This window comes from Parasteatoda tepidariorum, chromosome 5 (assembly GCF_982258835.1).
Source record: "Parasteatoda tepidariorum strain Cologne lab strain chromosome 5, Ptep-v5.0, whole genome shotgun sequence".
In the NCBI taxonomy this organism is placed as follows: domain Eukaryota; kingdom Metazoa; phylum Arthropoda; class Arachnida; order Araneae; family Theridiidae; genus Parasteatoda; species Parasteatoda tepidariorum.
This window is the reverse complement of record NC_141759.1, coordinates 26,508,580-26,569,251: the sequence shown is the minus strand read 5'-3', so window position 1 is coordinate 26,569,251 and position 60,672 is coordinate 26,508,580. Positions and strand designations below refer to the sequence as shown.

Sequence of the window (60,672 nt, the reverse complement as noted above, 5' to 3'; positions counted from 1 at the left end):
ACTTTAAAATCGTTACATTTCTCGTTTTGAACTTCTACTTTGACCTGTGCTTTTTTCTCGCTGCTTTTTTAAAATCATAACTATTTACTCGTTACTCTTGCATAAAGTACGTGTACTTTTACTGATTACTTTTTAAAAGTAACGTTCCCACGGAATCTTTGGACGATCTCATATGTATAATCAAATAATTATTCCATAATGCGTCTATTCAACCAAACGCATTACCGCATGTTTATTCACCTCTGTCATCTATGGCCCATGGTGCACCACGTCTTCTATGTCACTGCCCTAGTAACAATTTATCCTTGGCCCCAATTAAGTTCAAAATTGACTCAATTTGGGTTCTATAAGAATATTTAACTAGGGACCAATATTGGGATGCCCATATTTTTCCTTATTGGTCCTAGAATGATCTATAAAAGGGCCTACATTGACCAATATAGAACCTAATCGACTAAATAATGGATATAACGGGTAAATCTGACAATTCTATATAGACAGATATTGGTTATAAAGTGGCTGTTAAATACCGGATGAATCGGCGGGCAATTCTATTGTATATAGGGCCAATAACGGCACTTTGAAGCCTTATTGAGCCAAGATTCATGAATATTGGCCCAATGAGGGCCATTTTGCTGCTATGGTGATTTTAGACAGTACCATTTCGCCGTGCATGGTATGCTTTTATTACTGGAGCATGCAAAGAGTTTAGGAAATGCTTCCACCTTCGTCTCAAAAGTACTACATGCAGGTACCAATACCTGCAGGCTTGTATGCGCAATAAGTACTACTTATAAGTCTGTCAAGTAGACAGACAGATAGTATAGAATTTAGAGGATAGAACGAAGATGCATCTAGGGTTTCGGCGGAATTGAACTTGCTACCGCTACGCTACGAAAAGTTTGGCTAACGATACCGCCTCGCGAAAAACCAATGATCCTGCCCCATTTGCGATCGAAATGGGCTGTCGGTGGCGTCAAGCAAAACTCTCTAGTCATGGAAACACTTCGCATACTTTCACCACAAGCGGGTGGAGAGTCATAAGAGAAGAAAGTACATCAGTTCCTGTCGTGATTTTCAAATAGAAAAAAAAAAAACTTTAAGTTAGGAAACTATATGAAACTGAAAACTACAATGAACATTGTTCTAAAAGAAAGCATTGTGGATATTTCAAAAAATATTTGTGACAATGAAATACGAAAAATATTAAGAAAAGGGAAAACATCGTAGTCCATTCCTATACAACTGAGAAGAGGAAGAGAGGAAACCTGTCTTCTCGACAGATGGCGTATTCGAGCTTTGCGATCGCGAATAGAATTCGGACAAATCACTCAAATTTAATAACGCTAATGATTGCCATGTTTACCCATCTCCTCGGACACCCTATACATACGTTCCACTGCCTTCTGTGATTGGTTATTTCATGTTGACGTCGAAAGTAGGTGGTAGTCACATTAATGTGACTGGTCTGTGTATATGGGTTGCTTAACAAAGGTTTAATATCTATTTGCTTTTCTTTACTATCAATCTTTCGTACAAGTCACATGAAGTTAAATAGTTTTTCTTCCCCATCACTGTCTATCCCTCATTCATGTAACTTAATGAGGTACTGTTTTGACTTTTTTCATAACAGATGGCGCCACTGGATCTTGTTTATCAAGAAAGATTTTATTATTTTTTTCTTCTTCCCTTTTCAGTTAGATTTTTATTCGCAATGGTTCGTAGATGAGTAATATCATGTTTGGCAATATTGCCTATGAAAAGTCAATTGCTCATTTATTATTCAATGAAAAATATAATCGCAATGTTATGTATAAATCATGCTCTGATAATCAATTAAAGAAATAAAAATGAATTTCGGTAAGATTTCGAGAACTTACTTTGTTGTGCTAAGTTGTTATTGTTTCATTTTGCCACATTGTATTTGTTTCTTTAATTCTTAGGATATTCTACTTAATTTTTATGATTTTTCTATTATATAATTTTTATGATTTGCCAAAGGTTCATTCCAGGTTCTTATGCTCCAGGCTAATTTCAAAACTAAAAAACATGCAAACGTTTTAATAATTTTAGGTCATTCTTTACAGAATAAGAAATGAATATCAGTTAGTGACACAGTAATTTGTTATTAAAAACGTATGAATAATACAAACTGTTAAAAATGACGCCAATGAAATTTTTCAGGATATATTTCTCAATTTAAATTGATTTCCCACCTGTTATATCGTGATATATTTATATAAGCTCCGCCAATCGTTGAAAAGTAATATCAAGTTTATTTTTCATGCAATTCACGTCGTGCCCTAAAGCCTATAATATATTTGTAAAAAGGGTTTATTTTAAACATGAATAAATTTGTATTTTTAGTACTATTTAATCGTGCCTTGTCTCAATTTTGGAATAAGTAACATTGTAAATGCAACAAAAAATTTTCTATTAACTTTTGTAAGAATATTGTAAATGGATTTTTTCAATGATATGAAAATTATTGGTAATTATTGTGGGTTTTATTTTGATGTCGCTAATACACGTTATTATGCAGATAGCTAATTTATCTAAAGGGGAAGTCATATGACATTGGAAATTCTCTTAGAAGTAAGATTTGTTATTCACCATGTCGCATTCCAAAGTGAATTTCCTTGTAGACCAGAAATAATTTCTGTAATAGCATACCAATTTAGAGGGGGAAAACCGTTGGAAATTTAATTTTAAATAATCACAGTCAATATACTAGATAATTTTTCATCATTCCGTCCTAGTCTTGGTAGCCTAGGTTGTAATTTACTTAGTTGTCACTATCACTCATTTACAGTAATTTTTTTTTATTAATAAACTTTTTTAAACAGTAGATTTGTTTAATACTCATATGAACTAGCATAGAAGCATTAATTTAAGAATAATTTAATATTACTGTAATTTAAATATCGCTAATAGTTTCAAAAAAATAAAATTAGATGTAAAATAAAATATAAAAAATATTTTATGTTTTATTAAAATTATTTTATATTATATTAAACAGTAGATTTATCGAAAATGTAATGCTTTTAATTGGTAAAAATAGAAATAGGTAAGCGAAAGTTTTACTCTCATGGTCAGGGGGACAAGCAAGTTTGTTGCTACTAGGCAGATTATCTATACACCAAAGTTAGGCTTAACTAGTACATCGCATTTTAACTGTATATTTTCAATGACTTTTTTATTGAAATTTGCTGGTTTCTGCTACTAATAACTTTAAAGGCTTAAAAATTAATTCTGGAAATGCCTTTTTAAGTCAAGTGAGTAAAACATGCTAAAAGAGTATATAATAAATAAAAAATTATTTCTTAATGTTTTAGAGACAACTGCTAGTAAATATGGAAGAAATTACCATGTTCGAAATATTTAGATATTTATTACTACTGCTGAACAAATTAGCAAAACTGAGATTGTTTTAAACATACTTAATTAAAATACATTAACTGAAAAACATATATTCTATGCTTTAAAAATATATCATGTTTAAATTTATAAATTCCATACTCGACCCATAAGCAAAACAAGATTTGTCCTCTCGTCCACTATCAAAAACAGAAATGGATGATCTGCAATAAATTTTGTTGGAAAATCGTCAGGAAATGGCGCTGACTTGAAAGAAAAGGCTGCCGTAAAGCCAGAAGCCTCGACACCAGATTCGTTTACCTCAATCATTGCCTTATGTCTCAATTCTCCAACAGCAACATTACCATCCAAAACAATACCGCTCAGATTCGCAAGAGTTGGTTGAAATATTTCTGTTGCACCCATTTCATGAATAATAGGGCTTACATCGGTTGAGTAAGATATATTAAATTTTGGCAATTTGAGTTTAACCATCCTCGGCGTGATATCATAAAGGTATTTGTTCAATTTCTGTGATGAAAGGCTCTTTTCGAAATCCGGCAATCGGTCCATTCGGTGTGGTAAAAGGATCACCATGCTGATGTTTTCGCCCCAGCAGCTAAGATGGATAATGCTTACTTCATTGTCCTCATAGTGTAGATACGTGTCCTCACGGGCCATCATTGGAACTGCTCTGTTAATAGTCAAAACAATATTAGTTTACATATCATTGAAATTGGTCTGTTAATAGACAGTATAATGTTTAACATCATTTGAACTTTTTTGTTTATAGCTAAAAACAGTATTAATCTACATATAATTGTAACTAATCTGTTATAAACAAAAGAATTATAGTCAACATGTAAATTCATCGAATAATTTTTTTTCCCAGGTGTTTAAGTGGGTGGCCAGGTGGCTGAGTGGTAACGCTTTGCAGTCCCGTGCCACAGGTCCTGGGTTCGATCCTCGGGACGGACAAGGTAGACTCAGCCTTTCATCCCGTCAGTGGATCGATAAATGAGTACCAAGCATGCTTGGGAACTAAACATTGGGGGTTCCGCGTTCGGCTGACCACCCGACCGAAACATCTGCCCCTGCACCCCAGAGCCCAAGGTCAAGAAAACTGAGATGGGCACATTAGGTCTTGGCCCTCTATGGACTGTCGTGCCATTGAGTTTAGTTTAATTTAATGCAAGGTAATTTTATCAATATATACTTCTGAAATTCAAACATTTAAAGTTATTGAAGTTATCTAAGAAATCTATAATAAAAAATATATACCATTTATGTCTCTAATATCTAGGAATTTTATCGAAATTTCTTCTTTTTTTTTAAATATAGAATATGATTATATAATTTTAAATATGATTATATAAATTTGATTCAATAGATATGATATATGTCCACCACTATATACAAGCTACTTATATTAGACCTAACAATTATACAGCAAAATTTTCAACGGAGCATCAGCTAATGAGAAATAATTCTTCCCTCTTCACTGATAATAGTTTTAGCTACGACTTTATCTACTGGTCAACTTTTCGATCTTCGAGTCATGTTCATTCGCCCTTTGCCACTTTTAACAAATGCAGATAAAGAGACAGGTGCTGAAAGGCAGATACCTCGGCAAAAACTTCACATCAAAGCAGTAAAATTTTAAACTAAGAATTAAATTATATAAACTATTTAAACTAAGTTTACCTTCCGTTTTCAATTCACTACCGCCTTAAATGCTGTTGAGTACTAAGATTTTCGAGTTGGCTCCTAATTATATAAATGGATCTATGCAGATGGTGAAATGTAACACGCAAATCGGTTTACTACTTAATGTCTAAGAGTTTCTATTATTTATTTATCTTTAAAATCGAGTTGGACCATTAGAGTAAAAATATTAGATTGTTTGATATTTACATGTCTAGGATCAATTATAAACACTTCAAATACAATTTCAGAAAAATTGCAGAATCCAGAAAGGGTACCAAAACTACTTTTCACGTCAGCTTCTGTTAAAAAATAAATTGATCCCGAGAGCAATTGCACTAAAAAGTTTCATAACAATCATCCCTCCCGTAGTGAGATATGGTTGCAAGACTTGGACTATGTCAAAAAAAGATAAGACCAAGAGGCAGACCAGCCAAAGAAAAGATGGATGATGTCTTGAACGATTTAAAAATTTTAAATATCTCAAACTGGAAGATCAAGGTCAGATACAGAGCTGTCTGGAGAAATATTGTGCAGCCGGCTAAGGCCCAACCTGGGCTGTAATGCCAATAAAGAGGATATCATGACAATATTTTCCCTTAAAATTATGTTTAAAGTTTTTGGAAAAATTAAGACTTGAGATCAAGCTAACTTTTTCCATCCATGTGGGCAAAATAAGATTATTAGTTCTGACTGTCATCTTCACAATAAAAATATTTTTGTAAGCTTTCAATTTATTTTTTCCTTCAATTCAACTTAAGTCGAACATTCACTAGGCATTCTAAAAAAAATTAAATGTTGGCAAATTTAGTTGTCAATATTTTGTTATAGAGTCTGGTATAATTTATGTAACGAAAAGAAAAAACGCTTATCTTAAGAAATTTAAGTTTTAAATTTTCTTCACACATGAAAGTCACATTTACGAAAACTTATAAAATATCATTTAAAGCACACAAAAATTGTTAAAAACAGCTACTATAAAAAATACTGTCGGGAGAGATATGCGTTTGTGAAATTGACTTTACTTATTAAAGTACCGAATCAGCTCTTCTTTATTTTATGAAATGTTTCTTACTTTTACAATTTTTGCACAGTGATATACTTCCTTTAATGTCTCCTTTGTGTATTTTATTTCCTAACTATTTGACTGTAGCCACACATTTTGACTAATTTATATTGAATTTCAATATTGAGAACTTTAGATTCATGGCATTATAAATGTTTGAGTTTTAACATTTAACGCTGTTTTTCGAAGCTCTGTCGCTAAGGAAAATAAAAAAGTCATAGTTTATTTGCCTTACTCTTGAAGCAATGCGATGATTTTAAGCTATATATATAATCTTGAAGGGAAGATTTATCTGAGCCTTAGAACAGGTAAACAGCTTAAATATTTTAAAAGTTAAACTTTCTTAAAATTCGCCAATTTGTCGACATTTTTCTATCTAGATGAAAATTATCAAAATAACTTCCTTATTCTCAGTTTTTGCAAATTTTTATGAGCCCAAGTAAAGCAGCATTAGAGTACGTTTTTAAATATTAAAAAATTAGACCACAAATGTTTTTCATTTTCACAAAACTGTGACTTTTCTCCATATTGACGTTTTGAGCCATTTTCAAACTAAGAGTGGAACAAAACTGGCTTTAGACAGGCTAAACTTGACCCAACAGTCAGAATTTACCGTTGCAAACTCACAGCAGTATTAAAAAATAGCAGATAATTCACAAAAACGCATAATTTTATTACGACGGAGCCATCGAAAAATAACTTTAATTAAAAGCTCTTTAATTACAAATACATGGACATACTTTATAACTAAATATATGGACTTACTTTGGCGTTTTCCCCGCATTATAAAACGTCTGTTTTCTGGTATTTTTTTCGGGGAAATATGTCATCCACTTCGATTTAAAATACAGAGTATTTACAGCAATCAAGTCTTCTGAGGAATCCAGAGATTCTACGATGCCAACTATCTTATTCCTTGTTTGGTTGCGGACCCAGTCATTAATTCGATTCACTGTTTTTGATCTGCTAGCCAAGTCAAATGTTTCTAACGGTGCTCGGAATATTTCTTCAGCATCTTTTATGTAAGTGGAATTCAACTTGAGAAGTTTATTGACGAATAATGCTGTTGCCATATCCAGGATGTAAGCAATTGGTTTCTCTGTTATCAGATGATGACTTATAAGGTATCGAAAAGCTGTGGAAACTTCAGCTCTAGTTAAGTTGCAACTTTTATAGCCCAAAATATCCTCCAGTTCCTGTAAGAAAAATAATTAAATGTAGATTTCGATATTTTGTTTGGTGTTGCCTAATCATCACCCTTAACATATTTTTCGAATCGTCACTGAATAGAAATTAAAAGAACTCACAATAGGGATCACAATTTAATTCCGATCGTATTTGTTAATTTTCAATTGGACTTTGTAGATGAAAAATGTTATACGATAGCGGGAACAATCGTTACCAAAATCTGACTGATGAGGAATGGGATTAAAACCAACTAAACCATTTTAATTGCTCAATGAAACTTTAATTTTCTTATAATTGATTTTCTCCATTGAGCTTCTTACTGCATGTTTTTAATCTCGCCTTCCTCGTTTATGACGCGATAGGTTTTCATTGTTTTTTCCACTTACTTGAATATTAATTACCGACCTCCAATAAGTGCATTATTGTTTCTTTTTCGACATGAATCTTTAAATGATATATTAAGGGTGAATATAATTAAAAAAAACTTTTGCTTGAAAGTGCCCTTACTGTCTTAAAAGATAGAAAACTGGTTTCAATATTGTTACATAGATTTAGCAACTAGATTTATTTATATGGAGCATTTAAAATGTTGTGGTAATTTCAAATAAAATTCTTTGGTTTTCAGTTCCTAATTTTTAGAAGGAATGTATGAATCCCATACATAGGGGGTTCATCCTTAATATTTTTTCGAACCCTTGTCCAAAATTGCAAACCTTCACACATTTCACCTTAGTCTCAATATGTTTAAACGAGGAAAAAACAAACACGCTATCAAAATATGACGAATCAATATTAAGGAAAGCAAGATTAAAAGAATCAAAACCAGACTAATTGCCTGATGAAAGTTGAAGGTGTTTCTGAGCATCACCTATCAACTCCACCGTTTTGCTTTCGTTAATAAACAGTTTTTGACATTTATTATGCAATTTTTAGATGTGATTTATCCCATTTCACTAACGTTTTCGTTTTATTCTGGCATAAGTATTAGTTTTGTAATTCCTAAGATTGATAACTTTTTACTTCGTTTTTAACAAGGATTCTAAAAATATGTATGAATTATGTTTGGTAATAATGGAAAACCATGTATATATCAAATTGCGAATTGGGAAAGTAAGACTGTTTCTTAGTTTAAAATATGTTCCTCATAATTGGATTAGAGGAGAAATCTGTCTGCGCATCTAAAATATCAAGTTTAAAAAATGACTGCTGTTTAAATCGTATTGGTAGGAAATATTTTGTAAAGCCAATACCTTTTTAGTCTGCTTTAAATATTTTTTTAAAATTTTAATATTGTTTCAAATATGTAAAGTTTTAAGTGACATAAATGATTCTGGTTTTATTATAAAATAATCAGATATATACACAATCTTACGAAAAAGAAATATGCTTAAAAACATCAATTTATTTCAATTATATTAGACTCGAATTTATTTGATTAAAATAAATAAGCAAATTTGAGTTAGTAGTTTTGCTAAGCTTATCAAATAAATTGGTAAAAACAGTTCCGCTTTTAAAAAGGTTAAATACTGTACTATAAAATCACAGAACTTGCAACATTGGGAATATAGGAAAAAGCTAAATTACACAATTGCTTTTGATCTTATGACTTAAGTTTATCTCTAAAATTTCTATTTTTATAGTTAAAAAAGATAAGATTAAAATGATTAGTGTTATATTCTTAACTTGAACGATATATGATGTTTTGTTAAGATTATAGATAGTCGTCTGTAAGTTCGTGATTTTCAATCATACCTGACGTGCCGACTTTTAATCCTTTCGAGGATGACATTTCCCAAAGACAGTAAATTTGAATTGAATTTTAGTCTGAAACATGCGTATTAATATGATAATAGCTTAATTAACAATAATAGAGTAACATATTTCTATTTTTAAAGAACTTTTTGATGGAACTAACCCGCATTTGCGTTACATGGAGAGGAAGACCACGAGAACCTCCCACGGTTACCCTGACGGCAAGAGGACTCTAATCCATGATCAGTCTACCACTGAGCACTATTCACGCCAGCACTGTGGTCGGTGCAACCCGGGTGCGGAATTCATATCGACCTGCCGTCACCGGGATGGAACCCCGGTTCACCTCATTGGAAGGCGAACGCTCTATCCCCTGAGCCATCGCGGCTCGAGCAAAATTTTCGATCTAAATGTAGCAACTAATTTTGGGCAGAGGTACTAGAAAATTGTTATTAAAAAAAAGACATTCACTGTCAAATGCTGCCTCCCTAAGCAAAAATTACAGTATTTCCAGTTAGAAAGGTATAGGAAAATAACTTTTTTAGAATTGCAAACAAAAAGCAAAAGCGAAAAGTTTAGCAAGATTTATAGATTTTTAAAGTTGTGAATAAGATTTAAAATATTACCTTTGCAGTGCTTCCTCTTGATCCATGATATATCAATCCCAATGTAGTAGATATAGATATCGGAGAAAATACTATATTTTTTGTCTTCTGTGTAACCATGCTTGAAAGGAGATTAAAACCAAAGTTGTTACTTGCTTCCGACAATCGCCATGAATATTCCATCAAAGTCTCCATGCCCAAAGTTGCATTTTCTGAAGTGAATACCGATTTTGTCAAAGATAATAACACGAAAATGAAAATGTTACAGAATTTCATTTTAAATCCGATATTTTCGGAAATGTAACTCACGAGAAACTAATCAAAATATTTAAGAAGGGAACATAAAGTTCTTTTTGATACACTTTCTTTGAAGCTATTCACAATTCTTCCCAGTTGTGTGATTAACAAGTTGAATACTTAACTCTCCTTAAACTTTATTTACGACATTTAATTTTGATTAGAAAACTTTGCTAGGAAATTAGTTTCAAAAGTGTAAATTAAAATCGTCAAAAAAGTGCAAATTAGCTGCGGTTTATAATAAATAGAAGATTTTTAACCGATCACGAAACAGTTAGTAGGTAAGTACTTTATTTAACGCCGCACTGGAGCTGCAGAAATATCCCTGAGGATGATCCGAGAACATATCATTACAATTTTGTGAGGACATTTCTTCAATTTAGACATAGATAAGAAAAGACAGGAAATTTTCTCCAGATTCCAGCAGTCATGTAACTGCTCCACGACAGATCTCAGTTTTTTCGATTCCAAATATTTTATGAGCACGTATACCGCATTTACTTGGTGGGTCCTAGCGGAGGATCGAACTCCGCACCGGTGACCGATCTTTCAACCCCTAAAGACCACGAAACAATGGTAAGTAGGTATTTTCTTACGTCGCACTAAAGTTGGACAATGGGTTATTGGCGACAGTCTGAGAAATATCCCTGAGGATGATCCGAGAACATATCATTACAATTTTGTGAGGACATTTCTTCAATTTAGACATAGATAAGAAAAGACAGGAAATTTTCTCCAGATTCCAGCAGTCATGTTACTGCTCCACGACAGATCTCAGGTTTTACGATTCCAAATATTTTATGAGCACGTATATCGCATTTACTTGGTGGGTCCTAGCGGAGGATCGAACTCCGCACCGGTGACCGATCTTTCAACCCCTAAAGACCACGAAACAATGGTAAGTAGGTATTTTCTTACGTCGCACTAAAGTTGGACAATGGGTTATTGGCGACAGTCTGAGAAATATCCCTGAGGATGATCCGAGAACATATCATTACAATTTTGTGAGGACATTTCTTCAATTTAGACATAGATAAGAAAAGACAGGAAATTTTCTCCAGATTCCAGCAGTCATGTTACTGCTCCACGACAGATCTCAGGTTTTACGATTCCAAATATTTTATGAGCACGTATATCGCATTTACTTGGTGGGTCCTAGCGGAGGATCGAACTCCGCACCGGTGACCGATCTTTCAACCCCTAAAGACCACGAAACAATGGTAAGTAGGTATTTTCTTACGTCGCACTAAATTTGGACAATGGGCTATTGGCGACAGTCTGAGAAATATCCCTGAGGATGATCCGAGAACATATCATTACAATTTTGTGAGGACATTTCTTCAATTTAGACATAGATAAGAAAAGACAGGAAATTTTCTCCAGATTCCAGCAGTCATGTTACTGCTCCACGACAGATCTCAGGTTTTACGATTCCAAATATTTTATGAGCACGTATATCGCATTTACTTGGTGGGTCCTAGCGGAGGATCGAACTCCGCACCGGTGACCGATCTTTCAACCCCTAAAGACCACGAAACAATGGTAAGTAGGTATTTTCTTACGTCGCACTAAATTTGGACAATGGGCTATTGGCGACAGTCTGAGAAATATCCCTGAGGATGATCCGAGAACATATCATTACAATTTTGTGAGGACATTTCTTCAATTTAGACATAGATAAGAAAAGACAGGAAATTTTCTCCAGATTCCAGCAGTCATGTTACTGCTCCACGACAGATCTCAGGTTTTACGATTCCAAATATTTTATGAGCACGTATATCGCATTTACTTGGTGGGTCCTAGCGGAGGATCGAACTCCGCACCGGTGACCGGTCTTTCAACCCCTAAAGACCACGAAACAATGGTAAGTAGGTATTTTCTTACGTCGCACTAAATTTGGACAATGGGCTATTGGCGACAGTCTGAGAAATATCCCTGAGGATGATCCGAGAACATATCATTACAATTTTGTGAGGACATTTCTTCAATTTAGACATAGATAAGAAAAGACAGGAAATTTTCTCCAGATTCCAGCAGTCATGTTACTGCTCCACGACAGATCTCAGGTTTTACGATTCCAAATATTTTATGAGCACGTATATCGCATTTACTTGGTGGGTCCTAGCGGAGGATCGAACTCCGCACCGGTGACCGATCTTTCAACCCCTAAAGACCACGAAACAATGGTAAGTAGGTATTTTCTTACGTCGCACTAAATTTGGACAATGGGCTATTGGCGACAGTCTGAGAAATATCCCTGAGGATGATCCGAAGACATGCCATCACAATTTTGATTCTTTGCTACGGGGATGGCTCCTCCGCTTTGGCGACTTCGTGCGACAACCTGCGCACGAATTCGAGCAATTTACGGTAGAACAGTTTAACGAGGATCGGTACCGCCCACACTCGGTCCCTACGTAGGCTGATCAAAGTGTTCCCCCATCCACTTACTAATCACAACCAGCGATAATTGATTTCGGTGTTCTACAGGGACCCGTATCCTTACGATCAGTCCACTGTCGGAGCAAGATTCCCAGCAGATCACCGAAGTCAAGCATCACTGGCTGCGGTCAGTGTGCGTGTGGGTGACCACTTGGATCAGTCTGCGTAGGGACCGAGGGTGTGCGGTATTGGTCCTCGTACTACCGTAAAGTGCTCGACTTCGCGCTCAGGTCGTCGGGCTACCGAAGCGGGTGTGCCATCCCCTCCGCAGAGGATCAAAATTGTGATGGCATGTCTTCGGATCATCCTCCGGGATGTTTCCCAGACCGTCGTCAATAGCCCATTGTGCAGCTCTAGTTCGACGTAAATTAACAATAACAATAACAAGTCGGAGTAAGATTTAGGATTGCGATGCAGAACATTGCTGGTTCGTGGCTCGAAATACTGGAAAGTAAGCAGATAGCAAACAAATCCTAAATTGTCGTGAGTCAAAACATTATACCCAGAGGAGTCTGTGATTACTTGTGGTGCTTTCTGCGTTCAAGGTATAATCCTTTACAACGTTCACTTACGTAGAGATAATAAAAATAATTTCTATTATAACTCATCCTACTTTATTTTTTATTCTCTGTTAGAGATGTCTTTTGGTAGATTATGCTGTCTACTACTGAAAAGCTTCACGTCCATTTCTTGTCTTGAGGACAGAATTCTGCAGATGTATGGATTAATCAATAAAGAATTGATGAAGTAATTGGTCCTACATCAGTTAAAGCGCTTATAAACTACTCGCTTGTAGGCACTGACTTCGGGATACGAACATACGATTTTCTATGTAACCGCTCGGGACCATAATCGTTTGGGGAACCCGACCTAATTATGAATATCAATGAAGTTGTTCTTACTTCAGTTAAGCGGTAGTAGTATTTAATTTACGTCACACTCGTGCTACACAATGGCCATCTTTTGGGAAATATACCTGATAATGATCCAAAGATATCTCTTCTGCTGAGGATCAAAATTGTGATGTCATGTTTTTTGATCCTCCTCAGTAATGTGTCACCATATAAAAAGAAAATTATTAACTGCGAAAAAAATTTATTATTCAACGAAGAAGTTCCCAAAGTCTCTAAAGCAAACTATTTGGGTATCACTATAAACTGCACCCTAAATTGGAAATATCACGTCTCCAATATACTTAAAAAAGCTGAAGCTGCTTATCAAGCTTTGAAACCCATTTTAAACAGCAATAGCAAAATGGCTTTAAACACGAAAAGGCACATTTATCTAATGTGCATAAGACCAATCCTCAGCTATGCATCCCCGGCATGGGGGACGCTTACAAATGCACAAAGAAAGAGACTCAGAGTCTTCGAACACGAAATCCTAAGACGAATCACTGGGGCTCCCTGGTTTGTCAGAAATAACACCCTCTATAATGACCTCAAAATCGACAAAATAGACGAGTGCCTTTTTAAACTCAATGCATCCTTTTTTAAAGGTGCCAAAAATTGTTCAACTTGCAAATTCAATAAGTTGTTTGACATTGATTTTATAGATAAAAATAAAAATTTCAGCCCGATAACCGATTTTTCTTAAGCGACTGTGTTCTCTCTAAGCATTTCGGATAATCATGACTATCCCCACTGCGACTTTACACATTGTCGACTCCCGGGCACTTCTTCGGCACCGTATTTTGAAATTCGCCAATGTTACATTCGCCAAGTCGGGTTTCAAATTTTCTCGCGAAAATCTTCGAATATTAATTCGCGCATGTTTCACTTGCGACATACGATTTAAAAAACGCATGAGTGAACATGAGGTGTGAATAAATTTAACTGCTTTAAAAGTTTTTGTGTATTATCATTCTCTTTTTATTCGGACTTCCTGAAACACATATTTATTTCTTACTTTTTTATATCCTTTTTAGGATTAAGTTTTGTTGTGGGTGTAGGATATATGAGTAGAATATAGCTTTATAATTATTTTATAAATTTATTGCAAATAATTTATGGTGTCTTTATCAAGTATGTGAACGCAATATTCATTAATGCAGCAGGGTTTTGTACCTTATTGTTTAGTTTTTAAAACCTTTAATTTAAGTAACTACGCAATTTATGAGTTTTCAGCATTTTCATTTTATATACGTGTAATGATGAGGAGATTGTTGCTGTCAGCTTTATACATGAATTTATTCTTTTTTACTTTTCTGACATTGATATCTATGATTAAATTTGATGTAATGATTTGCAGTGCGAATAATATTTGCTTCCAAACAATTGTACTTAGATTTGACACTTTTTTGTAAATATTATGTCCCAAACGATAAATTCCTTCATACGTATTAGCCAACTCCACAGCTTTGGTAGCCAGGACTTAAAAATTTGTAGCAGTTAAAGTGTATTTATGAGGTGAACAAAATTTTGATTAAGGAAAACTTTTTATGATTTGTAAAATAAAAATATAATGCAAACAGTAAGCATCAACTTTGACATTCTCATATCATAACTCATATCATATAAGGACAATCTGTTTATTTATTTCTGATTCATTAAAGACAAGATATTGAGTCAAATAAGAGAATCTTAACAATTTTTAAATTTAATAATTTACTTTAAATAAAGAAAGTAGTTTTAAAGCAATATGGTTGAAAGGCTGAGGACTTACACTTTTCTCAAAAAAATTAATCGATGTTATGATAATAAAACAAAACTCTTGCGATCTCAGCAAAAGTAAGATTTTTATTACCAAATAAGAAACAATTATTACCATTCTGCGAGGAACAAATAAAATAAAATAGGTCATTTCAGACACACAGACTGCATGACAATTTAAGAATAAATGTTTGAACTTTCAAAGCAAATTACATACAATAAAAGCTATTGTGTGAAAAAAAATTAAAAAACAAGTTGTTACAAATGAGACTACACTCTAAAAACTGTACCTCTGATTTCAGAGGCACATTTGAATCATTTGTGCCTCTGAATTTTAAGGGCACAACGTACCTTTAAAAATGAAAGGCACAATGTACCTCTGATTTCAGAGGCACATTTGGATCGTTTCTGCCTCTGAATTTTAAGGGCACAACGTACCTTTAAAAATGAAAGGCACAATGTACCTCTGATTTCAGAGGCAAAATCAGATGTACCTCTTAACTTGGAAGATACATTGTACCTTAGATTTTGCTTTTATGTACCGCTCATTGAAACAAGCATTTAGTGGTACCAAAACCTGTTATTTACCAGATTTGAACACATTTTTTTTTACCTATTTGTAATTTACTAGCACTTTATATAAAAAGGGACTATCTGTTTGGTTTACACCATTACCAAGATATTAATTATAATAATTCTTAATGAAAAATATTTCTCAATTCTTTGAATATTGGCCACTTGAAAGTGATCATTTCAAAGGATTCCGTCTAAGGCTTTTTCATAGACAATAATAAAATGCGTAAATTTATACCATTTCTTTAATTATGTAGCGCTTAATGATACTTCAACAACTACAATGATGCTTTTCTAATCAGATATAGGAACAAAAAGATAATATTTATTTCTGTTAAGCCAAGTCAATATAATTCATGAATTTTTTTTCTTTTCCAAAAAGCATCCTCAAAATGGAAATTTATTATAAATTTAGATATTTTTTTTAAATATTTAGAGATTTCATAAAATAGTTTTATAAGGATCAAAAATTAAACACTAAATATCATGAAATCTAATATCTTTTATTTTCACACATAAAGAACAATTTTACATAATTTAGTAACAGTTGCAATATGATGTATACAGTTGCACAAATTTGGAAAAACATAGAATATTTTAAAATGATAGATGTAGATTTTGACAACTTGGATATTTTATAACATGAAATATGCTTAAACAAATGACTTAAAAAGTGTAAAATGAAAGATTTCTTTCCATTGAAATGAATTTTTTTTAAATCCAGATTTTGGCGAAACATATTAACCCGTTAGGCGCCATCATTCCCATTTTGGGAACATTAGCTTTCAATTTTTTTAGAACTAACTGTACTTAATATTATTTAATCGATGATTTTATTTGAGCTCAGAATATATGAAAAGCCTTCTGCAATTTTTTTGGAAAGCTTGTTTCAGAATTTTTTTTTATTGTATTTTAAAAAACATGAAATTCTGCATTTTTGCCCCAATCATTAAACATGCATTTGTTTTATAAATATTATTAAAATAAAAATTACTTTCGTGCTTAAACTTGATTACAACAATCGGATATAATTCTTTTTTCTATAATCCGAATTTCGATGTCTACAGTATTTCTTAAAATGTCCTATTTCACCACAGTAGAAACATTCACGTTCAGATCTAAATTTCTTCACAATACTTGGCGAATTCCATTTCTCATTAAAATGTTCTTTCTGGCGATCGTTATTACACGGAATAGCTTGTGGATCATACTAAAAATTGGCAATGAGATTTTCTTTAAAGTAATAATAATTATCATCATAAATTTCTGACCTTTCAGCAGGAATAAGCTGTAAAGCACACGAAAACCAAAGATCGAAATTCACACTAAATCTCTTCGCTTTCTGTTCAAGGAGTTCGAAGTACCGTCGAATTCCACACTTCTTGGCATCAATTTTAAACATCTCATTCACTAATTTTTTCTAAAGTAGGAAATCCTTAATAACAATAATATTTGTCACCAATTCTTTCAAAAACTTAATAAAACATTTCTGGAACGGATCCCACCGCTGCCACCAATTAATACATAGCTGTAGCGTATCAAGCTATATTAAAGAACTGTTCAGTTTTTTTATAAAAACATTTTTTTCACACCACAACAAATACAATAACAAGAAGGTTGAATAAATACAATAACAAATATAAAGTACCCGTAACGGGATAGTTAAATCTTATAAAGGAAACTAGAAAAAGTGCCCGTAGCGGGATATATGAAAACTCACCCGTAACGGGATAGATAAAATATCATAAAACAAACTAGATAAACCCGTAACGGGTAATATGAAAACTCAAATTCAACACAAAACTAATTCTAAAAAATCAACAACTTTCTGCTGTTCTAATTTTATCGTCTGCTTTTATTATTTGTATTTCGTCATAAAATATTTCATTAATGTGCGCATGCGCTTCTTCTCCGTTACATCGTACCGAAGAAAAAAAAGGGAAGCCCATTTGAGAGGCACAGGGAACCGGTAAAATCCTTTCGTACCGCGCATTGACTCGCGTTTGCTTTGGTGCCTTTCATTTCTTTTGGTGCCTCTCATTTTTAAAGGCACAATAGTTATGTGCCTCTAACGCGAGAAAATAAAGGGTACATTTAGCTTGTGCCTTTTATTTAAGAGGTACAGTTTTTAGAGTGTATTGTATGATTCCAGCAATTTAAAAATTCTTTTGGAACTTTAAAGACTAATGAATACTATTAAATAATAACAGAAAAGTTTTCTGTGTCTCTTTTGTCTCATTTTTGAAGCAGAATATAAATTAAAATACACATTTCACTTTTACTGATCATGCTTTTCTCTGAATCGTTCTTATTAAAAAAGATGAATCATGTTAAATTACGTTACATTAAGTTAGTAAATGTGTTTTCGCACTTAAGAGGAAAAAAGGCCTAATTTTAGATTGACAATAAAGGTAATAATTTTTATAGTATTTTTTCCATATCTTATTTAGAAGCCCAAAAATTGAATAAAGAAATTATAAAATATATATACCAATTGTTGAGTTATAGAATCTAATGAGCTAAAGTTGTTATAAAATTATGAATAAAAAGTTACAAGATGGATAAGTTATGAAATTAATGAAGCATAGAATGAAAGGATAAATATATGTAGCAAAATATATGATAAAATTAATTAGGAAACAATTAAAACGAAGGTGAGTAATTTCAGATATATACAAATAATAGTGATAGAAGCAAGAAAAATGGAAAATATCGGAATTTTCCCTGACAAACTTAAGAAACATTAAAAAAAGTTGAGCAGCCACAACTTTAAGTTTTAATAAATATGATTTGATGTTATAAAAAATAAATTAACTATACGAAAATAGTAGTGAATATGTCATAGATTTGTATCTTTATGTCATGGCTTAACTAAAAATATTTTTTCTCCTTGTTTTCATAATAGCACGCATTTTACAGAAAATATTTGAACAAATTTAATGAAACTATTTTCAAATTTTTTTAAGGACTCTCTTATGAAGAAAATATTGTCAATCAAAAGTTGTTCAGTATAAAATATATGCAATTTTTTTAAGATATTGTAAGCATTTTGAAGAATACATATTTTTTCCAAAATAGAAACAATTGAAAACACATGGTAAAAATGAAGGAAATAAAAATAATTATTTTTCAAACTGCGTAAATTTTTTTTAATACTTTTATCTTCAAAAATATGTACAATTAATAATGCGATGATTTATATAGGGAATTATTTTTTAAAACTTTGTTTATTAATTAAGATATTCAAAAGAAATTGATTATTCTGAAGATATAAATATTTTATTACTCCAGATTTTTATTTAATTTACAAGAATAGTTTCTATTTGAAAAATTTTTTAACCGCAATATGTATGTAATTAACTGAAATAATTGTGTGTATGTAACTTTTTCTTTATAGAAGAACGAAGTTTTTTGATCTCGTTATTTGAATTTTTCTAGTCTTAAACGAGGATATAATTTTAACTTAATTCAACAAGCAACTTTTAAAAATATCCATGAGCGCGAAGATTCGTTTATGACTTTTGCGAGTGCTGTATTGCGGCGAGCGTAGGGTTGCCTCTGAGTCAGGGTTACTAGATAAGGCGGTGAAACAGTTGACAAATAAAACCGCGGCGAGTGGAGGTGCCCGGGAGTCGACAATGTGTAAAGTCGCATCCCCACTGCCCTAGACAAACTGTGCACTCTGCACCAATGAAGCCCGGCTACCGGGGGGAGGCGAGGGAGTGCACAGGGAGTCTTTCTCCTTTTGTAAATAGTGTAAATAGTTTTTCTTTATCTTCAATGTGTTCCCTTTATTATGTATCAACTTGCGATTTATTTTTATGTATGACCCAGACTTGATTTTATCAATTATTGTTCATTCTGAGATTTAACTTAATGTTAACGCAGCACCTCCCTTCCCTTCCACCACATATTATTCAATTTAGATGAGAGAGCAGATATCTATTCATGGATAGGTATTCTGAGAAACTTGATTAGTTAGTTAGTTAATGTTCATTGAACCACGAAGAGCTAAAGTGTGTCGCTTAACTTAAGATTTCTTAGGTCGCTCTTGCTAATGTCCCGCCTGACTGAAATTTTCAATCAAAATTTGTTCTTTCGGAAGGAGTTATTATATATTTTGTTTCTTTTTGCAATGCCTACATTTTAAATGGACAGTTTCATATGGTAATAAGGGAAGCTTTAAATATTTACTTTTAGTTTAACTCATTTCCAAGTAATAGTCAAACAGGTGAAAAAATGTTTTGGAAATTATATACCTGCCAACTCTTAATCCTTTCAAGGATGATTTTTCCCGGTGGGAGTTAAATGGAATGTAAATTACAATTTTAGGAAGAAACATAAGTTATATTTTGAGGAGGCTTCTGTGGACAGTCACAATAGTATTCCATATTTATACACAAACCTATTTCTTTAAGAATAGTGATGATCAAATGGATTATAAATTTAGTTTATAAATACAAGAAGTATATAGAAAGCATACATTTTACGACCACTTTAAATATAGAAATAAAATTTCACGCCAAATGCGTAAGAGTTGGCAGGTATGGAATACAATCAGCGATGCCAACTGCTCCGGACAAGTCCAAAATAATTTTTAAAAAAACGATAAATAACTACAAAGTAAATTTTGCAAATATTTGACTATTTATGCTTGTTTTTCATAAGGTATAGCATGACATAACTACTATAAGCCTACGAATTGCTTAGAAATAGTGGTGGATAGAAATCTACTAAATTGAATTTATTAAACCAAGAATCACAGTTGATAAACTACCATTTAAAAATATTTATTTGCTGTCCGGAGCAGGTTAGCATCTCTGCAATTATTTATGTCTGTAAAAAATTATTAGGGAAACTAATGAAAAAAATCTCTGTTTAATGAAAAAATTTTAAAAAGACAATTCAGTAAGGATACTTTCAAGAATGGTGGGATCTGTGTTTACAAAATAATTTTCTTCTTGCCTTTGATCCCTGGAATTATTTGTTGAAAAAAGTTCGAATGAAAAACTAAATTAGCTGTTGAATATTTTGGATTTTAGTTATTTCCCTAAATCCACAATATATATACATATATCCATACACTTTTCTAAAATTTTATATCTACCACATTATAATGAAAAATAATAAACTAATAAAATATATTTTTTCTTGTTCTGAGTCCAATGTTCTCACTTCAGATTTTCTAATTAATATGCTAATAATTATTGGCATGAGAAAAGTAATTGATAAGCTTATTTATTTTTTAAATCGTAAAACATTTAATTTTTCATCTAAAACCCAGTCTCTAACTATCATTATTTTATTACAACACAAAGGTCATTTTTTATTAAATAAAAAATACTTGTCAACAAGTAATAAATTCGTTCCAGTACCGCAGAGAGGTTCAATGTTTTTGTCAAACCACTGTGACATCCATATAATGGAAATGAGAAGACAGATTTTCATGTTTGCGTTGTTTAAAAACTAGCGTTTGCTGAAAGTCGGCGAGCGATTAGAAACAAATATTTTTACATTTCTAGAGGTTTGTAAAATTATCTGCAACTGGGAATTATGGAACCTGTGGTTACCAAAAAATTTCTTCATGCCTTCGGTCTCTGGAATTATTTACTTAAAACGTTAAAATGAAAAGCTAAATTAGCTGTTGAATATTTGATTGATGATTTCAGTTTCTTCACTAAATTATACACCGCTTTAAAATTTTATAACTACCACAATATAATAGAAAATAATAAATAAACGATACATATTTTATTTTATCAATGAATTTTATACTTTGATATTGAGGTCATCAAAGACACAGGGATGCCAACTTGCTCCGCTTTGTAAAATAGTATTTTCGAGTGGTAGCGAAATTTGAGTTACTTTTAGTTTAGTATTTTTCATTTTAAGTAATGTTTTCACCGCTGAATATCAAAAATTATAAGTATCATATAAAATGCAACGTTAACTCATCCAGGGGTGGATCTAAATATTTTTTTTAGAAAAAAAACTGGGGTTTTAATGCTAGTCTTCTCATTTATTTTTTTCATAATGAACAATGGAACAAACAGTGCATAAATAATTCAAGTATTCAACATCTTTAAATAATAAATGTAAACGCGTTTTTTAGAAACTTTGGCAAATCTGTCAACCTGTTGAAGCGCTTCAACATTACTAATGTTTACAATGAAACTATGACGAATTTCATTTCTAATCTTTTGGATTATGATTCTTGAAACAGTGAAGAACATAATTAGATGGAAAAAAATCGATTTTTCCGACCTACCTAGCTGTATATGCCCCCTTAAATAATTTTTAAAATATTTTATTTCTTTTGCAAACTATTAAAAAATTATTATTTTTATTTTCAATTTGGGGGGGGGTCATGACCCCTATGACCCCCCCCCCCCGCTGAATCCGCCACTGAACTCATCAATCATATGGATATCCCCAAAAAGGTGAAGAGACCTTCATGTGATAGCCGACTCGGGAGTATCCCCCCCTAGATATTTACTTAACCTGCCCCACCTACTCAGTCTTCATTTTATGTTGATTTACCATCTCAATTTTAATTAGCCAGACATAAAGTATAAACTTGCGTCTACAATGGCTTCTGCTACTTCTCTAGTATTTCTTTAATAACGACAGTACAACAGGCGCCTACGGGCTCTACTACATGATGAAGGAGTGATGTATCCATAGTGATGAGAAAGGTAGTATATTTGATTTGAGGGAGCTGATAAACGATTTCAACTTGTTTTCGGGAGGAGTAAATCTAATCTAATCTTCAAACTCAGAGATGCCACCTGCTCCGGACACGCCAAAATAATAAAAAAACGGTAAATAACTACAAAGAAAATTTTGCAAACATTTGACTATTTTTGATTGCTTTTTAAGAGGTATAGCTTGCTTGCTTTATTTAAACAGGGTGCCTAGGCCACGCAGCGGCCCCTAACCCATCCATCTTAAAAATATTATTACAGTGAATAAAACATTTTGATTTCTGTAACAGTGTGGTAACATAAATAGGTATTGCATGAAAGTGGTGAATTGTATAACTCTACGAATTATTTAGAAATAGTGGTGGATAAAAATCTACTAAATTGATTTTATTTAACCAAGAATTATAATTGATAAACTACCACTCTAAATTATATGTTTGCTGTCCGGAGCAAGTTGGCATTTCTGCAAACTATTCAACAATAACTCGTGTTTACTATAAGTCGGTGGGCCTTTAGAAACAAATAATTTTACATTACTATTGTTTTGTAACATTTTACGCAAAAGTGTAGACAGAACTGACACACTCAACACCTCCTACATCAAAAAGCCTCCACACGATTTTTTATAAGTAGTCTGCGCAGACTATTTAAAAAGTGAACCGGTTGTGCGCTTGAACCCAAATTGTAGTTTAACCCCTTGGGGACGGTTGATTCTGAAAAGCATTCGTACAAAATCAGAATCAAGTTGTAATTAAATAAAAAACGGTAACTTAAATATAGTCATTTCTTATTTGACAGACTTACTTTGCTTTTACTTTAATTATTGTTAGATTGATCATATATATAATCAATGTTAATTCAAAGTATAACTAAATAGTTTTATTTTGAAAAAAGTAATGGTGAATTAAATAAATCAAACAATTATAACTCCGCCCACAAATAAACTGCTAAAGAATTACTTTGATTACCAGTTTTATCTTTTTACCCTGATTGATACAGTTTTATGGTGGCACATATTTGTGACAGTCGGCCCGAAAGGGTTAAAAGTGTCTGAGAATCCATACTTTATTCAATATTACGGCTGTTTATAAGAAATCATTTATGTAAAATGAAATGTAAAGCAGCGAAATGTAAAAAAAAATAATAATATTAAAATAAACTCAACGACAATATATTGACTAAATTATGAAAAGAGCATGCATTAATAAAAATTTAACTAAATATTTCTCATCGAGCTTTTCAATTTGAAATGCATAAACTAATTAAATAAATAAAATAAAAAAAGTTTATTTCTAATTATAATTCTCAACGCTTATAACGATTTTCTTTTCTTTAACACATCAAAAACATGCATCAGTTTGGTTAGTGTATTCACAGCTGCTAATGAGCAATTTTTTCAGCTGCTAATGAGCATTTTTTTTAAATGCCGGTGTTCTGTAAAAAGAAATCTCCATCTTATAGTTCAATCATAAAGGGTTCCGTAGCCGAAAAGAAATGATAACTTCTGTTTCTAAATCATGCAACGCAGAGCCTCCGTGGCCGAAATGCCAATTATTAAGTACTTCAAATCCCCCTATAAATCCAGATATATCCTCTAGATATTTGTGCTATTTGTTATTTTACTTTTCCATTTTTTTAAATTTCTGTTTTCCAAATTTCCGATTTTTTTTTTCTTCACTCAAACCCTTATAAGTATGGGAATTCTAAATAAATAGTTCTGATCCTACAATTAAATGCATATGTGGTGGTATTCAGGTGCTGAGGTTCTTTGAGGATCTCAAAACATTAATCTACCACCTTTCTTTCTTTATGTATCCGAGATTTTGGTTAAAAGATCATTTTAAAACCTAAATTCCTAAAGATTTTAATTCCAAAGATCATTTGAATTCACTCATTATTATTCTTTTACCTATATATTTAGTTGTGGGTTAATATGCTTCTACTCTATGTTGACAATTAAGTTATTGTATGTTTTATGATATTTATTTCTAAGCTCTGAAATTTATTTGGATCCACAACCAAACCCACTTTCTTTGTAAACAGTTCGAAACTTTTCTGGACTTCAGGTAACCAGAACCTTACAGGCTTTAATCCCTAGGTTTATTAACACCGAAGTCAAGTATCGCTGGCTGTGGTCAGTAAGTGGGTGGGTGATGTGACCACTATGAGAAGCCGGCGTAGGGACCGAGGGTACGCGAAATCCGTTCTCGTTAAACTGTTCTACCGTAAAGTGCTTGACTTAGCGCGCAGGTCGTCGGGCTAAAAAAGCAGGGGATCCATCTTCTCTGCAGAGGATCAAAAATTTGATGGTACGTCTTCGGATCATCCTCGGGGATGTTTCCCAGACCGTCGCCAATAGCCCCTAGTGCGACGCAAATAAAGTACCTAACTACCTCTAGGTTTTTCTTAAATACTAGGTTAAATAGAATAATAGATTGAAATAAATATAACTAAAATCTAGAGAAAAAACATCCTAAAATCTTTATTACCATAGGACATATTATCATCAATTCTAAGTATACTTATTATTAGTATATTGTTACACGTACGCATGCACGTGGTGCACATCGTTAAAAAGTGTTATTTGTAAGCTCATGGGTATCGTTGGCGGGGGAGGAAAGAGGGTACATGTCTCCTTTAATGATTAAAAATCTCTTAAATTCGCCCTCAGTATTTCAGACAAATTAACAAAATTTTCGTGTAACATTATCGTTTGAAATCCATCAAAGTTAAAAACAAGAAAGAGATTTTTAAAAAAATCAACTATAATTCACCCTTTTGCCTATATTTATCAAATAAAAGAAATTAATCTCTTATTTTAGAGAATTATTGTGACTGCGAATTTGAATTTTGTTTCCCTCGACTACCGTGTAATAAGTTGAAGAGCAGATAGTACAGAAGGACATCAGAAAGATATTTGGAGTTACGGCTGGTTTCAAGACCTCAGGGAAGCCCGTTACACAGTACCTCCGCGCTTTAGAGTATTTGGCGGAACGGCGAACCCACTCGGCCTGGAAGGCTTCACGCATATTACCTATATTTTTTAATCGTTTCTTCTTAAGGTGTACATACATTGTAATATGTGATGTTTTTAATTTTGGCTTTCAAACCCAAATCAGAATCATTTGTATCAAAAATGAAACTTGATATATGTATCTAGTTTCTTAAATTGCTACAAGAATGGTATAGGATCTTGAGTCGCAGTCACGACACAAAAACTTCATCGTTTAGCATCTTATATAATGTTATGATGTTGGATATCATAAATTAGAATGATTAAAGAAGATAACATTATAGCTAAGTTTATTGAAAATACATCTTGTTTACATCATACTGAAGATCGAAGTTACAGTGCTTATTCAAAGATAAAAGTTGAAGTAAATGTTTACATGTTGCAATATATTATCTATAAATTGAAGTAGAAGTTAATAAACTATATTGATTGATGGATTGATAATTATAGCAAACTATTGGTGATTTACAATATATGACATGCCCTTTTTTTTTTTTAAATAAAATTAATAACAAGGAAAGTTACACAATTTAAATTAAGGTTAAATTAATATTTACAAAACCATAAACTAAATAAAAAAGTTTACCAGATAAATCTGTGTCTGATTTTAAAATGGGTGGAAAGAATAAGTTTAAGTTCGGTAGCGCAAAGGTTTATTTACAGTTCTATGGCTGCGTCTTGGTTCGGAAGTTGGTAGGTCAGTTTGTTTAGATGCAGGAGAAATTTCAGGGACAGCATCGTAAAGATCTTCTACGGTTCTTTCTTGGTTAGTTACAGTATCACTTTTGAATGGGTGTATAAAAATGCGGTTTCTTGCATAAACTCCTCCATTTTTTGATTGGATAGTATATGTTCTAAATGAGTCTTTCTTTATTATTTTCCCTCTAACCCATGGTTCTTTTGGCTTTAATTTGAACCAAACCTGTTGATCCAACTTTAGTTCGGGTAATGGTTTGCGTCCACGGTCTGCATATTTCTTTTGATCTTGTTGTCTTTTTAACAGTTGGGCTTTCTCTTCTTTAATGTCAAAGTTTGGTTGAAGATTTTGTGGCAGAGATGGAATAAAAGATCGCAGGCGCCGACCCATTAAGAGCTCTGCTGGTGATTTGAGATCTTGTGTCGGTGTAATTCTGTAGTCCAACAAGACTATATGTAAGTCTTTACCTTCTTCATGTGCTTTTTTCATTGAATTTTTGAAGGTTTGGATAGCTCGTTCAACTTGGCCATTAGAACATGGCCAATATGGTGAAGATTTACTGTGGAAAATATTCCAGCTGTCAAAGAAAGTTTTGAATTCATTTCCATCGAACGGAGGGCTACCATCACTCACAAGCTCCTCGGGTATACCATGGCGGGCGAATACACATTTCATTGCATTGACAACGCAAGCAGTGGTTGTTCTATTCATGGGCTGCACTTCAATGTATTTTGAGAAGTAATCAATTATTAGCAAATATGTTGTTTCCATAAGGGTTAAAAAATCAGTACCCACTTTCTGCCAGGGTCTTTCAGGCAAGTCCCTTTGTAGCAAAGGTTCTTGCGCATTTGCTCTCTGATGCTTCTGACATACTAAACATCTTTCTACAAAAGTTTCTATGTCTGTGTTCATTGTAGGCCAATATAGGTATTCACGGGCTTTGGTTTTACATGCAACAATGCCTCGGTGACCAGTGTGTAGTTTTTTCAAAACATCAATTTTGGCAGATTCTGGAATGATTAAGCGACTTCCCCTACATAAAAGACCATCTTCAGTTTCAGTTATCTCATGTCGACAATGCCAAAATGGTCTTGCTACTAGGTTTACTCTACACTTTTCACTAGGCCAGCCATTCTTAACAAGCTGGTTAAGTTCTTGCAATGCTTCATCAACTTTGGTGGCTGATGAAAGCTCACTCCATTTGGATTTAGTTGCAATGGCTAGTACTGTCTCAGAAGTAGCTAGTGGTGAGTCACACAGATTGTCATTAAAGATATCTGGACAGGTAGCTCGTGACAAAGTATCAGCAACTATGAGCTGCTTTCCTGGGGTATATTGTAGAGTAACTGTATATCTGTTCATGCGCAAAAGCATTCGTTGAAGTCGTGGTGATATTTCATCATATGGTTTTTTACTTAGTCCAAGAAGGGGTTTGTGATCAGTTTGTACAAGAACATGTCTGCCATAAGTAAAATAATTGAATTTTTCTAATCCAAAGATGATAGCTAGAAGCTCCTTTTCTATTTGAGCATATCTTGATTGTGCACTAGAGAGTGTGGCAGAGGCATATGCAACAGGTTTGTTTTCTTGGGTTAATACAGCCCCTAATCCTCTTTGACTAGCATCTACTGACAGGAGAACAGGTTTTGTTGAGTCAAAGAAGCTTAGACAAGGAGCTTTCATGAGAGCACACTTAATTTTTTCAAAATCTTGCTGCATGTTCTGATCCCATAAGAAAGAATTACCCTTTTTCAGAAGTTGTCTAAGAGTATGAGTTAAGTCTGATAGGTGACTTGTGAACTTTGCTTGATAAGTCACCATTCCCAAGAATCGTTGTAAGGCTTCTTTGTTTTCTGGAGCAGGAAATTCTTGAATAGCTTTTATTTTCATAGGATCTGCTTGTATTCCAGTTTCTGATATGATATGCCCTAGGTATTTTATTGATGGCTGTGCGAGTTGAAGCTTTGAGATATTAAATTTTAAGTTTTCTTTCCTAGCAATGGTGAGAGCCTTTCTTAAAAGCAAACAGTGTTCATTTATGTTTTTTGAACTTAAAGCTATATCATCAAAATATGGTTGGATTTGAGGTTCATTCTCAAAAATTTCCTCCATTGCTCGTTGAAATTCTTCGGGAGCATTGTTAAGCCCAAAAGGAAGGACTAAAAATCTATATCTTCCCCAGGGGGTGGAGAATGTTGTCAGATAGGAGCTTTTTTCATCTAGTGGAAGTTGCCAAAATCCATTTTTTGCATCTAGGAGACTAAAAACTGTACAACCCTGCAAGCTGGTAAACAGTCTTTCTGATGTTGGAATTGGGTAATGGGGCCTTAGGATAGCTTCATTTAAAGGTCTCGGGTCAATGCATATCCTCAGTTTTTTAGGACTGTTCACAACTACCATGCTGCTAACCCATTCTGTAGGCTGTTCAACTTTGGCAATAATGTTTTGTTGCTCCATGTTCAACAGTTCTTGTTTCACTTTGTTATGAAGAGCTAGAGGTATTTTTCGAGCTGCTGCAACATGCGGTATGGCGCCATCTTTCAGATTAATTTTATACACCTGTTTAACCTTCCATTACCAGTAAAAACGTCTTTAAACTCATCTAATACATCTTTAATGTCAGATGTGACATTCTGCATAATATCAGGGGGATTATCGGAGATGTTTTGCAACTGATACATGCGCTTAATGAGACCCAAACTTTTACATGCATTAAGTCCAAGAATAGGGCTAGAGTGTAAACTTGTAATAACAAACTTAAAACAACCTCTTGATTTGGTTGATTTACAGAAGAGTTTGCAAATACCAGTAACAGGAACAGGGTGGTTATTATAAGCTAGAACTGGCTGATTACAAGGTAACAACTTTGGTTTGTTGTTCAAATTATCAAATATATTCTGTGGAAGAACGTTAACCTGTGCACCAGTGTCGAGTTTAAAAACCACTGAGCATCCATTAACTTGAATGTTTTGAGTCCATTCTTTCTCACCATTATCACAGATTGTATTGAGTCTTGGTTCTCCAAGAAAATATTCATCAACTTCTTCAATGATGTTTACACGGTTGCCACTTTTCTTGAGAGGTTTAGAACGGCAAAATTTATACCAATGATTCCTCTTCCCACAGTTGTTGCAGGCCGTACCAAATGCTGGACACTTTTTAGGTTCATGTTGAAGTCCACAATTTTTACAACTATAGCTGTTTTGCTTTGGGAACTGTTGGCGAGAAGTAGAGACTAAATTGATTTCATTTTTGGAGCTCATTAAAGTCACTTGTGAGCGTGACTGCTCTGCTGCCCTGCATTCGCTGATTATTTCATGCAGAGTTTTTGCACGTCGACTGGTTTCTCTTAGCAGTCTTTCTTGCAATGGTTTGTCTTGCAAGCCATGTATGATCTTGTCCCTAAGCATTCTATCTGGTTCTTGATAATTACAATCAATAATAGCTAGCTTAAGCCGTGAGAAGAAGTCCTGAAATTTCTCTCCGTCGTTTTGCTTAATTTCCAAAAAGAGAAATGATGAGTAAATTTCATTTTGATAATCTTTGAATTGATCATCAAATGCTTTCAGTATTTGGTCAAGGCTTACTTCAGTGGCTGGAGGCAGTGGTGTAAGTGTGAAAGTGCGATAGATTGTCTTTAACTCTTCACCACATACAAGTCGAAACAAAGCCGTTTTCCTTTTTTCTGACTCAGATGAATAGCCAGAAGCCTCAAGATAGTCTTCAAAATCTTGCTTCCAGAATCTCCATGATTCTGAAGGATTTGAAGCGTTCACGTTGAATTGCTTAGGAGTTGGTAGGCTGGTTGACATTATCGATAAATGGAAATAACAAGTAAGCTGGACCAGATTAGTATTTATAATGCTTAGTAGGCAGTTTAACTTTACTCTGACTCCATGTTATGATGTTGGATATCATAAATTAGAATGATTAAAGAAGATAACATTATAGCTAAGTTTATTGAAAATACATCTTGTTTACATCATACTGAAGATCGAAGTTACAGTGCTTATTCAAAGATAAAAGTTGAAGTAAATGTTTACATGTTGCAATATATTATCTATAAATTGAAGTAGAAGTTAATAAACTATATTGATTGATGGATTGATAATTATAGCAAACTATTGGTGATTTACAATATATGACATATAAAACAAATAGTAAGCGAGGAAGAATTGAATATGAAACACACAAACATACATCCACTCTCAAAAGTATAGTAAAAATAAAAGGGGCTTAAATCCGATAACTAAAGAAAAAATTATAACCTGCGGTTAACTGTTAAGCACTCTCCTTTTACTTGAAATACTAACTTCGATTTTGATCGGTTACTATTGTTTTCTGGAATTAATGTTTTCTCAAACTATTTTTTGGCCACCAATATGTTTATTTCAATATTTCATTAGCCCCTCAGATTCGATCCTAAAGACACAGTTTTCGAGCACCATCGAAGTCAAGCATCACCTGCGATAAATATGCGGGTGAGTGATCACTCTGATCAGCTTGTGTAGGAAACGAGGATGAGCAATATCGATATTCGTTATATCGTCCTACTGTAAACTGCTTCACTTTGCGCTCAGGTTTTTATGCTGCCTAGGCGGAGAGGCCATCCCCTATGCTGAAAATCAAAATTGTGATGTCATGCATTCGGATCATCCTCTGGAATATTTCCTAGACCGTTGCCAATGGCTCATTGTATTGTACATCCAAAATTGGGTCGTCTGTTTAACGACGGTTATAAAATAGCTAATTACGCAGCTCTAGTTTGACCTAAATGAAGAACTATAACTACAACTCTTTTACATTATTATTATGATGATGATGAAATTAACGATTTTAACATATTGACTGCCTTAGACCTTTAATCTTTAAAAATTATAGAGCATTTTTTTCCATAGGAGTTGCATTTAAAATGGTTCGCTTATATTTAGAAATAATGAGATTTGACACTCTAGACTCCCTCCCTCCTTGTTTCGTGTTTCGACAGTAACTTTTTGATATACTTTTATATTTAACATAATTTGATTGATAATAATATGATCTGATGATTGTAATATGATCTGATGATATGAAAATGATTTGATAATAATATTTGTGGTTCCTGTAATATCTTTTCAAAAGAAAAAGAAAAAAAGAATGAAAAAGGTTTTTAAGATTGTTTAGAATTGTCAAATTAAGCCATAAGGCGGCGCTCAAGTCAATATCAGTTGCTCAAAATTAGTCTAGAATTTGCGATCCTTTATCAGGAAAAAAAATAGGAAGTTGACAATCTAAACTCCTTCCGCTTGGACACTGGCAGAGAGGGTGACATATGGCAACAATCTCTTGTCCCAGTAACCGTCCACAATCTTATTACAGATCTAAACATTTTAAAAATGAATCATATTACCATTTTCGGCCCATCCTTTTCTTATACTTCCATAGTGGATTGATCTTAAGGTACGTTTCCCACTGAAAGTCAAGGATTATCATTGAAGTCATTGGATCACTAGCTGCAGTCAGTAAGTGGGGGAGTGACCACTTTTTTGATTAGCCTGTGAAGGAACCGAAAGTGCGCAGTATGGGTCTTCATAAAACTTTTCAACGTAAAATGCTCAATTTCATGAGCAAGTCATTGAACTCCTAAACTGGGGAGCCATCCTAATTGAAGAGGATCAAAATTGTGACAGCATGTTTTCGGATCAGCTTGAGGGATGTGTACTAGCCCATTGTGTACTAGCTCCAGTGCAACGTTAATAAAGCACAACGACTCTGATACTAATATTTCCCCATTCTACTTTGCGAACTGATTTTGAAATCCAAGTTATAAATGAAAGAAATAGAAAAATGTTTTAAAATAAAAGAAAAAAAAGACTTAAATTTGCATTTAAGTTTATTTATTTTATAATCAGTATCAAGATTTACTTTCACAAAGGCATAGAACGCAGAAGTCAAGCATCACTGGCTGTGGTCAGCGAGTGGGTGGGTGACCACTTTGATCAAGCTGCGTAGGTACCGAAGGGGCGCGAAATTGGTCTTCGTTATTCTGTTCTACCGTAAAATGTTCGACATCGCACCCATGTCGTTGGGCTACCGACGCAGGGGTGCCATTTCCTTCTGCAGAAGATCAAAATCGTGATGGCATGTCTTCGGATCATCTTCAGGGATGTTCCCCAGACCATCGCCAAAAGCCCATTGTGCAGCTCTAGTGCGATATCAATAAAGTTCTACGGCTGCTACTAATTTTTTCTTGTTTCACTTTGCGAACTGATCTTGAAATCTCAGTTATCAATTAGAGAAGTGTTTTATGATAAGAAAACAGAAATTTGTATTTAAGTTTATTTATTTTATTATCAGTATCTCACAAAGGCAACTTGAAACTACTTTCTGATAAATTATAAGAATAGATGAGGAAGGCGGTAACCGTGACCGCCAGTCTGATTGACAAGATGTTTTGATGTTTATAATTCCTGTCGTGATCTATGATTGAACATATTTTTGCCGTCCTTTGTGCTCCATTTATGGCTGTTATTTGTTATATTTTAATACAAAATGCATTTTTCCATTCCAGATACGTTGGAAGTTAAGAATGACAGCAGTTCATCTTATATAGTAGGATATTATTTTCACCTTGACCTAATATAACCAACTTTTTTTTCTTCCTCTAGATCTTTAACTCTTTAAACATATTTTTATAAAATTTCATAAGTAATTATTATTTGATTGTGCATGTAATCTGGTTTCTATTTATGTTTTTTAATCTTGTAATCATTTGCCTCGATCGTCATTGTATTATTTGTTTTGTATATGCCCTTTTTTGATGTATTTCCTCCTATAATATCCCGTTCTAATTTCATTTTTTATCATCAAAAATACTACTGTGAGGTATTATTTCTTCTCAATTATGTCAAAGCAGGAAATATGTATGACTGCTCTAAGCTTTTTTTTTTATTGAAAGTTTTATTAAGAGAAATTCGTTTTTAAAGCCCATCTATAATATATATATATTTTATAAATATTTTTCCCATTGAAAGTTAATGACTTAAAAGCCGAAGTATTCAATTATGTATTATCTATCGAAATTTCTGATTATTTATTGTATTTTACAATATGCTTTACTTAAAAGACTGTTTTTTTCTAATAGTTTTTTTTTTCGCGCAAAAATTATGTGACATTTGAGTTGAATTCTTTGTTTATAATATGGGTGTCATTTTCATATATATATGTTTACAATAAAATGATTTTGAAAAATCAGTTTTAGACATCGTTTTTTTTATTGTATTTTTAATCTGATGTATTTTTTTTTCTTCAGGCATACAATGTGCATGTAAATGGGGCCTTTCACTGCACTGTGAGATATCGACAGCTGTATAATTTATATGATCAGTTGCGAAGGGAATTCGGACCAAATACTCTTCCTCCCTTTCCCCCTAAAAAGTTTCTTCCTCTCACACCAGCACAAGTCGAAGAACGACGAGTAAATTTAGAGAAGTTCATACAATTAGGTAAGCTGTGAATTTTGGACATTCGTATATATCTTTGTACCTCGAGATTTATCAAAAGTCTAAAACTTTTAATATGGAATTTAGTGCCAATTCTCCTTAGAAAATATCAATAAAGATTGGACTGGGGAGAAAAATATAGCGTGTACATTTGGCTTTAAAATTAAGAACTGCAGTAGTTAAATCATTTTGCTAGTCGCTTTTGGAGATCTGCTTATCACTCCTTGATTTGCGGCTCCTCATTGCATTTTTTGGTATTTTAGTAATGTATGGAAAATTTAAAGGATCAATAATAATAAATAAAAAAAATGGTGAATTAAAATTTTAACTTTATCTCATAGTTTTGAGTCATCATCCGACAGTTTTCAAAATTGAAGGGCATTAGCTTGTGGCTAAATTCTGTTCTGAAATATAAATGGGTTGGCTGAATTTATAAAAAATGATTTTAAAAAAAAATTTGAGACCAAAATCTTTTCGAAACTTTTCTAGTTAAAATAATTTTGGTTTTTTTAAAGTTAACTAAATCGAGTGTTAGTTTTTTTCCTTTACCTTTCTGAATTTAAAATAAATCTTTAAAAGTATATATATATATATATATATATATATATATATATAGACAAAATAACTAAATACAAAACAACTCGAAGAAAATTAATAAAAACAATAAGTTTCATTTATTGCGCATAAGCTGCAAGTAAACAGAACTCATTAGATAAGTTCAAAATGAAGATAAAACAAAGGAAAATTACAGACATAGACATATATATATATATATATATATATATATATATATATATATATATATGCATACTATTACTACTAGGTTTTACTGGATTTGTATAAATGTTTGAATAAATATTATATAGTAATTTTGCTTTTAATTTATTAATATTTGCACTTTATTTTTAGTTTGGTTAATCAATTTTCTTATTCTTTAAAGTAATGATCATATATTGCATAATGTTCTTTAATCAAGTATGTTTTATTTTTAGTTTTTACAAAATGAATTATCAATGTGTGTTATTATTTGTGTATCCCATAACTGTCAGTTATTGCTTTAACCATCTGAGCATTGGTTGTGGTTTTTCTCTAACTTTAAACCCTGGGTTTTCCTGTAAGTAGAACATATTTTTCTCATGTTCTTGAATGAAAAATTGTGCATGGTTGGGAAATTTTAGTAAATTTTGTCCATGAGGCACAACACTTCGAAGATCAAGGAAAGATTGCTTTTAAAAAATCTAACATGCTAAATTTGTAAAATATATTTATTTCGCAATATTCTAATGAAATTATCTAATTTGGAGTCAGTAAATAAAGGACTTGTATTCTTGCAAATGGATGTGCCCCCCATGTCAGATAATATTAAAAGTATATATCAGGGGAAAAAATATCAATATTAGCTGTCTTGTTGGACTAATATTTTGTTTTTTTAGAAATGATCTAGTTTAACTAAAATGTTTAACGAAGATTATTGAGAGAAGATTTTTTCTAATAAATTATTTGGGTTTTTTTTTTTGAAAAAAAAAATTTAAATTAGATTTTTTGAAAATGAAGCAAAATTTTGTATGTCTTAACAATTCATAATTTTTTTTGTATAATTAAATAAAATAATAAATATTTACCTAAAATTATTTTTGCCCTGAATTGTCTTTGGATAAATGAATTTCATGCAAACAAATTGTGTGCTAAAATTTTCATTTTGCTTCACAAGCTCTTGAGATATAGAGGAATACGCTAAAAGTAAAATTAGCATTAAGAGGTCAAAACTTTGGATTGACCTTCTTTTTCAGTTTGGTCAAATATATGGAGACCATATCTCCCGTATTTAGGCTACACGCTATATTTTGAGGGTCAGAAATCCAAATTCCTCAACAACAAAAAAAAAGGTATGTTTATTCAGGAAAAGCATATTTTTGTGTCTGATTTTCGTACTTAAAATATCGTCTGCGCTTATTAAGTAGCATATTTGAGGAATTCTTTTCGAGCCATTACGATTCAGTCCTAGAACATGAAGATCTGATCATTGGATGAAAAGTTATTTCGGTGCCCCCCCCTTTTTTTTTAACTTTGTGCATTAAGTTTTTTTTTTTTTTTTTGGACAAATCAAAATGATCCCTAACATTTAATAAATGATACAAATGTATAATTTTTATTTAATTTTTTTGTGTTTCAAATTCAAAACTTAGCACAATACATTTGTTTTTCAGTTAGCCAAAATGCAACTGTTGCAAACAGTGACATATTCATGGGCTTCCTGCTCTCAGCTCAGCAAGAAACACAAAATGCTGTGGATGAAATTATTTCACTTGATGTTCACCTAATGAATTGGCAAAAAGTTACTGTCAGAATATCTTCCTTAGCTCGTACATCAACAGTGATGGAAGTTAGTACTTGTATCCACATCTTTTTCATATCCAGTTGTTGCATTATGATCATTCTCTGATTTTTTTATAATTTGTATTTATTGAATTATAATCAGAGTTTTTCCTAGGAATAAAAAAGAGCAGGGTGCTTCCTTTCTGAAAAAGGCACTTAGAGCTTTGAAAAGGCTGTCATTTGACATAGTAAAAATGTATCAAAATTAATAATAACTGAATTCGATCTTCAACAATTTTTAAATTACTGTTTGAGGGCGGGATAGCCTGGTTGGTAGGGCGCTGGGCCCATCTCCTAGAGGACATGGGTTCAATCCCTGTCGACCAAAGACTCCCCTTGTAGTAAATGGTGACTGATGCACTTTAAATTTGTCGAGTCACAAAGTCCTCCATGTTCCCTTAACAATTCAAACCTCTGGGGGTACTGATCCAGGAGTTTCCTTGTCTTCTGGATTAGGATCAAAATTACAAGGATACGGAGTTGAACATTGATAGTCGTAAAAACAAGATTGGTTGAACTGTTTAACGACAGATGTAAAATAAGATACAAAACTACGAAATTCAAATAAATGATTTTGATTAACAGGATTCTTTTACAGGACGTCTACAATACTACAAACTTTTCACTTTTTTTTTTAGCTAGTCTAATAGTGAAATAAAAAATGACTGATATAGAATAAGTTACCGTCTTATACTATTTTTTATGTATATTTAAAAAAAGTAATTTTCACTCGTTTTCTAAATAAAAGAAAAATTTGTAGTTCATACAAACAATTAAAGGCACATTAAAGGGCAATCTTTGTGTATATATTTTTTTCAAAGGTGCTAAAATAATCAAAAGACTTCAAATCTGTTTTTTTTTCCTTCTATAATATAAGCTGAAACTTATGAGAAAATGAACATTTAAAGATGATTTTATAAATATTTAATAAAAAAATAGTTTAAAAATCATTTTAAAATTTAATTTCCCCCCCACAAAAACAAAACAATTATAAACATTTTTAATTTAAACAAAGTACAGATAATTTTACCAGTGTCTAATTATTATTCAAACAAAGAATTAATTTTTTCAAAATGGAATATGAATAAAAGGACAGTGTTTTTAAGGGATGGTGGCTTGGTTTTACAAAGGGCATCAAAATGCGAGCACGGTGGGCCGCCTATCAAAAAACGTATAGGGAGAAAACTGCTTCTATCCACATCTTTTTCATATAGGTTGTTGCATTAGGATCATTCTCTGATTTAGTCTCTTTTATAATTTGTATTTATTGCATTGAGTACACGCCAGTAAGGCGTCATGATGATAATTGTCTCCAAATGTTCTACAAATGTCGCTAAAATCATACTCATGGGCGCAAATTTCTTTCTTTCAAATATGTTTGGATGTTACACTATAATAAATAAAGAATAGTTTATTTTTCATCAAATTCCATGCACTTAGAAAAATTTGCTGTACTTATTTTATTGTTCTACCCTTGGTATGGAATTCAAATGCCTGATTTTCAAATAGAATAACTGAAAGTGTCTGGTACAAAAATTTTTTTATTCAAATGTTGAGGTTTCAAATTTACTTGTGCTATGCTTTGCATTCATGTACTTACAGCATTGTCCATCAGTAAAATAATATTTTTTGCTCTTTTAGAAAATTTATTTTTAATACAATATTTTGTTAGTATTTACTTTCTTTGTTTTCCTCATTTATTTGTTTATTTGGTATCAAATTTTTATTTTCTATGTTGAATCTATTCACTGAAATTATTTTGGCCTTTTTTCACTTAATTTTATTACCTACTATCACTGTGGGGTAAAGAACCTTATTAGTTTTAGAGTATTATAGATGACAATTAATAGTTTTTGATCCGTACCATAATATTATGTATTAATTGTAAAATTTGATTTTTTTTTTCTTTTTTAATTTGTCTATCATATTATGTTTTTAAACCACTTAATGAAAATCTAGGTGGTCCTTTTAGACCACTAAATTTTCATTGTTGTTGTAAACCCTAATTATAACTTATAAATATTTACCTAAATTTTAGATTAAAACTATTGTTAATTTTAAACAGAATGTTTTTTTTTTTTTTTTTTTTTTTAATTTATGCCATTTATTAATCTTCTTAACTATTTAAAAACATAAAGATCATCATTGGCATGGCAGTCTGGGGTGAGCCTTGATCCTCTCTAGAACATTCCTCTTTGCTGGCACTGCCCACTTTGTTGCTAGTTCAATACCCTTATAGTTTTAAAAAAATTGCATTTATTTAGTCCAGCAATCAAAGTTTCTATGCCTTCTAGCTCTACTACCAATTTGTTTGTTTTGAATATCTTATGTGTTACGCTAGTTCTATCTTAATAAATGCTTCTCTCAATTCGATAAAAGAAATGAAAAGTAAAGCATCATATGTTTTGCACATCTGAAAGTACAAAGCTCTTGTAACATGTGTTTAATTCATTTACAAAATTAAGTTTTGATTAGTTTTTTTTAAAACTTTTGTATTTATGTATGTTATTTTTTTTTATATGTTATTTATTTATTTTTAATTACAGGTAGTCAGCAAATCCTTAAAATTAGAAGAAAAGTATATGGTGTACTTTAGCATATTTCTAATTAGTAAAAGCAACAATGAATTGTCAGGTATGAACAATAAATTGTAGCTCAATTTTAGCTAAAAAAAATTTTTTTTTACTTTAAACATTTTTTTTCTCCAACATGTGATGAAAAGAAAAAAATATATACATATCAAATTTAAATTATGTGTGATCCTAATATTGAAGAAATGTTCTCGTCTTTCCTTTCTTTTTAATTTTATATTTTTTTTTTATCATTTAGAATATTTTTATATTGCTTTAAAATTAGTGTGTTTTTCTAATTAAAACATTCTAATTTTGCTCTAATGTAACAAAAATTGTGTTGTAAATTTGAGCATATAAAAATTATATAAAATATGCTTTATATTCATACAAATAATTTTACAGTGGAAAGACGTTTACAAGATTTTGAATCAGCTTATCTTTCTTTGAAATCTGCTGGCAATGATCATTTCTTAGTTATTCGTAAAAGGTAATTGTATTTATCATTATTTATTTTGTGTTACTTGTTTGTCTGATAAATTAAATAATGTATGTAAATTTGTTTTTCAAATTTGCAAAACAATAAGGGCCTACTTTAACTGTGCCAGTAATCATTCCTTTGTATCGCAATATATACATTTTTAACTAATTTTAATAATACTATGCATTTAGCAGATGATTTAAAAGTCATGAAAAGATATTTTGCTTTCGGAGACAACCTTTTAAAAAATGTGCTGCAAAGTCATTAGTTTGCTCTAATACAGTCGAACCCCGCTATAGCGAGCACTCAGGTGTAGTGAACTTTTTTAGTGGTCCTGTCCGTACTTCTATTTAAATAATATTATTTTTAGCGCTTTTAGTGAACAGCTGAGCACTTGGAAATTCGACTATAGGGGACTCAAATTTCATTTCTCTAAAAATCTTTTTCAGTCCTCCATCTTTAAATTTGCAGGTGTTGGGACTGAAAATGAATGCATTTCTATACAATGTGTCATATTTCACTCCTTTATGCTTATCACTTTTAACTATACTGTAATAAATGTTAAGCAGAGCATTTATCTTATACTCCCTTACTGAAAAGCCTCTCTTTGTCCCTTTTCCCCATGCTTGCTCTATTTCAATATTAATCTAGCTAATTTTTTTTTTGGTGAATATACTTTTATAAATAACTTATGTTTATTTCTAAAAAATACACCTGATAACTTTTTTAAATTGTAGTTTAACTACTTATAATTTTGAATTAATTTTTTACATAATTAAATAAACTAATTATTAATTTTAAAGTTGAATGAGTTTCATTTTCTCAGTATGAAAGATATTTAAAATTGTGCATTAATTGTTATTGTGGTGGTTAATATGATCAAGAAAAGAGAATTTTGTCAGAAACTACTTATTTTGTTATGATCATGTAAAGTCTTTGAAAATGTTTTTCATTTTGTTGATAAAAAAAAACTTTCAACAAAAGGAAGAACAAATCTTTATTAGTGCACATATCCAATTTATAATTGTGATATTTTTTTTATTTTGCTTATTTTTTGTTGAAAAATTAGACTGCACATCCTAATAATGTAAGGTTGTAATTTAAATGACTTAAACTTTTATGAATAGAAACATCAATTCTTGTAAACTGTGGTTATTGTAATGAAATTTATAGTAATAAATAGAATCTTTTGATAGTATAAATCAAATTTATTAAAAATACTTTCATGATCATTATTTTTTGAACTTTTCTTTATAAATTTATAATCTGAAGCAATAATTTGCAATATCAAAAATGAATTTAAAGATTCTCATGGTTTCAATTTATTTTGGAATTCAAAACATTTATTAAAAGTGAAGTTTTAGTCTATAACTTATCTTATCCAAAAAATTAAATAATCCGATTATGTATTGTTTGAGTTCTTTTGTGCATGTATTAAAATACATTTAATGTTTGAGTGTAGCCTTTTTGATTTTATTAAAGTAAAATTCTATGTTTATTAAACAAATAAGTTTTACATTAAACAGAATTTTGTTTTATTATCATATTTAGTTAAAAATCTGTAAAATTTGATTTTCTATTTAATTAAAGATTAACTAAGCATACCAAAATTAAAGTAAATATTTAATTTTTGTAAAAAGTTCTATTTTCTGTTTGAGGAAAATTTAGACATTTTCAGTTTATCTGAAGAACTGAAAATTACTATTACTTTGAGAAGAATTAAATATTAAAGTAAATTGTGGATTGCGGGTAATAATAAAAATAATCTTTCGGCCAATTCTTGACGTTGTAACAAACCCAATAATTCACTTTTAATTTTACGGTTTGAGTGCTAAAAAATTTTAAAATAACTGGAGTATGTTAAAACATACAAATGGGATGAATAGATTTTTAAACATCCAGTATAAAAATCAACTAACTTGTAAACCATTTTTTTTAAAACTGATCCTTTATTTTACTACCAAGTCCCTTTTTCCTGCCTTTCAAATTATATGTTTTATTTTCTTATTTAAATGGAAAACTCAGTTGATAATTCATACTTTTAAGGTTGATAATAATTTAAAAATATGCTATTAAGTCATACTGATAAATATGTGTTACTTAAATATTTAAGCTAACAAAAAATACTCCTTATAGTTATTGGGACTCTTCATATGATGATGAACTCATAGATGATAAAATATGCCTCAATCTTTTATATTTGCAAGCTGTGAGTGATGTTGAACGAGGTTGGACAAAAACAGATAGCGAGTCTAGACGTAAATTAGTAGCTTTGCAAGCAAGAGGTTCAAAGAAAGAGGTATTTTTTTATTGCTGATCTGTATTTTTAATTAAAATGACCGAAATTCTCATATGTTATTTTGATTTATATAGGAATAGTTTAACCTGGCATTAGTTTGTTAACATGCCTCTATTAGATTTTTTTTTTAAAGTTTGTAAAGTGAATTTTAGTGGAAAATTACAATACAAAGAATATAAAAAGTTCTCAATTATATGGCTTAGGCCATTTTGTGACAATAACACAAACGACAAATTAAAAACAGCATACCATCCTTGAATTTGACTGCTTGTCCAGGGGACCTTTAATTTATTTTATGTCAAATTTTAGCTTAAGTTAAGATTTGGTGGTGTTGGACCAATAGACCACTGTTAATTTTGAGCTCTGATTAAATGCATTTCCTTTGTAATGATTTAACGTGGTGTCTAATGATTTTTGAATGAATTATCTTTGTCTAATGATTTAATTATTAATTATTGTTTCTGATATAAAGTCTAAAATTATTTAGATTTAATGTATTTTTTTTTCTTCACACATTTAGAAAGTTATGCTCAATTTTATTTGTATGAGGAAATACTAAATATTTTTAAATTAATTTTAAATAATTTTATTTTTGTCAGACCTAAAATGGAAGATGTCTAGTGCATTACTTTTAAAAGACTTGGTGAGAATTTCCAGTGGATATAGAAGTTTTTTACATTATCCAGTTTTTAATATACTCCTTGAAAAAGCATAATTTTTTTTAAATATTTAGTTTTTTTAAAAAACAAAATGTTTAAACTTTTATTTTAAATCAACATTTTCCTGTTTAGTTTAGTATATATTTGATTACGTAGAAAATCAGACAAAATTTTGATTGTTGATTAAACTCTTATAAATTTTGCTTGTGTATGTTTTTTTTTTAAACTTTAAAAATTAATCAATAACTGTTATTGGTTTTGTAAACATTTTTTAATAATTATTTTTAACAGTATCTTCAGCTTGCCAAGACAATGAAGTATTATGGTAACATTAGATTTCGTCGCTGTGTTTGTGATTATCCCCAACCAAGCTCTCAAGTTACTGTGAGTGCTGGTGGAAGAGATTTAATTTTCCTTTTAGATGCTGATCCAGTAAGTTTTTTAATTATTTTAAAATATCTTTTGTATGAATTATATACTTAACTTAAATAAAAGAAATTTTGTACAAATTTACTGGTTTGATATGTTCTTAATGATAACTAAACACAGGATTAATGAATCAGTATAGGTTTATGAATCAGTCTAGTGAATGAAAGTAATCTAATAATCTCTAAATAATTTTATGCATGGTTGATTGTGTAAAACTAAGCTCAAATGGCGCTGGGGGATCAAAATTCGCCATAAAACTTATAGGTTACTATTTTCGACTATTCTTCACACATAAGTTTGAAATTAACGTGCCATCCGATTTTATTTTACTTGTAAACTTTTCAAGATAGCAAGTTTTTTCAATTTAACTTTTGACGAAACAAGCAACAAAGGAATTCAGAAGACTATGCAAGCTTGCTACGGTGCTACCCAAAAAATAACAAATCGTGCTATTTCATATAAATATAGCCAAATAAGCAATAATGCTCAAAACATTGTAAACTTAACACTTTATTTATGCTGAGATATTGATTTTGTTAACTTTGTTTTAAGCTCGTGACCTGTTAGAACTTATAAATTACTGAAAAGTTGTATGAATGGTAAAATTAAGGGCAAATTTAAACACAAATCACAATAATAGAACTTCCGGAATTTTAAGCCTGTTCATGCATCGTTTCATAAGCATAATATAAGCACAGGGATATACCGAAAGTTTTCACAATTTCCTTCTGGTTTTAGGAAGGTTGTTATTGTTTACATTCAGTCAACCATTCTTGCAAAATAAAATTATTTAACATTAAATAAAAGAAATTCTGACACCTATGTAATTTTTAGTTGCATTATCTAAACTGATGTTAATTCCTCATCCTAAAGTTTTTTTCTTACATATTAAAATTTTTTTTTATTGAGAACTGTCACAATTTGCTTAAGTGTTTTGATGTTTATTATTAGGTAGTTAAACGAATTTTAAAGCAATGTTATTAAATTCAATTGCTGTGCTTTAGTAAAAACTTAAATGTAATGCATTAAACATTTGCTTATCTTATAGCAAAATTTACTTTGCCTTCACAATTGTTTTTGTTTTAAAATCGAAATATCTTTTGTTTTCTTAATAAAATGAAAACTTAGCTAAGCAAAAATGTTCTGTGAATGTAAGTATGGACCATCAAGCTAAACAATTTATTTGTGATCTTTGCATTCATTAGCAGAATATTAACTTAATTGTAATGTTAAATAAATTAATTTATTATTTTTAAAACAAATCAGTAATATAAAATTTAACACAATTTGCCACTAATATGTTTGCTTATGCATAAAATACTTATTTGGCTTTTCAATTTCAGGCATCTGAAAATAAAGCCTGTTTTAGGGTTACAAGAATAAAATGCTGGAGAATAACTACATCTGTAAGTAAAATAATACTTATCAAGACTTTTTTTCATAAGTTAATATTTAGTGTATTGTTTTGTTCGAGCTTAAAAGTAAAGCAAATATTTATTATATAGTTTTAAATTTATGTACAGCATATCTTTTTATTTTTATGAAGGAGTAAATATTTCAAACTAATTCTGCTTTCTTTTTTTATTTCTTCCTTTTTCTAGCTATCTGATTCTGAAGATACTAAATCATTACCAGTGAAATTAAAACTTGAGTTATCTTTTGAATATCTTATGAGTAAAGATAGCTTAAGATGGATCTGCATCAACAGTGACCAGGTAATTATAAAGAATTTATATGCCTTGATTATTCAGATATATTTTGTTTAAAGTTGAGCCTGTAAAAATACAATTTAACAAATTGTTAGCTAAAAGTACGTTGCAGGGGGATATATTGCTTTTTTTTATATGTTTTGTTTTTTTTTCCTCAAAATTGACACCAGAAACCTAAATTGTGCTTATGTTGATTAAGTTACCTTTTTTTAAAATATGTATAAATTGATAAATCTATCTATCTCTATATATGTTTAGTACATATGTTGTATCTTCTAGCACCATTTGCATGGTGTGTACTGTTTTTTAAAAAATGCTTAAAGGTGCTTATTTTCGTTTTTTAAGAGCCCTAAGGGCTCTTAAAAAAGTGCTTTTTTCATTGGATGTGTTAAAAAAGAGCTGCATTTTCTTTTTTTGAAAAAGAGATTTATTTCTTTACCATGTTAACTTTCGTATTATGCAAAAGAGTGCTTTTCACATCGTTCTATTCAGCGTTTTCACAATTCATTTAACCGCAATCCATTTCCTCGTATCGTCCGTCCATAACATATGAAAGCGCCAAATGTTTGATGAAATACTTGCGAGTCCACTTGTGCCTCTACTGAGCTGGGTTCGGTGAGATTATTGCACTTTCATGCAAGATATTCTCAATTTCAGCTTCATTTTCCACCCTCTGATATCAAACCGAAAAATCTCTTGATCATTTTATAATGGCTAATTAATCAAGTAAAGAGTTCTTTGTCTGAAACTAGTTATTTTTATCATAATCATGTAAGGTCTTCAAAAGTTATTTTGCAATTTGTCACTGTATACAGTGCTTAAAAAGTAATTAAAAGGTGCTTATTTTTTGTTGAATGATTTGGCTATGCACCCTGATTTGTTATTTCTTTATGTTCATATCGAGCACATTTGTTTTATTTTTCACAGCCTTTTTTGCCCATCCTTATAATCATATTTTGTCCACTATTGTCTAGGTGACAAACAAATTTGCTAGAGACAATCAAACTTCTTGTGCTGTAGGAAAACTGTGGTCCAGCCTCACTCTTGATCCCATTCCCATGAACCTTTCCTGTCAGATTTTCTTTGCAAATTTCGAATTGTTAATGGATATGACTATTGTCTGAATCATTTCCCCGTAAGCATTTCTGACTCTCCCTGTCTGTCCTATGAACATAAGAGTTTGCTCATCACTGAGTAATATTACTAATTCTTCGATCATTGACAGCTTTCACACCTTTGTACTGGGTTGCTAAACAGAAAATGGGAGATATGGCCATCTCCTTGATGTGGAATAAATAAAAAAAACATTTGTATTTATTTTGTTCTTATGAGAACTGTTTTTTTCCCCTGAATAAATTGACATCATTTTTTTTTTCATGTGGCAGAGTGGGAGAACTCATCCAAGTTTTTAATTCTAGCCGAAACTTATTGTCTATTGTAAAAGTTTTGTTTCCTTAAAGAAATTAATATATGTGTACAGTGCTTGACGAAAGGACCACCCTGAATGACTTGATCTAATGATCGGATTTTCAAATTCTAGGATTCAATCTTAATTGCTCTAGGAGATGACCTCAAATATGCTAATTAAAAAGTGCAGACGAAGTTACAAAATCAGACACAAAAACTACTTTCTCTGAATAATCTTGTGAATATGGTCCTAATTGTTTGGACAGGAGAGCGCTCCAAAGTTTGAACCCCTTAATGTTAATTTTACTTTTTGCATATTTTGTTTTTCTTGAGAACATTGTAAGAAAATTGAACATTTTATGCACCTAATTATAAAATTCCTTTATCCAAAGATAATCCCATGCAAAAAATGGCTTATTTTTTTACTATTTTATTTAATAATGTCCGACAAAAGTTTTAAACTATAGGGTATAAAATTTTTATAAGAATGTAGTTTTAGAAAGCAAAATACAAAATTTAAGCAAAATCGGTTGAATAGTACCGGAGTAATCAATTTTTAAGTATCTGATATATTCAAAATTACTTTGATTTTATTAAATAAATTAATAAACAATAATAATAAGTATTTAATTAAAGTTATTTTTTGCATGGAATTATCTTTGGATAAAAAAATTTTATAATTGTCTGCAAAAACTTTTCATTTGCGAAATAGCCAAAATGCAAAATTAACAATGCAGGATCCAAGCTTTGAAGCTCTTTCCTGACTAAACTATTGGGATCACATTTCCCAGAATGGGGGCTACATATTTTAGGGATTAAAAATCCGAATCCGAAATTATGGTATGTTGTATGTTTATTCGGAGAAAGTATGTTTTGTGTGTCTGATTTTGAATTTAAGATATCGGCTGTACTTATTCATTAGCATATTTGAGGTCACCTTCTGGAGCTATGAAGAATGCATCCTAGAATGTGAAAATCAGATTATTAGATTGAAAGTTATTGTAGTCTGTTTTTTTGGCACAGTGTACATAAATTTTGATAAAATTGTAAAAAATATTGGGTAGTCTAATAATTTTGTTCAAACTGCCAAATATTTAAATAATTCTTTTCTTTTAAAATTGATATCAAAAATTTCAATTGTACTTAAGCAGGCAGTTTGACAGTAACAATTCAGACAATAATATTAGTGAAATAAAACATCTAGTTTTTTATAATTATTTTTATCTTTTTTTAGGCTATCATGATGAGCATGTGTTTACAAGGTATGGTTGACGAGCTTTTGTCCAAAAGGAATGGTATTAAAGTAGAGGAAAAAAGTGATAGGTCTGGAAGAAGAGGGTCTTGGAACTACATGAAGAGAGATGGTAGTAGTCATCAAATATCTTCATCTGTTGGTCGTTCAGTCTCGACGGATGGCATTGTCCATTGCACAAATGTAAGATTATGTTCCTACTTATACATATTTACCCTTTGAAACATTGAGTATTAAAATTGATCACTTTAAATATTATTTTACCATAAAAACTTTTTCTTTAGATAAAAGAATGTTTTGGCAAAGGAAAAGCAAATTGTTTTTTTTGCTTATTAAAAGTTTTTTTTTTTTTAAATTATATTTAAAATATTATGTCAGCTTGTGTGTTTCTTCTCACTAGTCAACACTGGAATTGCATCAAGAATTTAATCAGTTTCTCTTTATGCAAATAATCATATTGAATATGAAAGCAACAATGGAAATTTTTGATTCCCTATAGTGTTAAAGCATTCGGTCTATGTTAATGACTATTAAAGTTTTATACATCCCTCCAATGAAAAAAAAACATAAAATTTCTTTTTAATTGATTTGAGGAAAAGTGACCTGACAGCCATTTTTATTACATTGCTAATTCTATCAAGGCCATAATAGAATTTCGGGAAACTTATCAAATAATTTATTTATAATTTTTTTATGTATTTATTTTTTTGCAATATGGAGCTTAACATACAAAAATATCAATTATATAAAATTCTAAGTTTTTCATTTTTCGTCACTTGCGTTAATTTTTTTATTGTGTTTTCTAACTAAATTTACCAAAAAGTCTGGGTAAATTTAGAAATTTTTGTTTTAAGTACCAAATACAAAAAAAAAAAAAAAACAATTATTGGATATAAAAAATGTTTTATTTTCAACATCATATAGAGAGATATCTTTTAATGTATTTTATGTTTAATAAGTCATATCTAAAATTGTTATTAAATTTATGCTGTTGCTTGCTAGATTAATAAATTCAGTCTGGAAAAATTTGGGAGTTTTTTTCATAAATATTTGTGATCATGGTCATCCTGAAAAATGTAGCATGATACAATCTATTTGGACCTCTACATAAGATTAAATTGCCAAAATATTTAGAAATGAATTAAAAATTTGTTCAGGTTTAAAGGAAAAAAATTCAAGAATTTATCAATATCGTTTTGTATCATAAATTAAGTTTAAGACTTCAGCATGTAAAAGTAAAAGTTTTTATGTCTAAAAATAATTAAAAATTTTCATTGTCTGTTCATTTTATAAAACTTACTTTGTAATCTGCAGATTCTAAACATATATTGCTTTTAGAAATAAAATAAACTAGAACAAAGCACTTTTCTATAAAATTGGTATTAAATTACTCTATGTCAATACTTAAAAATGATTCAATCATTGCTTACATCAAATCATTTTGATATTAAATCATTATTTTCTAGAACGTATTTTTGCATTACTCTTCACTAAGTTTGCCTACATAAGTTTTACTAAAATCTAAAAATATAATTCTTGTACAAAAATAGCATGGGTTTGAGTAATTTTTATAAGTACTAAGACTTTTTATTTGTGCATAATTGCTAAACTTTGACCAGTTTTCCAAGTAAATTGCATTGTCCTTTTCTAAACCTTTTTATAAGTTTCTTTGGCTAAAATACTTCAAAGTATCTTTAAATATTAAATTATTCGTGGAATATTAATTTGTTCATGGATTTGGGGCATGCACTTTGGTCAGTTCATTAATTATTTTACTCACAATTCCTACATTTTTTAAAATAAATTCTGTCTTATTTATTTTAATCCAAATGCTTGGTAGTTTTTTTTTTGTTTTTGTTTTTTTTTTCATCTATTGATTTTTAAGTTTTCTTTTTCATCTTCTTGCTCCAAATAACAATTTATAGAATGATTAAATATTTTTCTTTGAAAATATGGAAGTACTATTGAACTTGAACCAAGTATTAGGGTGTTTAGTTACTTGTTATATATCTCACTTGCAATATTCGAATTAACATTGTATTTCTTCCTTTTTAATAACCGTGTCTTAAAGTTTTAATTATTATCTATGCCTGAAGTTTTATTTATTTGATATTACATAATTTTCTATAAATTATTATTTTTTTTTCAGAGAGATGATACGAACAATATAATTGGCCGCTCTAAAGATCAGGTTCGAAAAATTACTGTGAGTAATGAATTTCTTTTTTATTCTTAAAATCGTTTTGTATTTGTCAATTAAAAATTAATTCTGTATGTACTTATAAATTTGTTTATTATAAAATCTTTATTAATTATGTTAGTGCTACAGTGTGCATTGTATCATGTTTTTATAACTACTGTTAGACCAGTATTTAAAAAAGAATTCAAGAAACCAAAAAACGAGCTTTTTTTAACTACAGTCACTTACTAAAATACAAATTTATGGTTAGTGAAAAGTATTTTACCATAAAAACAGGACTTACTGAAATGCTTTGAATTATTCTTGATCTTAGGTTGATTGTTTAGCTTTTTCAAAATTTTGGATTTGTTGTAAAACGATATGTACATAAAATATTTCGTTACATGTTGTAAAAAAACAAAGGTTTTGTTTCTTATCTTTCATGTTTCGAAATATAAGAAGTTGTGTGCTTATATTTCATGTTGCGAAAGTGAAACAAATAACTGTCTGTGTCTGGTTTAAAGAGTGTCCTTCCTAGGGAAGGAATATATTATAATATTTTAATTGAATATTGCAAATGATTTTGAACGTGGTCCATAATATAAAGTGTATACCCTGGATTAATGTTAGAAAGATTATGTTTTAATGTTAAGGCAATCAGTTGGTCAGCAAGGTCGGTTTATTTGTTTTAATTATGTACCCCTCAGATTTCATTTTTGAAAAAAAATTATCATTTTGCAGTTCAAAAGTGATCATTTTTGACCTAATTGATTACACAGTAAAGATTATAGTGTCCAGCTATATTTAAAAATAAAATAATTGTAATTGTATATATTTAGTATAAGTTTAAACTCAAAGTTAAACTTAAAGTTGTTTGCGTATTTCTAAACTAATTAGTTAAAAAAGCTTTACTCTGTCATTTGAACATTTTTTTCATGTTTTCCTTTCACAGTTTTAGCTAACCATGTTTCACTCTCTATGCATTTGCATATTAAGAAGTTAGGGTAAATAAGTAAAATTTTATACATTTAAAGATTTGGCCCTTTCATCAGAGGTTTTATCTTAGGTAAAACAAAATAAATAAGTGGAAATTATGTTGCAAAGTGCAATTTTCTCTTTATTTATCTTGTTTTCGCCCATTTTCTTGTTACTTCAAATATAGTTATTGAAGTAACAAAAAAATGAACAAAAACAAGATAAATAAAGAGGAAATTGCACTTTGCACCATAATTTCCACCTATTTATATAATATATAAAATAATTAAATATATTTTTATTTTAAAAAAAGAAAGGGGAAAAAAACGAATTGCACACAAGGGAACAAAAGTTTTGGATGATTAAAAAAATTAATTTTTCTGATATTTAATTATTGTACTGTATTTATTGTATTGTATTTAAATAAAGAATTTTGATATATTTTGATTCATCAAAATGTATGTTTTCAGTTTGAACTGCAAAAAGTGTATATGTACAGTATTGTATTTATATTAGTTACTTATTTATGTTTTAATGTAGAATTGCCTTCTTGTGGGCTCTAAGTTTTGCTTTTCATTTTATTTGCTACAGAGACAATTTTTTAATGATTATGCAATTTTTTACAGTTATTAAATATGCTGTTAATTGTAAACTAATGCTTTTAGTTCTTATTCAATTTCCTTATTTTTAAATTTAAAAATGTTTACAAAATCATGATGCAAATTCTCCATCTTAATCTTTTCATTTTAGGGAAAATTTTCGTCTAAACATGGAATAAAGAATGGTCCATCCTCTCCTAAGCCATTAGTTGAAAATGATGCATTTGAGGGAATTGGTGATGATGATTTATAAGACAATGCAATTTTTTTATATTTTTGAACTCAAATGTTGGCCATAAATATGACTGCAATAATCATTTTGCATATTATCTTCTGAATGACAATACAATTGTTTTGCAACTTCTTCAATCCAATTTTTTTAATCAAGAAATTTAATATTTTTATTGCTAATTATAAAATTTTATTAATTTTAACTCATTAAATTGAAGCAAATTTTTGTCCTAATGTTTTTAGCTTAAACACATTAAATTTTTTATAGTTTGATCAGGAAATTTAAATGTAATATTGATTCTTTTTTAAACTGTTATATTTGCATTGGTTATTTTTTTTTATCCTTAATGATGAATTTTAATAATTGTTATTTGTGATGAAACAAAATGAGATTTTTAGATTTTGTATTATCTTGATTGTAAAATATATATCTGTGTTTATCTTATGTATGTTTTAGCACTCTTACATCGAATTTGTTACAATTTTCTGAAAAATGATTTCATATTGACGTAATTGAGTACTAAAAATAGAAAATGTGAAATATACCTACAAATCTAATTTTTTTTTTTTTTTTTTTTAAATTTTGAAGATAAAAATGTTTGAAGTGGCAATTTCTAGTTGCTATAATACAAAAGGGGGTCAAAAGATCTCGCTGGTTTAATGTGCCACACAAGATAAAAGCAAAGAGTTTTTGAAGTAAGCCATACAAATTATAAATTCTTTACATTAATGCGATATTTTTATGCAGTTAAAAAATATAAAAAATGATAATTAAAATATGTTTACCAATATTGCTATTGATTTAAACACTAAACAAAAAGATGCTTTGAACCTACTTTTTAATGTGGTGACTTCAACCCAAAAGAAGAGGAATAGAAAGCTCATTTTTTAGAAACTTGTACAGTCATTTTTAAAAAAAATTTGAGGTAGCAACATTTATGTTGTTAAATCTTGAATTGTTTTACCAACCATGACGAATCAATAATTCAAACATATGTATGTAAGATATATTAATTAGGCATTTACATTTCTAAGTGTTGGGAGCGTATGGAAACTTAATTTTTCAAAAAATTATTTGTACCTTAAATATTTTTTATATTGCCTGTTAGAAAAATCTTTACTAACAATGATGCAATTGGCAGCTATCATACGAATACTCGTTTTTCTTTTTTAAAATTTTTTTTAGACTATCAGCATTTTCTATTTTTAGTTTTCACTTATGAATGTAATGTGTCAAAACTACTGTTAAATGTTACAATTGTTGCTAATAGCTTATTGATGTACTGTTTTCAAATTACTCATTTAAACCCCGATGTTTTTTTTTTTTTTTTTTTTTCTTCTTAAGAGAAACAAATAATTTATTATAGATTGCATATGCTGAATACTGTACAGATGAGTGCTGGATGAGGCACAATTTTTAAAGGGTAAAATGTTTTGTAAGACATTTTTTATATATCTTCTGTTACAAAGAATGTATTTTGAAAGTGAGTTTATAGAACTTCTCATGTATTGTACAAATGAAACTTTTCTTTTTTCTTGGAATTGTGAAATCCATTTTTTTTATATGGCCTTCCCTACTTACATATGTTTATGTCTAGTTTTGTATAAAAATCTAAAGAAGAAAAAAAACAAGGAAAGAAATCACCATTTTTTCAAATAAAAGGATTTATCTCCTTTCTAAGTGTATGTTTTATAATTCTTTCTCAAAAATTATGATGGAATTTGCCTTGGTGTGTACTGATTACATTATATATGACGTTTAATTTTTTTCTATTCGAAAATCGGTTTTGTTCAGTATTTTAACAGGACTCCTATGGGTCAGGGAGAACAGATAAAACCTGAAATCAGGGAATCTTATTTTGACTGTAAAAATCAGCAGGGTTGCCACAGGCGACTAAAATGCACCTATTTTTGGCATGAGGCGACTCTATGGCAACTTTTTTTGTCTGAAAAGGCTAAAAAAGCAACTATTTTCAAGAAAAGGAGACTATTGGGAGACTTTTCTGTACTCCTAGAGATGTTTTTTTTTTCAAGCATAAATTATTGAAAAATCTGCACCCCGCTAGAAGTTCCTGAACACACTGAACTTTTTTTTTCTTAAAAATTAAAAAATGTTAAAAATTTTAAATTTCAAATTTGAGTCTTCACTTTTTAATTTGTTCAATCTGCACAAATTCCATTGTAAGTCTATTTCATTTCTCAATCACCTTTTCATTATTGCTAAAAAAATCTGCACAATTTTTTTTATTTAAAAAAAAAAAAAAAAAAAAAAATTGCAACTATTGATGTATTTTTGTTCTTATTAGGCAACTATTTTCCTAGTTTTTGGCTACTATTTTCATGCTTTAGGCTACTAAAAGTAACTATTTTGTTTATTTTTTTCTGTGGCGACCCTGAATCAGGGACAGTTGAATGTTTTTACAAAAACCTAAAAAATTTCTATAATCCTGCTTGGAATATAACCAGTCTTAGAATTGTCAGTAACAGTAAACTGTTATTGAGATTCGTTTTAATAAATTCTAACGTCTATTACACTTATTTGTTGTAACAATTCCTCATTTTAATGAAACTCTTCCATGTTTCCATCTTTATTCAATGATAATTCTTTGCTCTCAAAATTGACATCACAAATAAAAAAATCAAAGCTTTCTGATGAAAAAATTTGCATGGTATAGATAAAATATGGTCTGTATTTACATTGCGATTTTCCTAAAATACGTAGAAAAGTCAGAGAATATTTTCCTTGAAATTAATTGAGAACCCTGTTTAATTCTGAAAATTGACTAGAATTTGAATGAGGTACAGTTGAAGTTTGCTTTAAAAAAAGTTTAATCAACAGTTTTTTTTATGCTTAACTGGTGGACACTTTCAGTGGGGTTATACCTACTTGTTTGATTAAAGAAGAAGAAAAACGATCTTGAAAAATACATTTATGTGAGAAATAGTTGTTTCCAAATTAAAGAGATTTAAAATTAGGATTTGCCTTGACAACTCTTGATTCCTGGAAAATTTTCGAAAATCAAACTGGATTTTATTGCTGATGACAAGGTGCGTCATTTTTCCAATTTTAAAGAAAATTGAACAAAATTGTGTTATTTTAATCAAGAAACTAGTCTCTAAATAACAAATTTTTGGTATTGAAAGAAAATTGATGACTTAAACTTCTGCTAATATTTGAATTGTACTATTGGTACGACATTTTGGAAGTAAATTAGATTAAACATTTTACTTGCAGGGTGTAAAAATAAGTTTATTTGACGATATTTTTTCATGAAACATATGTATTAAGAGGTACACATCATAATTCATATTTTTTTATTCATTATTAATTGTAGTAGATTTGCTAAAAATATTTTAAAAGGATCTTTTTATAAGATTTTACAATCTCCAATTTTATTAAAAAGTACACATCAAACATAATTCATAATTTTTTTTTATTCATTGTCAATTATAGTACATTTAGTAAAATTTTATTAAAAAGTACACATCAAACATCATAAATTTTTTTTTATTTTATTCATTATCAATTGTAGTGCATTTAGTACAAATGTTATGAAAAAGATCTTTTTATAAGATTTTACAGTCTTTCAGGCACTACAAGTTTTACTTTTATGTGTTTCTATATTTAAAAGCGTAGAAACATAAAACAAAAACCATAAGCTATTCTTATCTTTCTCACAAGAAAAGTACCCTAAGTGAAACTCACGACTTAAGTTATATATTGGCCATACAGACCCTGGCTATTGGTAAATTATCACTGACTATTGGCCATGAATTGGTTTTGAAGAAAAAATTGCTAGAAAGTTATTTAAAATATCTAACAAAAACCCCTCGCCTGTTCTGGTCATTATACTGTCTATCAGGGATGAGATTTTTCCGCTTTTTAGCGGATTTCCGCTTTTTTCACTTTTATCTATTAAATTTCAGCTTTTTTTTTATCAAAAATTCAGATTTTCTAAAAATTTCATTTTTTTTATAAGTATTCCGCTTTTTCAGAAAATTCACCGATTTTCAAAGAGAAACAGAAAATTCAAACTACATAGTTACCAATCCTTTCTCATTTTTACTTATTTTACCTATTTTCTCCCCTTTTACACGCAGCAGATTTTTCGAATTTTTTACCCGCCCTCCAGATAGATTCGATTTTCATAGTTCAAACGACGCTGCTTCTGACAAGCCTTTTAGAGGTCCCAAGCCTGGAATCTGCTAATATCTCGATTCTTATTCACACGATTTTAATATCAAACATAGCTTTTCATATTTGCGTGTTGTGATTCTTATTCACGCGATTTGAAGATTGTACGTTGCGATTCTTATTCACGCGAATTGAATATTTATTGTACGTTGCGATTCTTATTTACGAGATTTAAAAATCCGATATTGTGATTCGTATTTACGTCTTTTTAAAAACCTATGTAGCGATTCGTATTCACGCAAGTTTAAAATTCAATGTGTTGATTTGCTCATGCGGTTTATAATATCAAACATTGATTTTCGTATTTATACGTGATTTTAAAATAAGGCATTGGGATTCGCATTCACGCATTCTAAAAGTTATGCATCATAATTCTTATTTATGCAATCTAAAAATTACGCGTCATGATTCGTATTTACGCTATCTAAAAATTATGAATCGTGATTTGTATTTACGCGTTTTAAAAATTCTATACCCCAGTTTGTATTTTCTCATTTTCAAAATCGTATATCTAGTTTCATATTCATGTGATTTCAAAATCCATAATTGTTATTCATATTCACGCAATTTTAAGATCAACTATCGTGATTCTTGTAAGAAGTAAATTTTTTTTTAAATTAGTTACTATAGTGACTTAGTGACTGTTTTTCTAACGACGATTATTAGTATATGTAAGTGTTACAACATCAGAGAAACTGGAAGGGAATATATTCAAAACTTACATTCTGTGCTTGCAAAGAAGAAAAAATAGGATTTGTCACAAGATGTTTGAAGATGGACTAACGACTAAATATAACAAACATAAAAGATATAGCAAACAAAAGCAATCACTTAAAAAGAGATTTAATTAAAAAAAATTTTGGGGGGAAAGAGAGTTAATTAACTCATCATCAAAATTTTATTTATAATTGCTGTTATTTATGCTATAAAATGCAAAATTCTTATCAAATAAAAAACAATTATCTAAACAGTTGCTGATTGTCATGTAATTTTTCAAACTAAAATAGCAATTTTTGTATGTTAAGGAGTTACTATATATTTCTACTTCACTGTTATTGATATGTTTCAGAGGGCTGTAGTTAGATTAGACTATAATATGAACATAATGATTCGGTCCATTGTTAAAGTTTTTTTTTTCCAATATAATTTAAAAAGTAATATTACTGATATATTTGCCATAAATCACATAACAGCATTTATTAAAAGAAATGAAATATTAATGTATATTCTCAGTAGTTTTAATTTGCTAAACCAGGTAGTTTTTCAAGTAGTAATTGTCTCTTATGTGAACTGAGGAAAAATATAATTTCCAGCTTTATTTCTTCAATTGGTAATTTTTTTTCTTCACTAAATGTTAAGTATCAATGTAATCGTTTTTATAATAATAGATTAGTACACAATTGTATGTCAACACATTATTTATTACCTTAAACTGTCTGGAATTTATTATTAAAGGGTTGCGCTTGCGTAAAATTTACTATCGTGGAAATTCAGCTTTTTTGCGTTTTGGCTAATCTCATCCCTGTGTCTTAAATATTCTCGACCGGCACACAATCATGAATTAAACTCAGCCTGACAACAGAGGTGATGTAGAAGGTTTTCATGTCTTCCTCTCCATGTTACTCAAATGCAGATTAGTTGCACTCAAAACATCCTTGATAAAAAAATTAGTATAGTCTGTCTATGGAAAGAACTTCCCTCGCCATTCGTCTGAAGCAGTGGCGGTGACTATGGTTAGCAGGTTTAACTATTTCAAGTAGGGGTCAATAGTTAAGGCAGGTTTTTGGACTGATTCATGAATATTAGCCCAATGAGGACCCAAGTTACTTAGCAGCTAGGGGGTTTATGTCATTATAAAGAGATAAATGTACAGTTCAAGATAAAATACTGAAGTTACAGAGGATTAAAAGTCTATGATTTCCAAATGTTTGATAAATATGGTATAACAGCAAGATCATTAACAATAGAGTTTTTGTATTTGATGATAACTCTTTCAAAAATCCAAGTCAAGGCGTGAAGTACAGCAATCTGTGATAGATGAATGGTGAAGTCATTGACGCAGCTTTGAGTCAAAGTACTCTTTTGATTTACCCTATGTTCGACAATCCACATTAACATGAAATTTTGTAAATTCTCCTGCTGTTAAAGCAATCAATAGGTTTGAGAAAGTAATAAAATTGCTAGAGTGGATTGTCCTGCATAGGACAAACCAAACGAGCACTCAAAGAATATCAAGGCTACGAAGTACTCTTTTGATTTACCCTATGTTCGACAATCCACATTAACATGAAATTTTATAAATTCCCCTGCTGTTAAAGCAATCAATAGGTTTGAGAAAGTAATAAAATTGCTAGAGTGGATTGTCCTGCATAGGACAAACCAAACGAGCACTCAAAGAATATCAAGGCTACGAAGTACTCTTTTGATTTACCCTATGTTCGACAATCCACATTAACATGAAATTTTGTAAATTCCCCTGCTGTTAAAGCAATCAATAGGTTTGAGAAAGTAATAAAATTGCTAGAGTGGATTGTCCTGCATAGGACAAACCAAACGAGCACTCAAAGAATATCAAGGCTACATCCAAGACTCCCCCTTTCATCTGTAGAGTACCTACCACTACAAAAATACAATTTCCAATTTACTAGTATATAAGACATGTTAACTCGATTCTATAAGGGGGTACCTTTTCATAGAAGAAAGTTGGCATTGTTGATAACTCTTCTCCCCACAATGGTGACCCGGACGTGATGCGTACACGCCTACCTTGACAGAAACTCTTACTTTGAAGGATGGTCCCCATTGAACGCTTGACTTGTTACTTGTGACCGCGACATTATCCACCTCCTCGCACTGTTGCTACTCAGTCACGAACACACACAACGTCAGCTTGCGAACACTACTGCTAAATGAGAGTTCACGATATGCTCTTAAAAGTACGGTGATCTTAATACAGCTCTCCCGGCTTCTCACAAAACAGCAGTGAATCAACTAGTGGTATCCATTCATCAAATTCTATCACAGCTATAATTCTGGTGGGGGAGGAATACTGTAACCTACCACTACAAAAATACAATTTCCAATTCACTAGTATATAAGACATGTTAAATCGATTTCATGTTGGGGTACCATTTCATAGATGAAGGTTGTCATTGTCGATAACTCTTCTCTCCACCCATTGATCACTAAGCATTGCTGAACAGATAGTCATAGGTTCAATTTTTCTCCACCCCATATTGTTCGCAAATGTACTTTATACGTTGGCTTGGAATTTCATGAGTTTTTATATCATCCAAAAAAAAAAATTCTATTGTTCATGATCTTGTTGCTATACCATATCTGTCAAACATTTGGAAATCATTAACTTTTAATTCTCTGACATTTTAAGGATTTACCTTTATCTGTATATTTATCTCTTTAATGTGACGTAACCTCAGTTGGATTAAATGACCTGTTTTTATCTATCTCTGTCATTTATCCTACTGATGAAGGTGTACCATTTGTGATCTTAAAAGTTTTAATTGAAATTTGATTTTATCAGAAATAATTGCTCTCATAATTTTATAATCTTCCCAATGTTTTTTTTTTTAACCATTGAAAAAATAGTTTGTCGCTAATAGTTAATTTTCTTGGCACTTACTGAATATTTGAGATAAGTGATAACTCCCAATGCAAAACATTTGTAATAAAAATTGATAATTTGCAATATTCTCTTAATTGGCATTTTTCGGCTAGGCGCAAGTGTTCACTTAATCAGTGGATCACGATTTAACACGTGTTCACTTTTTTTTTTGAGAAAGCAATATTTGGATTTGCACCTGGAAAACCGGAAAGTACCAATGATCTTTTTCTTTCTTTCACATTTGGAAATGATAACGAATTACTTAATTAAAAATTATTTATCGTATTCAATAGATTAACCTCCAAAACCATTTTTTTTTCTATTTTGATGCTTGAAATTTTTTAATGATAAAATAATTCTTATATTTTATTTGTGACTTACTGAAAAAGTTTAAACTGTTTTTCAAAAATGTTTCCTGATAAATATCAATGTCTTCACAATTTCTTTATCATTACATAAATCTTTCTTTATCATACACTTTTCTGGAATGCTTATATTATAATGCTATGCCAAATCTTACATAGGGAATTTTTGAAGCGATGCCTATTTAGATGTTGTCAATTTTAAATCATAATTTGTTTAAAATAGTTCTTACTGTATCTTTGAGAAATAACTAAGACTGCTTTTTTTTGTTTTAAGCGTTTCCTTTGCATTTAGTTTGCTTGTGAAATTGCTGTTTGACCGGTTTAATGTGAGTTTTTATTTTCTCAAGTGTTTGTTTGAATTTCTTTTCTGAATTGGTTTTATGTATTTCATGTATTTTTTCCTGGACTTATACAAAACCTTCGGGGTACTGAGAGAGTTAATTTTGGCATTTAGTTTTGCTTCTCTCTCAATAGAAAAGGTTTTGTTTTATGTCTTCCGAGGCCGGTACCCCCTGGAGACGTCGGCTTCGGTGGTCATATTTTTATTTCCTTCGTTTTCTTAATTGCTATAAGACTGCTTTTATAATTTTTTTTAAAATCTTTGTTTTGAAATTTATTAAGAGCAACGTATTTTTAAAGCAAAAAGTATATGTTATTATGTCTTAACAATTAGTTATAAGATATTCTGTAAGCTTTAAAATCATTGTTAAATAATAATAATATGAAGTAGTAATTAAGACCGAGGTACAAATATTAGTGGAGCTAATAATATCATTTAGCATGTTTCTTGTGACTAATGTTTTAAAAATTAGATATTTTTTATTTTTTATTGAATAATGTTTGAAAATTTTAAATGGAAACATGAAACTCAATGTTTGTTATACATATTCGCAATTTCTAACCGATGAGCATGGAATTTGTGGCCGACCGGCCTGTGTAAGGGGCAGGGAACTGTCCTTGCATCAGGAAGGTCCTGGGTTCGAATCCCGGGCAAGGCATGGATGTTTCTTTCTCTGTGTGTTTTATGTCCTTTGTGTGTGAATGTGACCCGCCCTATAAACGGGTTGTGGCTGTGTGAATGGCGTGGCAGAAGTCGAATTCCTGGCCATAGATGGCGCCACTGAAAAAAAACAGGAACAGTCGCTCCCCCACTGCCTAAACAGGCATACGATAAAAAAAATGGAATTTGTGCACACGTTTGAAAGCACTGTTGTTACTGTCTACTTTGAAATTTTTTCAATTCGAGAGCAAACATGGAAAGACATTTTTCGTTAGGATCAAAATTATTAGATCATTAATTAAATTAAAATGCATATATTATTGTTTTTAGTCTGTTAAGAATGGTATTATAAAAATTAGAGGCTTATAATATCAGTGATTTTTATAAGATTACAATCTAAAATTATTTTCCGGAGAGTTAATTGCACGTTCTTAATACATTGTTAGGTTAGCACAAGTCGTACTTTTACTGTCTATGCACCACACGGTTATTAAATCCATTATGACAAAGAGAGAACTGATCTTATGGATAAAATTTCAAGATAAGCAAATTGCTTTTCCCCGTGGAATTATTATTCCTTATCATCGACCGAGAGAAACCTTAAAACCCAGAATGTTTTTCTTCAAGGATAGTACTTCCAGTTAGAGATTGGCTAGCCCAAGTCAAAATTCTTGATGGTCCCATTAAAACATTTTAATGGTTTTTGTCGGTTTTAGGGCTATTCATGATGGTCCAACATCATTTGATGGTCACCATCATCAAGCATTTTCCATTATACGTTCATGGTTTTTGAT

At 30.7% G+C, this 60,672-nt stretch overlaps 3 protein-coding genes across 4 annotated transcripts; 1 reads left to right on the top strand and 2 right to left on the bottom strand.

Moving 5' to 3' along the window:
* Positions 1–3,371: 3,371 nt before the first annotated feature.
* Positions 3,372–10,423, bottom strand: LOC107439086 (iripin-2). Of its 2 annotated transcripts, XM_087163563.1 has the most exons (4): positions 9,982–10,186; positions 9,694–9,884; positions 6,893–7,323; positions 3,372–4,051 (listed from the first exon to the last, which is right to left on the bottom strand). In XM_087163563.1, the coding sequence occupies exons 2-4, from the start codon at positions 9,865–9,867 to the stop codon at positions 3,505–3,507; spliced, it is 1,152 nt and encodes a 383-aa protein (XP_087019689.1). In that variant the 5' UTR covers positions 9,868–9,884; positions 9,982–10,186; the 3' UTR covers positions 3,372–3,504. The 2 variants fall into 2 exon arrangements, with proteins under 2 accessions (XP_087019689.1, XP_042909828.2); XM_043053894.3 differs by having other exon boundaries at positions 9,694–10,423.
* Positions 10,424–28,589: 18,166 nt separating this feature from the next.
* LOC147808709 (uncharacterized) lies at positions 28,590–29,861 on the bottom strand. The gene has a single exon (XM_087162704.1). It carries the CDS (start codon positions 29,859–29,861, stop codon positions 28,590–28,592), a length of 1,272 nt encoding a protein of 423 aa, XP_087018830.1.
* Positions 29,862–32,429: 2,568 nt separating this feature from the next.
* Snx17 (sorting nexin 17) lies at positions 32,430–52,372 on the top strand. The gene is made up of 12 exons (XM_016051558.5): positions 32,430–32,640; positions 33,341–33,533; positions 35,738–35,913; positions 38,453–38,540; positions 38,882–38,966; positions 41,094–41,256; positions 42,207–42,347; positions 43,688–43,750; positions 43,946–44,059; positions 46,695–46,895; positions 48,862–48,918; positions 50,617–52,372. The coding sequence occupies exons 1-12, from the start codon at positions 32,581–32,583 to the stop codon at positions 50,716–50,718; spliced, it is 1,443 nt and encodes a 480-aa protein (XP_015907044.2). The 5' UTR covers positions 32,430–32,580; the 3' UTR covers positions 50,719–52,372.
* Positions 52,373–60,672: the final 8,300 nt, after the last annotated feature.

What these genes read in the sequence shown, in the direction of transcription:
- LOC107439086 (XM_043053894.3), bottom strand. Translation starts at nt 9,948, where the DNA reads ATGAAATTCTGTAACATTTTCATTTTCGTGTTATTATCTTTGACAAAA. An exon ending in CAAGAGGAAGCACTGCAAAG is followed by an intron (nt 7,324 to 9,693) that starts GTAATATTTTAA and finishes TTTTTCTTACAG; the next exon opens with GAACTGGAGGATATTTTGGG. An exon ending in AATGCGGGGAAAACGCCAAA is followed by an intron (nt 4,052 to 6,892) that starts GTAAGTCCATAT and finishes GACTATTAACAG; the next exon opens with AGCAGTTCCAATGATGGCCC.
- LOC147808709 (XM_087162704.1), bottom strand. Translation starts at nt 29,861, where the DNA reads ATGTCAACCAGCCTACCAACTCCTAAGCAATTCAACGTGAACGCTTCA.
- Snx17 (XM_016051558.5), top strand. Translation starts at nt 32,581, where the DNA reads ATGCATTTTTCCATTCCAGATACGTTGGAAGTTAAGAATGACAGCAGT. An exon ending in TCCTTTTAGATGCTGATCCA is followed by an intron (nt 42,348 to 43,687) that starts GTAAGTTTTTTA and finishes TTTCAATTTCAG; the next exon opens with GCATCTGAAAATAAAGCCTG. An exon ending in GCATTGTCCATTGCACAAAT is followed by an intron (nt 46,896 to 48,861) that starts GTAAGATTATGT and finishes TTTTTTTTTCAG; the next exon opens with AGAGATGATACGAACAATAT.